General features: G+C 41.0%; 6 protein-coding genes across 10 annotated transcripts; 4 read left to right on the top strand and 2 right to left on the bottom strand.

Moving 5' to 3' along the window:
• Positions 1 to 17006: 17006 nt before the first annotated feature.
• Positions 17007 to 28168, top strand: si:ch211-153b23.7 (TNFAIP3-interacting protein 1). The gene is made up of 6 exons (XM_057349597.1): positions 17007 to 17394; positions 23184 to 23337; positions 23517 to 23660; positions 24493 to 24789; positions 25467 to 25592; positions 27450 to 28168. The coding sequence occupies exons 1-6, from the start codon at positions 17291 to 17293 to the stop codon at positions 27675 to 27677; spliced, it is 1053 nt and encodes a 350-aa protein (XP_057205580.1). The 5' UTR covers positions 17007 to 17290; the 3' UTR covers positions 27678 to 28168.
• An 807-nt stretch (positions 28169 to 28975) lies between these two features.
• zgc:174917 (uncharacterized protein LOC565650 homolog) lies at positions 28976 to 31457 on the top strand. Of its 4 annotated transcripts, none has more exons than XM_057349600.1 (8): positions 28976 to 29074; positions 29172 to 29222; positions 29490 to 29638; positions 29732 to 30020; positions 30112 to 30203; positions 30546 to 30685; positions 30776 to 30880; positions 30988 to 31432. In XM_057349600.1, the coding sequence occupies exons 3-8, from the start codon at positions 29515 to 29517 to the stop codon at positions 31078 to 31080; spliced, it is 843 nt and encodes a 280-aa protein (XP_057205583.1). In that variant the 5' UTR covers positions 28976 to 29074; positions 29172 to 29222; positions 29490 to 29514; the 3' UTR covers positions 31081 to 31432. The 4 variants fall into 4 exon arrangements, with proteins under 4 accessions (XP_057205583.1, XP_057205586.1, XP_057205581.1 ...); XM_057349603.1 differs by having other exon boundaries at positions 29487 to 29638; XM_057349598.1 differs by lacking the exon at positions 28976 to 29074 and having other exon boundaries at positions 29081 to 29222; positions 29487 to 29638; positions 30988 to 31457.
• Positions 31458 to 35296: 3839 nt separating this feature from the next.
• Positions 35297 to 37097, bottom strand: si:ch211-153b23.5 (uncharacterized protein LOC321177 homolog). Its single transcript, XM_057349604.1, has 5 exons — positions 36966 to 37097; positions 36471 to 36583; positions 36125 to 36296; positions 35794 to 35995; positions 35297 to 35720 (listed from the first exon to the last, which is right to left on the bottom strand). The coding sequence occupies exons 2-5, from the start codon at positions 36576 to 36578 to the stop codon at positions 35528 to 35530; spliced, it is 675 nt and encodes a 224-aa protein (XP_057205587.1). The 5' UTR covers positions 36579 to 36583; positions 36966 to 37097; the 3' UTR covers positions 35297 to 35527.
• Positions 37098 to 37814: 717 nt separating this feature from the next.
• On the top strand, positions 37815 to 42427 carry si:ch211-153b23.4 (uncharacterized protein LOC335392 homolog). Its single transcript, XM_057349592.1, has 9 exons — positions 37815 to 37959; positions 38431 to 38544; positions 39076 to 40758; positions 40844 to 40943; positions 41045 to 41193; positions 41267 to 41379; positions 41465 to 41554; positions 41632 to 41754; positions 41839 to 42427. Exons 1-9 carry the CDS (start codon positions 37905 to 37907, stop codon positions 42061 to 42063), a joined length of 2652 nt encoding a protein of 883 aa, XP_057205575.1. The 5' UTR covers positions 37815 to 37904; the 3' UTR covers positions 42064 to 42427.
• Positions 42428 to 52756: 10329 nt separating this feature from the next.
• Positions 52757 to 57728, bottom strand: si:ch211-153b23.3 (uncharacterized). The gene is made up of 11 exons (XM_057349593.1): positions 57706 to 57728; positions 56769 to 56966; positions 55091 to 56563; positions 54916 to 55008; positions 54718 to 54822; positions 54494 to 54603; positions 54216 to 54404; positions 53973 to 54135; positions 53718 to 53883; positions 53292 to 53386; positions 52757 to 53205 (listed from the first exon to the last, which is right to left on the bottom strand). The coding sequence occupies exons 2-11, from the start codon at positions 56923 to 56925 to the stop codon at positions 53120 to 53122; spliced, it is 2637 nt and encodes an 878-aa protein (XP_057205576.1). The 5' UTR covers positions 56926 to 56966; positions 57706 to 57728; the 3' UTR covers positions 52757 to 53119.
• Positions 57729 to 58035: 307 nt separating this feature from the next.
• irg1l (immunoresponsive gene 1, like) lies at positions 58036 to 62037 on the top strand. 2 transcript variants are annotated; one of them, XM_057349596.1, is made up of 6 exons: positions 58036 to 58160; positions 58367 to 58430; positions 58638 to 58825; positions 59548 to 59640; positions 60142 to 60347; positions 60847 to 62037. In XM_057349596.1, exons 1-6 carry the CDS (start codon positions 58149 to 58151, stop codon positions 61772 to 61774), a joined length of 1491 nt encoding a protein of 496 aa, XP_057205579.1. In that variant the 5' UTR covers positions 58036 to 58148; the 3' UTR covers positions 61775 to 62037. The 2 variants fall into 2 exon arrangements, with proteins under 2 accessions (XP_057205579.1, XP_057205578.1); XM_057349595.1 differs by having other exon boundaries at positions 58036 to 58166.
• The last annotated feature ends 8546 nt before the right edge of the window (positions 62038 to 70583 follow it).

Below are 70583 nucleotides of genomic sequence, written 5' to 3'. Positions count from 1 at the left end.
ACGCCTTGATTACTGTAATGATCTTTTCATTGGACTACCCGCCACCTCCATTGCCAAATTGCAGTACATTCAAAACTCTGCTTCACGGATACTCACCCGCACTAAACGTTCTGCCCATATCAACCCTACTTTGGCCGATCTGCATTGGCTACCAGTGGCATATCGTATCAAATTTAAAATTCTCCTGCTAACTTTTAAATGTCTGCATGGTTTGGCTCCTTGATATCTCAGTGACTTGCTCCTCCCTTATACTCCGTCTCGCTCACTTCGGTCTTCTGAATCCAGTCTCCTCTCTGTCCCTTGGTATCGTCTCTCCTCCATGGGGGTAGATCATTTTGTATTATTGCTCCCAAATTATGCAATTTTATTTTTATTTACTTGATGTCTGTGTTCTGTTCTATTTGTACTACTGTTTGCCTCATTTGTAAAGCGTCCTTGAGCCCTGGAAAGGCGCTATATAAATAAAACGTATTATTATTATTATTTGTAACCCAGAAAAAAAAGCATTACGTTACAATAGAGATTTGAAACACAGTGCACAGTTTACAGAGTAAGAATTATACACAATATTTATACAGAATGATATGCCCAATAAATATAGTTGCTTATTGTGTCCGGAGATAGTGACCGCTTTAGGTTCAATGAATAGAAGTGATAGTTAGGTTAAAGTGTGGTACATTGCATAGGGATGTACAGTATATTTGAGTCTGTTTTAGGTGTTGAATAGTCTTATAGCCTGAGGGGAAAAGCTGTCCCTCAGTCTGCTTGTGCGAGACCGGATGCTGTGGTATCGTCTGGCTGAGGGCAGTAGAGTAAACAGTCCATGGCTCGGGTGACTGGAGCCACTAATGATCCTCCAGGTTTTCCCCACACCCACTTGTGGGTTTCCTTGAGGGACAACAGTGTGGCGAGCAGATCGCACTACAGGAGTACAGGAGTGGGCTAACAACACAGCCCTGGGGAGCACCAGCGCTGATGGTGGGGAGGAGATTATGTTGTCCAGTTGAACCTGACATGAAGTCCAGGAACCTGCTCTTTAGAGATCTGTTTAGGCCAAGACACTGGAGATTCTTAACAAACTTAGCTGGTGCTATGGTGCTAGTCCCTAAAAAGTCTGTAATGGTATTAATTCCCTGCCACTTGTTTGTGTTAAATTGTCCTTCAATTTTGTCTCTAGTGTTGGGGATGTGTCATGATCACCAGTTGGAGTGCCCTGCAGATCCACAAGAGGGCACTCTCCCCATCACCCGGACTGCCATAGTAAAGCTAGTATTGTCGCTAACTGTAGTTAACTACTCCCTAACACTGTTTGTCTCTGTATAAGCATTTGGCAGTTTTAAATGTTTTCTGGAAGTCATTTAAAATCAGAAGTTTGTGCGGCTAAGGCTATTCAAACAATCAACACTTTCTAGTTGTGGTAAAATGCCGCACACAGCAGCAAGAATCAACCTCACACAAGCAGGAGACAACAGAGTACGCATTGTAGTAAAAAATGTAGTCAATCCCCACCAGAAAAGTGGTTCTTTGCAGTGCCAAAGGCTAACTCTTCTTGAAATTCAGTCTCAGCCCTTAACACCTCATATCAACAAACAAGACATCTTGATGCTGTGCTGTAAACATTGATAGAATTTACTATGCGGATACCCTGGAGTCTCAGAAGAGCCAGAGCTATATCCACACACCTCATGAAGGTGGCTAGACGAAAAGGAAGCTGTGCTTTTCCCCAGTAAACAAACCTTTGTGATCATGAACTGAATATTAACTATGTAGTACTGCTTAAAATTCATCCTCAAGTGATCACATGAAGAGCATTAGAGACACATGAACTGTAAATGGCAGTTGTAAACAGCAGTCTGTATTGGGTGATGACTGGATCATATCACCAGTGAACCAATGTGAAAACCAACTCAGGGTGTATGAGAGCAAAATCTAAGGAGAGACATGTACAGAAATGTGAATATTAAACCAGCAGCCTCAAACTTGACTCTGTCTAGAGGAGAAGATGTATATGGCAGAGATGATTTGAATAAATGTTATTGTTACATGTTTCCTCTGGGATTGTCATAGTAACCTGGATGACTTCACCTGATTTAGAGATTAGATTTTTCTTTCATGATCAGACGAGCAGGAATTAAAAGCAGCCCAGTTGCAGAAGGTTATGTCTTGCTGGGTTTCTTGGATAATGCATTGGGTATCTGTGCGGTTTAATCAAACCTGGAGTGAGTGAAATGAGCTTTCCCTTTTGGTAAGGTCTAAGAATATCAAACCCCTTTCTGATGCTTGTAAGAAACACCCAAGTTCTCAAACATTTACCTCTGCATCATCGCTCAAGACAATGAGTCTGTTTTACATTTTATTACCATTAATCCCCCTAAACGGAACGTCCTTCAACCATAAAAATAATATTTCAGTTCTATGAGGAGCCCTGATGGGTGTTTAATATCAAGCATGCATGCATTTTGAATTACAGTCCTTGCATGGCACATTTTTAATTGAGTTTAATGTTTTAATTTTCTAAATGAAGTCCTGGATGATGACACGCAGGTTTGCCGAGGTCATCATGTGCCTGACGTTTCATGAATAAAAGCTCACTGCCTACAGTTTGGGCTGGTCGACGTTTTTATTAAATTCATCATTATATCAATTCATGTTTGCAAGAAATAAACAAAACAAAGGCCAAAAAAATGTCTTCTCAGACTTCTGCCTCAGACAGATCATTTGCAGTAGGTTTCGAGGATCAGCAGCGACAGGACTGTGTTCTTTCTAACCTCCGCTTCATGACGGTGGCGGTTTACTGCATGTATGTAAGAAGGTTCCCTTTCTGTCGGTCTCTCGACGTTGTACTCGAGCCGATAGATGGGGTTCGTCCTTGAGAACCAATCGCTTCCGACTACTTAGAAAAGGCCAATGAAATTGGCGAATGAAATTTTCATGCCGGACTCCGCCCTTCCTGCGGTGACTTCCCCTGGACATCTCGGTGGTTCCAGAAGTGTTCGATTTTTTTCTCTAAAAGAGCAAATTTCTCCAGTGTGGCATGTCCCGCTGTTCGCGTGGGTGCAACACACTCATCGAGGAGGGGGACGGACACGAGGTCTGCTTCCAGTACGCTGGGGCAGCCCTTGTGGATACGTCCTGCCCGCACGTTGCGTCACAGGTGGCTGTGTTCCCACGGGACTCAGCCACCACCTTGTCTGCTTCCCGTTCCGTGACAGCAGTGGCTATGGCCCTGCCGCCCGCTACGGCGAGCAGCGAGGGTGATATGAGGATTACTGTGAGCGCTAATCCGTCAGCCACTGGCTCGCGAACCGTTCGCACATCGTCTTGCTCGTCTGACCGTTCAACATGAGACGGTCCCACCTCGTATTCAGAAATGGTATGTGATGATGAGATGTCCGTTGCAGCATCGGAAGGTGACTTACTGGCATCGGACTCCGGCGATTTCTCGGAGCTCCCTCCCTCGGGGGGTCGAGCCCAGGAAGAAGCGGACGTCGAAATGTCAGCCATGCTTTCCCGGGCCGCCGGCATTGGGTTGCAGTTCACCGCACTGCCTCTCCCAACGCTCGCAGCTGGATACATGGTACCTCGGGATTGAGAGCGGCTCCAAGCCGCACTCGCCCTCAGTGCTGCATGAGGAAATTAGTACGACCTGGAATGCCCCCTTTCGGCATGTGCATGTCAACTAGTTCCATCACCCTTTCTTCCTTCGATGGTGGGGCAGCTAGAGGATACGTCGATGTCCCCCAGGGGCTCGACCTAGACTCCCGTCCAAAGCATGTAGGTTTTTCGGCATTTTAGGTATCGGGAGCTTACTCTGCTGCGGGCCAAGCTGTCCCCTCTCTCCACGCTATGGCCATCCTGCAGGTCGATCAGGCCAAGGTGTTGAGAGAGCTCCACGAGGGTAAGACCGACCCAGCGCTTATGCAGGAGCTCCGCGCCGTCACCAACCTCGCTCTACGGGCGACCAAGATGACCGCGCGGGCCCTGGGTCAAGCGATGTCCAGACTTGTGGTCCAGGAGAGACACCTCTGGCTGAACCTTGCACAGATGAGTAATGTTGAGAAAGTCCGCTTTCTTGACGTACCCATCTCGCAAGGGGGGGCTGTTTGGTGATACTGTCAAGCCGCAGTTCTCTACAGTAAAGAAGCAGACAGAGGATGTCAAGCATATCCTCACCCGCCGCGATTCGGCCGCCCTCTGGCCGTCAAGATCCCGTGCACAGTCTGCTTCCCAGAAGCCCTGGTCCTCTTCGACGCCTTCCGGTTTCGGCCCCCCCCAGAAGAAGACATCGAAGAGGAGACCACCACCCCGTTAGCAGCCGTGGCGGAAGCCCCCAGGGAGATCGAGAATACCTTCGGGCCCGACCCCAGCCATTCCATCGCTGGTTGGTCGATCCGGGACGGTTCCTGCCCGTCCCAACAGCCCACTTCTACGAGTTTTTCTCTCTCTCTGGGTGTTTATCACAGCCGCTCTCACCCTCTACACGACGGTGTTCGGCAATTTGACGTTGCGTGACGGCGAGACCCAATGTCAAGGATAATCATCAGCCTAAGCACTCTCAATTGATGGTGCCTTGTGCTACATCATCGCCAGGCAGGTAAAACAGCAGAGCCGATCTCCTCTCCGGGGGGCCCCCACGGCAAAGGATCCACACTGCCAGCCATCGAACCACCCCCCGGGAGGTCGATGAAGCAGAAAGTACCCCTAGCCTCCCTTTCTCGGTCCCTGGGAGTTTGACAGTGCTTCCCAAACCGTCACGGTGACTACGGGATACGGTCCGTCTCGGCTACACGGTCCAACTCCCCAGACGCCCGCCCAAGTTTTGGGGCATCCTCTCAACCTCAGTCAGAGGCAAGGATGCTCCCGTGCTTCAGGCCGAGGTCGCCACCCCTCTGGAGAAAGCGATCATGCTCGTCCCTCTAACCGAGATGTTCAATGGGTTTTACAGCCCGTACTTCATCGTCCCCAAAAAGGGGGTTGCTAGATCTGCGTACCCTGAACAGACACCTACTCAAGCTGCCGTTCAGGATGCTCACGCAGAAGCGCATCCTGGCATCTATCAGATGTCAAGATTGGTTCATGGCAATCGACCTGAAGGACGCTTACTTTCATGTCTCAATTCTCCCTCGTCATCGCCCGTTCCTACAGTTCGCTTTCGAGGGTCGGGCATATTAGTACAGAGTCCTCCCTTTCGGTCTGTCCCTGTCCCCACGAGTCTTCACGAAGATCGTGGAAGCCGCCCTCACTCCCCTCAGGGAGAGAGGTGTGCGGGTACTAAACTATCTCGACGACTGGCTCATTTGACACACTCGCAAGATCTGTTGTGTACACACAGGGACCTAGTGCTTCGGCACCTAGATCGATTGGGACCACAGGTCAACTGAGAAAAGAGCAAGCTCTCCCCTGTGCAGAGAATCCTCTTTCTTGGTATGGAACTCAACTCAAAGAGTGTGGCACACCGGCAGCAGGCGGATGGTGATTACGCCTCTCTGCCGACGCAACTTAACCCCTTGGTCTTCAATGACCTTTCTACAGACTTGGGTCCCTCTCGGGCAGGTCACGAGGCGCGCCTCCCTGCAGGGTTGGGGTGCCGTGTGCAACAGGCACACATATCCCAGTCGACCTGAACCAGACAGCCGATGCGCTCTCTCGTCAGTTGACGCCTCGCAGAGAGTGGCGACTCCACCCCCGCGCTGTCCAGCTCATTGGGTACAGTTCGGGCGGGCTCAGGAAGACCTGTTCGCCTCCCTGGACACCACCCATTGCCCGCTAGGGTACTCCCATCTGAGGCCCCCCTCGGCACGGATGCTCTAGCGCACAGCGGAAGTACACCTTCCCCCCAGTGAGCCTCATTGCACAGACTCTGTGCAAGGTCAGGGAAGAGGAGCATCAAGTGTACTAGTTGCGCCATACTGGCCCAACCGGACTTGGTTCTCAGAGCTAATGCTCTTGACGACAGCTCCCCCCTGGCCGATTCCCCTGACGAAGGACCTGCTTTCCCAGGGGAAGGGCATGTTATGGCATCCCAGGCCAGACCTCTGGAACCTCCATGTCTGGCCCCTGGACGGAACGAGGAGATCCTGAGTGGCCTACCCCCTGTGGCGGTTAAGACCATCACTCAGGCTAGGGCCCTGGCCACTAGGCGGCTATATACGCCTGTAAGTGGTGCCTCTTCTCATCCTGGTGCTCTTCTCGAAGAGAAGACCCGCGGAGTTGCTCAATCGGGAACATGCTGTCCTTCCAGAGACTCGAGAGTAATCTCTCCCCTTCCACACTGAACGTGTATGTAGCCGCTATTGCCGCTCATCACGACTCAGTTGCTGGTAAGTCTCTAGGACAGCACAACCTGATCATTTGGTTCTTAAGGGGCGCGGGAAGGCTAGCGCCTCACCCGTGCTCCGTACCCTCTTGCGACCTTGATGCGGTCCTGGAGCCCCTCGGAGATGCCGCTCTTTCTCTCCTCACGATGAAGACGGCTCTCTGGATGGCGCTCAAGAGGGTAGCGGGACCTACAAGCATTCTCCCTGTCCACAGATTGCCTAGAACTCAGGCCCGGTGATTCTCACGCTATCCTGAGACCCCGTCCCGGCTACGTGCCCAAAGTTCCCACCACTCCCCCCAGACACCAGGTGGTGAACTTACAGGCGCTCCCCACCGGGGAGGAAGACCCGTGTTGTGTCCATTACGCGCATTACGCCTCTGCTTGGACCGCACGCAGAGCCGCAGGAACTCTGAGCAGCTCTTTGTCTGTTTTGGAGATCAGCAGGGAGGGCTGTCTCAAACAGAGATTGGCGCACTGGATCATGGACGCAGTCACTACGGCGTACCTGTCCGAAGTTCGCCCGCGCCCACTGGGTGAGAGCTCTCTCCACACGGAGTATAGCCTCCTCGTGGGCACTGGCTCAAGGCGCCTCTCTGGCAGACATCTGCAGAGCTGCGGGTTGGGCTACACCCCTCACCTTCGCGAGGTCCTACAGCCTCCACGTAAAACCGGTATCAGCTCGAGTCTTGCAGGCATCAGGCAAGACCGGCAGTCGGTAGGGTGTACGCCTATGACAGTACCTTCCCCCCTTTCTTCTAGGGGAGTCGGCGTACTAAACTAGCCTCCCTTCTTCCCCCACTGGGTGAAGAACAGGCACTCCATCTATCACTAAGCAAGCACTTCCTGCGGGCGGGCTGGGCAGAGCAGCCCTGCCCCTTAGGCCGGGTACAACTGAGTTATCCACAACATAGCTCTAACCGGACCTAGTGCTACCGGACGTTGTAACCCCCCAGCAGGGCGGTTCCGTCTGATGTATCCTCATGATTGGTTTCCACCTTGGTAACCCATGACCTTCCCTAGGTGGACCTCCACCTTGCGGTTAACTCCTTCAGTCCGCACTTTCCTCCCATGAGTTCTCCCCTAACGGTGAGACCATGTTGGTATCTCCACTAAACTCCTCCCTGCAGTAGGAAGTGGTCTCTGTAGCGAATCCCCCATTTGAGGAAGTAGCGCTTACCCAGTGGCCTTACGGTACCGGGCGGCTTCTCGCTGTTAGAGAAACAAGGCCGCCGCCTGTGAGGCCGAAGGCAGGGGCCTTCCCACCTTTCAAGAAAAGCTCTGGGACCCCCTACCTACCCACTGGTAGGTTAAAATTTCGCGGTAGTGCTCACGGCTGACACGCCCAGGCCAGTCACCGCTTCACTAGAGATTGTGACAGGGCACAGTGTTGTGGCATTTTCCATAGGAACCCCATCTGTCGGCTCGACACAACGTCGAGAGACCGAAAGAAAGGGAACGTCTTGGTTACGGATGTAACCTCAGTTCCCTGATGGAGGGAACGAGACATTGTGTCCTTTTTGCCACAACACGTGCTGCCCGCTGCAGCAGTTGTGAGAGGTCTCAGGCTCCTCAGAACAAACGAGAATGAATGAGGCACACCGTCTCCCTTTTATACCCGGATATCCGGGGGCGGAGTCCAGCATGCAAATTTCATTTGCCAATTTCATTGGCCTTTTCTAAGTAGTCGGAAGCAATTGGTTCTCAAGGACGAACCCCATCTGTCGGCTCGACACAATGTCTCGTTCCCTCCATCAGGGAACTGAGGTTACATCCGTAACCAAGACGTTTTCTGCCACAATGTAAGTAAAGATCCCCACAAGATTGTACATTACTTGCACATTAATGGCCAAAAAACTTCTTGCAGATGCACAGGGGCTCGTTCACCATGGAGCTGACTACCGGTAACATTGATGATACACAATCACACAGGAAACTACAAAGATTTTTGTCATTGTGGAGAAAATTACATTCAAAAGCATTAGGTGTAATTGAAGAATGTGACACAACAAAAATGTCATCATCACCAACAACCTCCCCAAAACAGCTGACCTCCTCGAAGTGTTCTCTGCCTTCTCCAATTCAGGGATGTTGCCAGGGAAGATGTCATTTTCTATGATATCAGGCAGTGAGACAAAAGTTGCCAAACCTGTATGACTTTCTTTAGTCTGCATAAAACAGAAGAAGATGTTTTGTAGAATGTTGATAACCAAACAACACTGAACCCCATTGACTTCCATTGTATGAACATACAACTGGAAGCTTCCGTTTTGCTTCCGGTTCCTGTCTGCATCGCTGCTGGCGGTTTGTTTGTATCACTGCACTTACACTTCGATCAAATATTAGTGTATTTTATTATCATTACTTATCATTGTCATTGCTAACTTATCCTGATAAGTTAGTTAACAGATAACCCTGTTCTTGTTATTTACTTGAAGATTCTAAACCAAAATTGATAGTTAACTTAACGCCGTTAGCATAGCAATAGCGTGTTAGCTTGCTTTCTGTTTACACTGTGGAATATCATCTTGCCTCTAGTCTGTCTTGTGTGCTAACTGTTTCTCTTTTTAAGCGAGTATACTACGATTCATCGAGCAACCTTGGTAAGTTGGAATTGCACTTCAAACCCGGTGAGTTATGGCTTCTAGTCCTATTATTGTTACTTGCTCCTCATGTCATATGTTTAGCTTAGCCTTCTCTGTCAGCTGCGAGGATTTTATATGCGATAAATGCAGGGAAATAGTTATGCTGACAGAGATAGAATTAAAGTCTCGCATCCAATCTTTATCTGAGGATAGTAAGAGTTTAACGACGATAGAAAACACTTTGGATGCGAGCAACGTTAGCGCACACAGCTCGGTTTCAGTTGAAAATCCCCCGCAGCTGGGAAACTTCGTGACTGTGAGACAGCGTAGTCGCAGGACAAAACATCACTCAACCGTTCCGATTATAGTCTCGAACAGGTTTGCCCCGCTCAGTGACGCACCGACTGAAAAACCTGCTAAAAGTGCCCTAGTTATCGGTGATTCTATTGTTCGGAACGTTAACATAGAGGCACCAGCCACCATAGTCAAATGTTTACAGGGAGCCAGAGCGCCTGACATCAAGTCAAATTTAAATGTGTTGGCTAAGGCTAATCGTAAATTAACTACATCATGGTTAAAGTGTAGTTACTATAATGAAACTATGGTCAAATTGTGGTTCCTGTGTTTTATCACAAGCTAACACATGCACATTTCTGAAAATATGCACAGAGGAATTGATAAGAGGAATTTAAACTTGTATTTCAAGTATCCAATTCCTCTTCCTTTCGATTTCAATCCGATTCCTAGGCTTTCGATTCCGATTCCCAAACGATTCCAATTTTTGATTCCCAACTCTAGTTGTCACCTGGTCTTGCAGGGCTCTCAATTCTGATCCCCTGGAGTTCAGCGATCTCTTCTCACTACAGCCATAACATCATCTGTTCCCTCCAGAGATTAATGGCACTCTGATAAGTGAAGGTATTGCTCTGAACTAAGACTGAAGGGAATCATGGGAATGGAGCAATGGGAGGCATGATGTTGTGGGAGTCAGGCACTTTACCAGTGCTGGTTACAACACATGTGTCTATGCTTCCAGGGATTCGTACCAATCTCTCTCAGCTCCAACGAATGACCTGCATTTAGAGATGGAACAGAACTGGTATCTCTGTCTGTCCTGCTTCGCAAGCTTTACGAGGCTTCTATGGCTACACAAGCAAAATCTCTCCGTGTATGTTTCCAATGCTAGATAAATTTATTCTTTTGGACAATTTTCCCCTTTTGTCTGAACTATAGGTGTATTTATACGCTTTAAAGGGATAGTTCACCCCAAAATGAAAATTCTCTCATTTCCTTACATTTCAAAGCTTTCTTTCTTCTGCAGAATACAAAAGAAGATGTTTCAAAGAATGCTGATAACCAAACCATTCACTTGCACTGGTTTTATGTCTATAAGTGAATGGGTTCTGCCATTGTTCTGTTACCAACGTTCTTCATAATATGAAGAGAATTTCTTCAGCTGGCCTGTCAATCATGGAGCAATAAGGTTAAACTCATATTTGAGAGGGGCTAGTAAAGGTGGACTAATGCCGAGTAAAGCTCCAGAATGAAGCTGCCGGAGTCATTTGTTGGTGAAGCAATTCCCCTCACCTGTCTCTGTGTGAAATGATATTTACTTTGGCTTCCAATCAGTTGATTAAAAGCATTGACTGGTCTGTCAAGTGCCGAAGAATGAGACACCAGACACCTGCTGTACTTCGCAAGATGCATTTCCATCACTTGACATCACTTGAAGATGAACATAGAAAACCACAGAGAAAAAGATGCATAAGAGAACAGTCACTCGATAAATCACAAAAATCCCAAATTCATTTAAATTATCAGAAATGTTTCATCCTGGGACAATTTTCAAATCTTAACCTATTGTAAAACCATGGGAGACCACAGGCACAAGACGATACGGTCAGACAACACACCGCTGTAGCAATGATTCACAGTGATAGGGATCTCACAGAAACTCGCAGAGTGATCAAATGTGACTTTAGAAGAGAAACTATTATGATGGCCAATCAACATTATGAACTGTCTATAAAACCCAATTACCTACTGAAATCAGATGAAAGTCACACACCCTATACCTCTCTTAAGAAGAGTCTAAAAACGTTTTGATCCGGTCATCTGGACATATTGTTGGGTATTTTGATTCTCACTCTCTATTTTGCCATTTAATATTTTAAAACTTAAAGGGAAATCTGAACGTACACAAGGAATTCTGAAGAGAACATTCTGAATAGTCCTGTAATGAATAACTGTAACTGAAATGACACTATACTTTCACAAGTAACAATGACAAAAACGGATTGTCCGATTACATCATGCTTCAGTATTCTGTCACTGTGGACAAACCCCTTTAGAAATGTCGCATTAGAGTTCAATCTAGAAGCTAAAAAAAACATTGTGGCAAAAAAGTGTAATGAAACTCACACAACCCGTTTCATCAAACTATTTGTATTCACTCTTCACTACATAGTTAGGCAGAGATTCCTAACTTTGTTGTTTTTGTGTCCTTTTTTTATTTAAATGCACAAACAAAAGGTAATAGCAGTTGATATAATAAAGTCACAAAAGACTGTGTGTGTCTATGTGGGATTTAGCACAGTTAAGGGGTGTTTTGCACAGTGAGTGTAAATTGTTGGTAGTGATGATATCCTGGTTCCTATACACAGAAAGGCTTTCAAAAACGTACTTTTCGTCATGTGACAGTTGTTTTGACTGCTCTCCAGTTTGATAGCGTTAATGTCAGTTCGTGAATACTGTAGATTTCAGTTTAGGAGATAGAATAATTAAATATATTGTGAGGATACATTTTCACTTTTGCAACTTAAGGTCTTTGCACATACAGTCCGAAATTTTTGTATGCGTTTATTTTTTGTATTTGGTCGCTCGTTTGTACAGTGTCTCTGAATATCAAAACGCCTCTCAAAATGCTTGCTACGGATGCGAAAAACGCAGAAAATCGAACCCAGTCAGAAAATATCGGAGGCAGTGTGTAAATGTGATTGACACAACGTGAGGTCGTATTTATTTTTTAATGTGCGGAAATATCGGACGCAAATTTCGGACTCAATGTGCAATGGCCTTTAGTGTTGTGTTACCTGCAGCAACATCCCTACCTCATTGACCATCCATTAAAAAAAGCCTTTCCTTTACATTTCCACAATATTATTATAAGACAAAGTAAATGAACATCTGACAGAAAGGACACAGGTTAAAGCATTGAAATGGATGTGAGTGTATTTAGGACTTTTCAGTGTGGATGGGCAGCACTTGAAAAACAGTTGAACAGTGTGGACGAAGAATGTTTTCAAAAGAAAAACTGTTTTGGACAAGGTCTCAATCACATCAGACACAGATCATCTCTAGAGAATCTCAGACTGCCTGTGTGTTGAAGAAATGTAAATGTGCTGTTGTTTTGCTCTAGGTCTAAAGTGGGCATTGTAAGCCCCAAATAGTCCTGTGGAATGTGTCAGAAAGAGCCAGCGTTCATAAAAACCATGTTACTTTATAGAGAATAAAATGCACATTAAATGGTAATCCAACAAAATAGTTTAATTCTGTTGCAGTATGGTCTTCTCAGCAGTCCGAACCGTCCTCTGTAGTCTTCTGATGTCTGACTTTGTGGCTGAGCCAAAGCAGACAGTGATGGATGTGCAGAGGACAGACTCTATGACAGCTGAGTAAAACTGTTTTAATAGAGTTTGTGGTAGGTTGAACTTCTTCAGCTGATGTAAGAAGTACAACCTTTGCTGGGCTTTTTTAGCGATGGAGCCAAAGTGATTGTCCCACTTCAGGTTCTGAGAGATGGTGGTGCCCAGGAACCTGAATGACTCCACTGCTGCCACAGTGCTGTTCATGATGGTGAGATGACGCATCCAAATAGTCGTGATGTGCCAAAGACAGGCCAAATGTGACAATTACAGTATATTCGTAATTTACGACGAAGATGAAAAAATAGAATCATTTAGACACAGTTCAGGCTCCACGATGTGCTTTAACGCATCATTTTCAAAATACAGTATATATTCATAGAGCAACTTCATCATCATTTATAGCTCTTGGAAAACTACCTTACCCATGGAGGATATCAGAAAATGATGGATGCCATGACCGACCCAGTTAGTTACCAATTCAGAAAGCCAAAGCACAGATGCCATTGTGAGTTAGCATTTATCACACCTCATGACTGTACGATTCATCTTTTATCCACACTTGTCCCTATTCATTTATTCTCTCTGTGCAAGACTCAGAATGTTCTTACGTACTGTAAGCTGCTCTGCACAGGTTCCTCTTTCCAGACGTCACATGCTCTCTTAATGAGTTTCCTCACTGAGGTTTCAGAAGTTGCTATGGCCAATAGCTTGACAACCTTTCTCTCTGTGTGAGGAGAACATCAACATTTTTCACATGAATACTACTCATACAATGATGTACGGTAGAATAGTGCAGAGGCTAAGAGAAACAGACTTGTAGTTTCTGACAGCTGGTCACATACCTCGCTCACTGCTTTCAGAGCAGTTTGCATGCTAATGACGAGCATTCAATGAAACTTTTGAAAAGCATTGTGCTGTGATATTACAAGCCCTGAGAGGAAAAACACTCCCTCGCAAAAGAGCGGCGGTGACCGCTTTTCCAATTACAGTAAAGACCACGAATGAAATCTGTGGCCGTTCTCGTTTGAAAGTCTTGATCTATAAGAGCTGTCTGTAGCCAGCGGCCGTGATTCACTGCAGTCCAGTAGCTCGCTGCTGCAGAAGCTGAAATCAAACCTTTTCTATTTCATCCTCTTCATGTGCCACATATTGCAATATGTTTACGAATAGTATAAATAGACTGAGAAGAAGCCTGTGGGCAGGAGGGGGAAACAATTGTCCCTGAAATCTCATTTATATGCCACACTAAATGTTTCATTAGCTTTCAGATTATAAATGATTCAGAAAATTCTAGTTTGAATCTCATGGGTTGCCTTTTTTATGAGCGTGTGCATAATCTTATTAGCTCATATAGAACTTGTTTCCCTGGCTGGTAATAATCCTTCTTTTCAAAAATCTGTCCAGTCTGCTTTTCCATAAAACAATAAATACAAATGTGTATTAGACAAGATACAATATTTACTTGCTAGGGTAAGCATCACTCTTACTACCACTTTTGAAAAACCTACAGAATAACCCTTAAAATGAAGTTATGCACGGTTTGATGTGCATGATATCGTAAGATCGTTTAGAAGAGGTGTGCTTTTACTTTCCTGAAGAAAACAATTGCATTGAAGAAGTGATTTTTGACTCATGTACACATGATATTTGTTTCTGTGCCATTTGCAACAGCAACATTTCACAGAATGATTTTTTTCATGGTGAATAAAACAGGGTGATATTAATCCTGCGTCAGGGTATTAAAGAGGCCAATTAATGGGGAATTGTAAGTACTTTGTGATTAACTCCAAGGATTAATAAAGATACTGTCACATTCAAACTAAGCTGACCCATTTAGACTCTAACAAAGGAGCATTAGAGTCAAGCATTCGCAGTGAGATAAATGAAGCTCAGAGAGACCGGCAGAGGACATTTTGTGTTCAGCCGAACAGATAGAAGCTGTCAGGTCATCTGTGAATGTACTCTTAATGTCTGAGGCACACAGAAGTCTAATAAAATAACACAATAGAACATCAATGCTGAATATTGTGCAAACGCTGATGTGTTTGATTTTACAGCATGCATTTTAAAATGACATTATGTTTAAGAAGATCCACAAAAATATACAGAGGGGGCACAATGCAGTGATCAGCTATAACGTCACTATGGGTACACCAGTGTGTCAATCATCACAAACGCGGTTGTCACTCCCGAAGCTTTGCAGTGTTTCGTGGCAGTGTGTTCGTGGCCACTCTTAATCCCAACTGGATAACAGGAACACAACCACAATCCATGAAACAACACATTTACTGTACAATGGAAAACACAGGGGTATATTAAAACAGAGTAGTCAAGGGTTACATAGACACACCTGGACAAAATTAGGTCAGGATAAGAAAGAACTACAAAAAACATAGACAGGACTACAACAGGAAGTGACATCATACGCTACAAAACATAAGATTTGAAATAAAAGACATGACCACAGCACTTTCGTCATTGTGTTCTATGTTTTTGTTCTGTTTGGTGGTTTGGTGTTTCTTGTGTTGCTGTGTTCACTGTTCATGGGAGTATAATCTTAATTAGTCCCTTGTTAGTTTCCATGTTTAAGGATCAGCTCCGCCTGTTCCCTGTTGAATTACCTGTGTATTTATATTCCTGGTTTAGTTCTGCTTCTCTGGTGTAGTCAGTTCTCATTTATGTTTAGGTGTGTAGAGTTCTTCTCTGAGAAACCCAACCCTTATCGAAAAGAAGTATACTTATAGCTAGTGGTGGCGAGATGAAGCCCCATGAAGCATTGAACCCAAGTGGTTCACAAAAGGGTTCATTTCTCGAGGCTTCATTTGCTCACAATACCATCTGGTGGCCAAAGCGTGTAAAACAAGCAGATGCATTACAGATGTGCCAGATGTGGTCTGTGATACCCTGTATTTTGCGCCAGTCAAGACTTAGAAATAACGGTGAAGAAAAAACAATTTCCACATAGACTAATCTATTTCTTTGTATTTTCTGGTGGTATATAATGATTGTATAACATTATATCTTGCTTTTTCCTAAACACTGGATATATGTATAAATAATTGTGTGCTTATCAATTGTGATGCTGTATTGTGATTCCTGCAGGAGCCCAGTGATAGCTGTTAGCTGTCACAGCATAGAAAGGTTTGCAGAGACTGGATTTGGGTGACCTAGAATAAAACAAATGCCCAGTGCCATCTGATAAATGTAGCTTCTGTCCAGGTGGATAACACAGGAACATCTGCAGCGAGGCTTCACTTCAACGTTCTGCAGTAGCACCAGCATCATGTCACATGACCATTGTTCTGCAGGACGAACGGCTCAAAATGCCTCTGTGCAGGACCTGTATCTGTCATTCTCAACATGAATTGCTGTATTGTCTACAAAATGATGGCCCAAAACCGTTCATACTTAGCAAAAAATCTCAACGAGGCTTCTCAACCACACAAAAAACCCCACAAAAAAATGAAAAGTTGGCACATCATGGTAATAAATGGTTGTGCTCTTGACCCAGAGTTAGGCATTTTTTTTATCAAATATTTGAACAAATGATTGTTGTTTTGAATCTTTCAGACTAGGTCTGACGCAGCACTCAGCAGGTCACAGTTAACCAACAGACCATCATTATCATCCGTCACGTATGTTCCGTTTCAGAGAGAAACAAATCAGTCCATTTCACAGTGTCATTTATCCCTGGTGCTTGATAGCTTTTTGGGTCAATAATGCCATTGCTTTAACAATCTCTCCAGAAACTAGCGCTAATGCTCGAACTAATGCTGGACTCAGCAATACACTGACTGACAAGTCATCATGAATGAATGAAGGAAACAAAACCGGAGCCGTCATGTGGTCAGTCCGCCAGGCGTGTGCTGTAAACACTGAAGGACTGAAAGAAACACTACAAGCATTATTTCACACACTGTCTTTCAAACATTAGTATGCTTTGTTATCGTGATTCGTCACGTGTTGTAAGAGATAAACAGCCAAGGTCAAGTTGATCAAGTTGCATTGTGGGATAGAGTAGTGTACTGAGACGCGCTGTTCTACTAAATCATGCAATAATAATAACCTTTATATTAAAATATCATACATGTGACAAATAGTTGGATGGTGTATGGATGAGTAAAAGATAACATTCTTTTTATTCTTTCTTTTTATTTTTGTAACATTAACCAAATGGAATATGGTGTTTCGGTGAATCTATGGTACATTTTGTGACTGGAAAAAGACAAAAGACACTCTGATGTAGGCAGTCACCCACCCATGTACTGATAGTCAGATTTTGTGGTTTGGTTTTTAACAGTACAAGCCCAAAGGGAACAAATGATTCTACAGCAGAAATTCCCCACCGTGACATCACTTCCTCATTTTACATCTTGCTCCAATAATCGATACAAAACCTCATAACGTCAGTCATACTGTATGAAATCATTCTCACAAATAATAAATACTGTAACCGAGATGAAACTAGAGCATTTATGATGTTCATGGCATTGTTCTGAGTTTGTGAGGACGGTGGCAGTGAAGTGTTCTAACAGTGGATTGTTTACTCTTGTGACATGTTCAGTTTTACTTCCCACTTTGTGATGTCTTGCATGTCAATGAAGGGGTTTATATGTGAACTTTCCCTCCGGTGAATACCGTAGTGGGCTAAAGTCACTTACTACACGCTTTACTTGTTCTATCGTTTGGATTTGGGGCAAAGTAGATTAAGAACTGAAGTGATAATCTGATTTTAAAGAGTCATGGAAGAAAGTTCACTGTCTTCACTATCAGAAGAGGAGTCTTCAAGAAAAGAATGCTCTTTAACCGAGGAGTCGAGAGAACCCAACGCCACAGAGTTTTCAGAGTAAGTCTTCTTCTGTAACATTATACCTCACATGTGCTGTAAAACGCTATTATAACACGTTTTAATAAAAGTATATAGTAAAAGTATATGATCATTACAATATTCTCCAAAACTATACATCTGATGTGTGGCGATTCTCACAAAACCACTGAAACATTATGGCAGTAAAGTTTAAATGATCAAACATAGAATTCGGTAACAAAAAATGATCATAATAAAGATAATTGTGTTCTCTACCTTGGACAAAACATGATTTTGACAGGAATTATTTATTGATGTGTTTTATTGCTTTTTCTGCTGAAATTCTCATAACCGTAACTCGTCCAGATTTGTCTGAGTGCATTATATGTTGTAATTTAAATTCAAATTAAAACATTGCGAAAAAAAACAATTGGACGTTCTATTAGATGTTCTCAAATTACAAAAATTGACCGAAAAATGATTGACGGAATATTCATGTATAATAAAAATCAAGAAATAGTGGAAGAAAGAAGTGTCCATGACTGATATTCTCATCCTCCGTAACGTTCTTTAAACACACGCAAAGATATTTACATTAAGTTTGATTTTACGTGAAGAAACATATCTACTGGTACCTTTTAAATGGCTTACAAGTTAACAAATTACTTTATATTTTTCTAATTAAAAACGCCATATTCTCTTGACACGCTGTGTACACAACTTTTTCCTTTTTTTAGTACCAATACATGTAGTTCCCTTTCTGTCGGTCTCTCGACGTTGTGTCGAACCGACAGAATGGGGTTTGTCTTGAGAACCTATCATCTTCTGAGTATTTAGAAAAGGCCAATGAAAATTGGCGAATGAAATTTGCATGCCGGGCTCCTCCCCGGATGTCCGGGTATAAGAGGGAAGCCGGCGTGCTCATTCGTTCACCTTTTGTTCTTTAGAGCCTACGCATCTGATGAGCTTCTCTACGATCTGGGTGATCATTCTTTCTGCTGGAATCTACGACGTGGACAGCGGACGGTCCCTTCCTGCAGTGACTCTCCCCTGGGCGTCTCGGCAGTTCCGGAGGTGTTCGAGCAAATTTCCTTTTCTAAAAGAGCAGACCAGCGTGGCTTGTCCCGCTGTTCTCATGGGTGCAACACACTCATCGAGGAGGGGGACGGACACAATGCCTGCTTCCAGTACGCTGGGGCAGACGTTGTGGATACGTCCTGCCCGCACTGCGGGCGGTGACGATTCAGACATTGCGTCACAGGTGGCTGTGTTCCTACAGGACTCAGCCACCACCTCGTTTGCTCCCCATTCCGTGGCGGCAGGACTACGGCCCTGCCGTCCGCTATGGCAAGCAGCGAGGGTGATATGAGGATTACTGTGAGCGATAATCCGCCAGCCACGGCTCACAGACCGTTCACACCTCGTCTCGCTCGTCTGACCGTTCCCCAAAAAGACGGTCCGCCGTCTTATTCCTCAATCACGTATTCGGACACGATGCATGATGATGAGATTTCTCTTGCAGCATCGGGGGGTGACGTACTGCCATCCTACTCCGACGATTCCTCGGGCTCCCTCCCTCGGGGGGTCGAGCCCAGGAAAAAGCGGATGTCGAGATGTCGGCCATGCTTTCCCGGGCCGCCGTGAGTGTTGGGTTGCAGTGCCCGCACTGCCTCTCCCGGCGCTCGCGGCTGGCTACATGGCGCCTCGGGTTTGAGCGCGGCTCCAAGCCGCGCCCGCCCCCAGTGCCGTGTTTACCGGAGGTGCATGAGGAACTTTGTAAGACCTGGAACGCCCCTTCCCGGCACGTTTCACGTCAAACAAAGTTCTGTCACCCTCTCTTCCCTTGAGGTTGAGACAGCTGGAGGATACGTCGGTGTCCCCCAGGTGGAGGGGCTCGACCTAGACTCTCGTCCAAAGCATGTGGTGTCTCGGCATCTCTGGTGTCGAGAGCTTACATTGCGGCGGACCAAGCTGCCTCCTCTCTCCATGCTATGGCTCCTGCCAGGCCAGGGCGTTGAGAGAGCTCCACGAGGGTAAGACCGACCCAGCGCTTATGCAGGAACTCCGCGCCGCCACCGACCTCGCTCTACGGAACGGAACCGCGCCGCCACCGACCTCGCTCCGGTGAACGGAAATCATCTAAATCTAAAAATCTAAAATCTAAATCTACGGGCGACCAAGGTAACCACGCGGGCCCTGGGTCGGACGATGTCCACACTTGTGGTCCATGAGAAACTCCTCTGGCCAATCCTTGCGCAGATGAGTAACGCTGAGAAGGTCCGCTTTCTCGACGTACCCGTCTCGCAAGGGGGGGTATCTGGTTGGTGTTACTGTCGAGCCGCAGCGGCCCCGCTCACCCCCCGCCCGTCAGGGGGGGCGCGAGACCCGCACGCAGCCTCCCCGGAGGGTTCTCGACAGTAAGAAGCAGTCCTCCGTGCCGCAACTCGGCCGCCTCGGCCGTCGAGTCCCGTGCACTGTCTGCTTCCCAGCAGCCCTTGTTCTCTTCAACGCCCTCCAGCTCTGGCACCCCCCACTCAGGCGGTCCCCCCTGGAGGAGACAGCGAAGAGGAGACCATCGCCCCATCAGCAGCCGCGGCGCAGCGGCCGTCATGGGAACACCTCAGGGGGATCGAGGCTACCATTCGGCCCGACCCCAGCCACATCGCTGGGAAGTCGGATAGGGACGGATCCTGCCCCGTCTCTCCATCTGCTGGCCCCCTCCGGGGGGCTGGCGCCCACTTACTCTCAAAAAAGGAGAGTTTCCTCTCTCTCTGGGTTACCACAGCCGCTCTCACCCTCTGCACGACGGTGAACGGCAAACTCGACGTTGCATCATGGCATCGAACCACCCCCCGGGGGGACGATGAAAAAGATCGTACCTTAGTTCCGTCTCATTCTGGGAGCCTGTCCGGCTTCCCAGCCTGTCAGACTGGCTAGGGAAGACGATCCGTCTCGGCTACGCGATCCAGTCGCCTCACGCTCGCCAGCATCCAATGTACCTCAGTCAGAGGCTAGGATGTTCCGTACTTCGGGCCGAGGTCGCCACCCTTCTGGTGAAGGGAGTGATCGAGCCCGTCTCACGAGCCGAGATGTTCAACGGGTTTTACAGCCTGTACTTCATTGTCCCCAAGAAAGGCGGGGGGTTGCGCCCTATCTTGGGTCTGTGTGTTCTGAACAGGCTCCTACACAATAGCTGCCTTTCAGGTTGATCACGCAGAAGCGCATCCTGACATCCGTCAGGTGTCAGGACCGGTTCATGGCAGTCGACCTGAAGGACACGTACTTCATGTCTCGATCCTCCCTCGACATCGGCCGTTCCGACGGTTCGTGTTCGAGGGACGGGCATATCAGTACAGGGTCCTCCCCTTCGGTCTGTCCCTGTCTCCACTAGTCTTTACGAAGGTCGTGGAAGCCGCCCTCCTTCCCCGTGGGAGCCCGGCATGCAAATTTCATTCGCCAATTTTCATTGGCCTTTTCTAAATACTCAGAAGATGATAGGTTCTCAAGACAAACCCCATTCTGTCGGTTCGACACAACGTCTCATTCCCTCCATCAGGGAACCGAGGTTACATCCGTAACCAAGACGTTTTCCACATTTAACGAAATTTTACATCTATAATATTCTAGTAAAATATAATTAATTAATGTCTTATTATGTATGATTAATAAAAACTTGATTAGGCATCATGGATTCGCTTGTTTTTAGCAAAACATGCTATAAGATTTACAGTTTTAAATGGTTACGGTAATGAGAATTTTTAAGGCCTTTTTGTAAAAAAAATTGTGTTAATTGTGTTAAATTGACAGTCAAAGTTTTGACGATAATGCCTTTAAACATGTCATATATTGTTTTAAATGAATATAAAGGGTTTTATTATAAAATCCTAAAGGAATTTTAAAGGGTTATAATATTCAAACATCTTGAAACCAAGATTTCGTGAGATTCACCTGCTGTAATATCTACGGCAGTATATTTTAAAATGATGGTTTATGCTGGTAATACTATGATGGTAATTTATGTAAATTAGATGAGGTATAGATCACATTCATCTATGCACTGAACACTTTAAGGTCTGGTTGCGTAAACTGCTTCTAAAGACTAGTCTTGTACATTTTTTTTTCAAGACTGGTCATAACTTCTTCACGTCCTATTAAATGGTTAGTGATTGGTAAATAGTGATGGGTGATGAAGATCATACCAGATAAAAGGAACACGCACTTTATTAACACACATCATTTAAATACACACGCGTGTGATGTGTTCAGAGGAAACATCTTGTGTCTCACATGATACGGGTCAACAGGAACTGAAAGTCACCTCAAATCTCCCCAGCTGCTTCATACCTGTAGTTGTGGATGCTCATTTTGTGTTTGTGTGTTAACTTCATGTCATCCGTCCATGTGTGTAGTGTCTCACTTTATGACGTGTAATTAATGGAGAGGCTGTAATGACTGTTGTGCTATTCTTTGACAGTGCTGTAAAAATGTATGAACACTGGTGATAAAAGGTCAGCTGATGACAGAGTCGATTGTGAGTAGCGTGTGTGAGGTCAAGCTTTACACGAGTGTTCATATTACACATACAGTAATGATAACGACTAATATGTGGGGCAGTGTGTCATTACAAACTTTGTTCATTGTTCATTCTCTCCTTTGCTGACTCCAGCTTTAATCCTCTAGTAGCATGGCCTTGTAAACTAACGGTACTGTTTAGCGTGTTGACAAATGTTTATATGCTCTCCTACTTGTAAGTCGCTTTGGATAAAAGCGTCTGCCACATGAATAAATGTACTAAATGTAAATAAATGTACAAACAGATGTATTACTGTAATTCATGGTGTTCATGTGACATTGTTTATGTCATTTAAAGAGATTTCTCATGAGGAAAACAGATATGCCTCAAAGGTCTAAATAATATTTCAAATCTCGAAATGTCAAATGCTGTATTTCAGTGTTATTGGCGTTTCTTTACTACAAAGATTCAACATTGTGGGAACATAATTTTGAATAAAGCCAGCTCATAAAGAGACGAAATCATGTAAAAATGCCAGCAGGTGTTTATAATTACAAAAATTGTTATAATTTAGTTATTGTGAAATATTTCAAATGTGCGAGCATTTTGAACTTGATGAAAAAGCAAAATCTTTTATTTGTTGTGGGGGTTAGAGAGTATCCTATCATCAGTTCAATATGAAAACAACAACAGCCATATAGAGCTTGTTGATCGACGTCACGTCGCGTTGAATATTGTGCCATCTTGGGAGGATGGCTCCTAGTGCGTTCAATGCAGTGTTTTGTTTTTCTTGTTTGATTGTAAATATAATTATGGTAGGTCGGTCTTGCTGGGTTAAAAACTGCAATAGCATTACGCAGAGTCGTTCAGGAAAAGCCCATGGTTCTTTCACTTTCCATTTCTCCATATATCAAACAAAACCGTACGTATCAAACGATATGTATCAAACGGTACATATCAAAACAATAATAGCAGTGGAGTATTATCCTCCCAAGATGGTGGCGCCACCGCAACATGCAACATAGAGCTTCACATTCTCTATGGAAAGTCCCCAACATAAGAGAAAAACAAACTGTGTGTGCGTGCGTGTGTTTGTTCCTTGTTTGGTTATACTGTATATGTGAGGGCTGCAATACTACATTACAACCCACTTGTGAGGACAGTTTATTGGTCCTTACTAAATGAAAAGCTTAAAATCATGTTTTTCTTTAAACCTAATGTCCTGCACATCTTCGTGTGATGATTAGCTTTAGATGATATATCATGAGTCTAATGTAAAAATCTACAGAAGTCAAATAAATTGTGTGTGTTGTAGGCCGGTGGAGGACACAGCACAGGTGGAGGAGTCGCTGGTCAGTGGAGAGGAGCAGTTTACTCTCATCACAGAAAGCATGTCCATCACCTCCTCTGATGAAGAGAAGCTTCAACTCCTCAACAAAAACACTGAACTCAGACGACTCAACAAAGAGGTACAAAAACATGACCTGAGTTTAGCATGAAAAACAAAGATAAGAAACGCACGTCGAGTCAACAGCTGTTCAAAATATAAACAGGAAACACTTGCGCAGGATGTGTGTGTAAACATGTCTTCATAAAAAGTCAATGAAAAGTTCCCAGCGTGATATAAAAGCAGACGTGTGTGTTTTAGCTGATGAAGCTGAATGAGGAGTGGGATCGCATCTATCACAGCATGAGCGTGGGTCTTCAGCAGCGTGTCTCAGCTCTTGAGGAGGAGAGTTCAGCTCTGAAGAAGCGCAACAGCAGACTGCTCCTCAAAGTGGAACATGAGCAGGTATTTTACTTATTATATCACACCTACTGTATGGTTCAATTCATGTTGAACAGCGCTTATGGCATGATCGTGAAGCACAGACAATCATTTCAATTCACCTCTATAGTTCTTCTTCTTTTTCGTGGTTCAAAACCAGAAAAAACCAAACAGCATCGAATGCCAAATAGACAGAGCAGAATCCCAGCAACAGATCACATACATGTTACACATGTACTGTATATTGGATACGTATAAATGTTAAATATCAGCGAAGCAGACCAAAAACATCACCAACCCCTCTGTGAAGTATTCACCAGGAAGAAACGGCACTGAGAGCTTCTCAAAGCCGCTGGCCAGAAACTATCTGCATGTGCAGTGACAGTGAACAGAAAAAACACAAACTTGTGTGGGGCGCACAAGCCATAGATATCTGAGTCATGTCAAAAACTAGAAAAGTGAAGAGGAAGACTTCGGGCCATAGCATCCTGATGGAGCTCTTATATCAGATGATCAAGAGACAGAAATATGAGCTTCATCTACAGGTGCCCTACACTGCTTAACTCAAATACGACTGGATAGAAAAAACCAAGATTCTCCACTCGGCACATCAAAAGTCCTCACATCTAAAGATGATTGATTGGTGCCATTGTTGGTTACAGCTAGTGTAGTGTGCTGCTAAACCTTCACAAAAGTCATGTGTGATTGCAAGATTCTTTCATGATGTGTCAATGGAATCTTTGGAATTAGTTTCCTATATATGCTTATTCCTGGAAGCTTGTGATGTGATATTGATGTTGTAGGCCTATACTGGCTTAGCACGTGAGCAGGACATGACGTGTGCTTGTTTGTGTAGAATACGAGGGAGTATTACGAGCACACATTGATGCAAGAGCTGAAGAAGAATCAGCATCTTCAGGAGTACATCAGACTGCTGGAGACTCGCATGCACCAGACAGACCTCAGCGGCACCTCTGATCTTCATCTACTCCACCGGACCACTAAACCTTCTGTAGACGTACGATCCACTTCTGGACTTTCTGCGGGTGTAAAGTCTGTCCGCAGACTGTCTGGCATTGGAGCGGAGAGCGAGATGGCTGCTGTGAGAGAGGTCCAGGATCTTAAAGAGCAGCTGGAGGCGCTGCGGTGTCAGGTGAGTTTTTAGAGATTCCTGGAGCTCAGTGGTAAGAGCATGGCGCTAACAACGCCAAGGTCGTGGGTTGGATCCCAGGGGATTGCACATACTTACAAACAAATGTACAGGATAATGCAATGTAAGTCGCTTTAAGCGTCTGTGAAATATGTACATATAGAGATGACAGAGAATGTGTGCACACGAGTCAGTTAACTGACCTTTGTGAATACAGCGAGTAAACAGCATTCCCTAGTGGATGTTGAAGGTACTACAGTTTAATTGGCAACCTCTTAAGTATTCAATTTTTCACATTTTTAAGAGTTTGATTCAAACCATAATAACAGCCAACTAACACAATAAAACACAATTAAAACATGATTACATTATAAAAAACATGATTTTTGAAAATTATCATCTCATTTTGGAACCAAACTCTTCATATATATATATATATATATACAGTATATAGGTAGTGTTTAAGCAGAACTTGAACGGAGGGATAAATCTCATATTTATATTCGACCCCAAATGCAAAATAAAAAAGTTAAAAAAGACCTATTAATCTGCCAAATGAATAAACGTAAATGTATTAAGGTGTAGATTTATTACAATTCCAAATGTACTTTCAAATTTCAATAATATGTCTTCTTAAATTAATTTATCTGCATTCTACAATTGTGCCTATCCCACCACAGACTAAGATTTATGAGGCGGATTATAAAACCGAGCAGAAGGACCATGAGCGGATGCTGCAGGAGAATAAGAGACTGCGGCGGAGAGAAGCAGAGATGCGACAGCAGATGGCTCTTCTGCACGAGCAGGTGAGCATTAAAGCCTCCCTCCTGTATGACGAACTCATACCATCATACCACTGGGGGGCAGACGTTACTAGATAGTCACTCTCTTGCCCTTCATTGAGAAATCTCAGAATGTATTTTTGGGGGGGGTTAGTACCTTGAAACCCTTTCCTTGTTTGACTAAGAGTAAATCATTGCCATTGTGAGTTTGAATGTGTGGCCAACGTTAGCTATTTCACTTCTGACGTCATTAAATGGATCATTTTATAGAAAATAACAATCAACTGCTCATTTCTGATATTCCATGTTGTGCCACTTACACCTACACACTTCATTTTATATTATATTATATCTGGTCGAAGGTAGGCTATACAAAATGGTTACACAAAGCAGGATAATAGACAGTCAAAAATAGAATATGAATAGAAAATGTCTATAGCTCAGACGTTTGGTTGTGGCTTGAAGTCCCAGCAGACACAAACTGATCACATGTTTGCCAAATGCATAAAAGATGTTCATTTTCCACTGCATTTTCTATGCAAGCCATATTAATGTCAGTGCACATAACTCCCTGTTGAGATATTTCCATTGTGTAATCCTTGTCTGGTTATCTGATATACAAAAGGCTGATTCACAAAAGGAAACGCTCTTTCGTAAACTAAGTGAAATAACCGTGACTAACTAAATCATGACAATGACATTCTTTTACACCCGGGCCGTGCTTTTCTTTCGAAGGAAGTCACTAAAAATACACCTGTGTGATATAATAAAAGTGGACTGCATCATTGCACTATTAAAAGAATGTGTTTGGGAAAAAAGACATCACGCCAATGGAACACTTCCGGTTATGACTGAAGACAGGTTCAAATAAAGGAAGGAATAATAAACAATTAACCACAATTTCCAATAAAGACAGTAATTCATTCATCTTTTACTAGCATGTCTTTGTCATGGTTCTGCCCCACCTTGTCTTGCTTCTCTTGACCTAGTGGCAGAACCATGATAGAACCTCTTGTTTTATGTGGAGAGTGACGTTTTGTCCCTCATGGTCTTCCACTCTCCGGTGTGGCGTCTCTGTTCCCGCCCTTTCGTCTCGTTATTGTTTGTTAATTAGTTCATGTCCTGCACCTGTCCCCTCTTGATTTATCCCCTTTATTATGCCCTTGTGTCTTCTGTCTCGTGCTGGTTCATTGTTCTGTTGTGTTCTGTTTGTGTCATGTGGGTGAGTTATTGTTCTGTAGTTAGTTTAGTTTATTGTGGTTATGTCAAGTGTTGTTATTATTTCTAGTCTAGTTAGTCCCTGTCCTTGTTGCTATGTTTTGTTATGTTCCCCCACGTGGGTCTTTGTTTTGTATTTTTTAGTTATAATTAAAGTCTGTCTTGTTAACCCCTTACCCGCTGTCTGCACTTGGGTCCTCTGTCCTTGTCCTCACCACCCACGTTCATGACAGTCTTTTACAATATGTTGTTTTGTGTACAGTGTGTAATATTTTTGTTATATACAGTAAATGTTCCGCAGCCATACCGGAAGAATACCACAAGTCATTTTGGGCCATATGATCCTACAAAATAAATGTGGGTTCTTCACAGTGATGCCATAAGAACCATTTACTTTCTTAATGTTTGATCATCTAAAGAACCTTTTCCACAATCGAGAATCTTCTGTAAAACAGATTTCTTTGTATTTGTCTAGCTCTATGAAGCCACACCATAGCTGACCATGGCAAACATTTTTAAAACTAAACTGGTTTAGTCTGCATTTACATCCAAATATTAAAATAGAACTTCCCGAAAATAAAGAACTTGGAGAACAATTCTAATATAGGATTTATTGAACATTAAACAATCTATAAAAATGGAAAATCTCTCTGTTTCTTTCAGCTTAAGGTGTATGAGGATGACTTTCAGAAGGAGCGCTCAGACAAGCGGATTCTCCAGAGACTGCTGATGAATAAATCACCTGCCGTGAAAGATCCCGTCCTGGTGCATCGCTGTAACAATGACCAGGACACGTCCAGAGCAGACAGAAGAAAACACAAAGAAGAGCGACGGGCCGGATACGTCTGTCCTAAACACTGTGAACATCACGGACAACTGGACTTCCCATGAACAAAAACTCATTTCCCTCTGTCAATAATACAGCAAAAAATCTCCCTTATTAACTAATATATTTATTTCATATAGGTTTGTTGTTTTCATTAGATGTATTCTTTTCAGAGGATATTTGTTTTTGTAATATTCTGTGATAGGTTTCCATTAATAAATGGGCCTAAATGGAAACTGTGCACTTTTGTAAAGTCCCAAATCAGTCAACTGAAAACAGCTCACATTAGTCAAACACATTTTTACATGAATCAACTTTATTTATAAGCTACACAAAACTTTACACGATTTTGTTAGGTCAGATTAAAATAATTTAAATTGAAGTTACTTAAAAATGTAAGGCAGCTTTTGAGTTTGTACGTTTTTAACAGTGCTGACAATATGAAACTCCAACAATACATATCAATGAATGAACGAGTAAATACTGAAACCAATGAACGAATATAAGCTATTCAATTTCTGCTTTTGACTTATATGAATTAAATCTCTTCTCAATGCAAACCACATCTGGCTCAATGTCTGTACGTCTATAAATGACCAACTGTTTATTTACTGTAACTAAAGTAGATTATCACATAGGCTACTTAGAAATTAGTGCTGTCAACGTTAACGCGCTTAACGCATGCGATTCCTTTTTTAAAATTAAAGATATTTAACGCCATTAACGCAACATCCGTTTTTTCTGTCATCATTGTAGCGTTGCATTATATAATCAAGCTCTTATTCATATAAAGGCCTTTAAACTATTTATTAGTTTAGATTAGTTAGTTATCTTTTTTAATCGATCGACAGCACTAAAATAAACATGTTAAACAAAATAAATAGTGCATGTTTAATTTCACTACGTGTGAGTTTAATCGCAGTTAATCACACGAAAAGGGTGCAGTTAATCGCAATTAAAAAAGTTATCTATTGACAGCCCTAATAAAAAATGTTTTTTTATTACTAAGAGGAAAGACATGACGAAGTTCTCTCTGCTTTGACTATAAGGAAAGACTTTGGGATTGAAACTTTTCATTGAGAATGATTGACTGGGTTTTTCCATGGTACTTTTTTTACTTTTACTGCTGTTTGTTATAGTTTAAAATAACCGGTGTACCATGTCATGGGCAGTAGATGAGCCTGCAGGTCATGTTCAGCGTGAGCATTATCTGCTGATGTGATGTCAAAGATTTACATTGTTTTCATTGTTTGACTGTCATCCGCATACTGATGCACACAACACAAAGAAGGCTTACTCAAAGTAGGAAATAAAAATACACGTTTTTCCAGGAATCTCAAATACATATTCCATGATGTTTAGTCAGAGGAGGAGCCAAATCCTAAAAGTATGATAAATAAACAGAGTTTGACCGCTTACAGAACGATTTGTCTGAAAGCAGCAGCCGAGCAGAAGTGAACAGGTGTGATGGATGTCTGGATGGGCGTTTAGATGAAATATGATTCTGAGCTTCTGTGTTGTCTTTATTTGAAGCTGCTCTTTATCTTCTTTTTCTACAGCTTTGAACACGGATCAGTCTTGACTCAGTCCAGAGAACTTTATAAACTCAGGTAAGCTGAATAAACTCGTGTGTTTGTGCATGGCAGCCCCTCAGTATGAACTCTCATCGGTGCCCTCCGCCCGTTTACCTCATTTGGATGTTTTTCCAGTTAAATTGCGCATGAAGAACGCTTCTATAAAACTCTGTTCCTGCAAAAACAACCTAAAGTGTCCTGAATAAGCTGAGAGGAGAGGTTAACAAATGAAATGTCAGATTCAGAGAGAGAACGTGAACGTCATGAACGACAGGTTATAAAGACACTTTGTCTCTTCAGCAGCAGAAAGAGCCGTGCACCTTTCGACATGCCCGCAGCAGAAGTTCAGGCCCTGTACGAGCAGCAGGGATATCTGTCGGCTCTTCCCATCCTGAGTCCAGAGGAGCTTCAGAGCGCCCGAGACGCTTTCGCTGAGCTGGAGAGAAAACACGGTGAGTGCAGCATTCATTTACACGGCTACAGCGGGACAATTATTATAGCTGAGCATGGCCAGAAAAATCCAACTGCATTCAACTCTTTCACAGGTGAAGACTACACCGCGTACAGTCTTCATAACATTCATATGGAGTATGAGTGGGCGAGGGGTCTCGCCAAGCACCCTCGGCTTCTCCAGGTGGTCACGGCGGCCCTGGGGCCCGATGTCATCCTGCTCGACTCAAGATTCATCTGTAAATACCCAGTGAGTAACAAGCAACAGAACAATGATGTCATCGCTTACAACCAATCGGGGAACAGCTGTGAAGAGAAGAAGGAAGGAAGTGCGAACGAGGAGAAAGACAGCCTGCCGTTCGTGGCCTGGCATCAGGACATGAAGTAAGAACAACGTTACGTAATGACGTCACATGGGGATGTTGTGCTTTTCTATCGGCTCAGTTGGCAGAACGTGTGAATGTTGGTTTTGTAGGTACTGGGGTTTCGATGGAGGTCCAGTTTTGTCAGTCTGGCTGGCCCTGGATGATTCACTCGAGGACAACGGAGCCCTGCAGGTTATCCCAGGTGCTTTACATCGTATTCATAAATGACAAGAAATAGAAAAAAATGACTTCTTGTTTATCCATGTTTATTGATTATTATCAGATCATCTAATCGACTTAACAGATACACAGCATACACAATAACCTCGATGTATAAATGTTTATGTTTGCTGTTCCGGTTAACGTTAAAATCAAGTTAGTAACTTAGGAGTTAGATTTATTATTTCCAAACTGTCAAATTGTATTTTCAAATAGTTGAGAAGCACACTGTTTAACACATAGATCTCGTGGACCTAGTTTGTGCTTTAGTTTGGGGTAGGTTTGAGCTGTGTCTGATGTCTGAATTTACGTGTTTATCCAACAGGAAGTCACCACTCAGGTCTTCTGCCTCATCATCAGTCCAAACGATCTGGCAACATGTTGAGTGTCAATCAAGAAATCCCAGAAGAGCTGGTGGAGACTGAGAAAGCCGTCTTGTGTCCCCTGTTAGCTGGTCAGATGTCGGTGAGTATATGTGTTTCGTAACTCCAGACGTACAGTATACCTGCACGCAATGTCCAAACACTCATTGTTTGGAGGGTTGTTTTTGTTTAGATCCACGATGGACTTCTGGTTCATGCCAGTGATCCTAACACGTCCAGTAGGAGGCGCTGTGGATATGTCCTCCGTTACGTCCCCACGTGTACTTATCCAATCCAGGTAAACATCTCTCCCATGAAAAACATTCCACACACAGGACAGTATATTTATCTGTAAACATTGCTGAGGATCAAATAGATTTATAAATGTGCGTGTTTCGCTGACAGGACCCTGAACGGCCCAGAACTTTCCCTGCTACACTACTGGTCAATGGTGTTGACAAATACAACCACTTCTCCAAACAAAACTCCACACTGTGACCACTTCACACTCAACTCTCTGTGGACATATGCAATGTATTAAAACATGACAGTCTGTGTCATTTTACTGTTTTAACCTTAGTGTTTATTCTTTTAAATGATTTTGCTTGACTGTCAATACATCATTTCTAGTGGTATTTATTGTGCATTTATGGAATTTTCTGTTTTTTAGGAAATCAGAAGGGTTTAATGATTTGATTTTAAATGGAAACGACTATGTTCGTAACCCGTACTTGATTTATTTAAATACTTAATAAAGTCCTCATCACTATTACTTCTGGCCGCTTGTTGATTCATTTGCAACCCATTCAGCACATCTATGCGAAAACATTCATACAGTTTTATACATGTGATGTAAGTTTTAAAATATAATATTCATGATTAAAACCATGCAGATTAAGGACTTTAACACTGCTCTAAACAAAATAAAAATAGTCAAGTTAAAGATACATTAGAGCATGACAAGAGTTTTTTTGTGTCCAGATTGAGATTTCCCACAGAAAACGACTGACCGTTACCTACATACAGTTGCTCTGCTGGTTTGTGTCTCAGATTAGTCCACGCTTCTTTTTCACATAATACTCAAATAATTTACATTGCATTCAACTTTTTACTGTCCCGTGAGGACGTCTGGCACGTGTTGTGTTTTACTCCAAAATGAAATCTATGATAGCTATCAAATGAGACGTCATGTTTGTTTAATGAGAATTATGAAACATTTGGATAAATGTTACATACAAATGAAACACATTATTATTTCATTTCGTGTTCATTGGGATTCAAGGAAATGTGAAGGTGTAAAAGCCAGCAGAGTTATGTGAGACACTGTATATAAAATATGAACTGGTTCAAGATGGATTGGATATCAGTGCAAGATTGGCCTGATGCAGTTTCAGTTTTGTGTTACAGTAAATTCTTATCGTTGTTCTGACAGTAAGCATGTATTGAATACAGTTCACATGAATACATAATTATCCCCACATGCAATACACCACTTCATACCTTTCACACAGTCTGCGTTATTTCATCTTTGCACATACAGTACATCTACATTTCAAAACATATATACCTCATGTAATAATTTCCTTTGTCTTTTTAGCACCTGCACTGTCAAGCAATTACTCCACACAAATCATTGATTTCTACACCCTTTACTATTGTAAATACCTTTTATATTTCTGTCACCTATACAGTAAATGATGTTATGTTGTAAGTACTTTTTATTTTTTATCTTTAAGTTATATTCACATTGGCCTGGTTTCACAGACACGTCTTAGCTTAACCCAGGACTATGCCTTAGTTGAATTAAGATATTTATGTCGCTTTTATAAAAATGCCTTAGAAGAATACATTACTGGTGTGCATCTTGAAACAAATCAGTGGCACTGATATATTTTAAGATATTTCTGGGCAAGTTATATTCAGTGGTGTAAAGTATTGGAGTAAATGTACTTAGTTACTTTACTTAAGTATCTTTTTGGCTACTTTGTAGTTGTACTGAGTATTAAAGATATTAGCAACTTTTACTCTCTACTTAACTACATTTTTGAACAAGTATATGTACTCTTTACTCCACTACATTTGTAATGACTAATGCAATTACACATTACATTTTGCATGCCACCTATCTTATAATTAATATTGCCATTTACAGGGCAATGAAGGTACTACAATCTTGTGGATTTTGCCATAACTTACAAAAACTTGTCAACATGGCTTCTTTATATGAATATGAGTGCAGTATCAGGTAGATGTCAATCGCTGGCGGTTTATACATGGTTAGCCCTTACCCGCTATTTCTACAGTAATATATTGGCAACACTGTTGCCAGCTAGTTACTGTAGGTCACACATCTACAAAAGCTCTTGTTTTTAAAACTAACTCTTCCTAAATGTGCTCTAAACATGTTTGCTCAAAATTTGACCATATGGTGGGACTATTGCCATGAAGTGATGTAAACCAGTAAAAAGAATGTATAGTATTTCAATTTTCAAAAGTGCTCTCACACTATATAGACAAAATATTAACCTATAGAATGAGTCGGACACAGAGAAATGAACAATTCACATATGAATCTCAACAATGGTGACAATCAACTGAACAGCTTCATGCTGCAATGCATGCTGGGTACATAGTACAAAACTCATTCATGATTGTTTGTCACCATTGATGAGGTTTGTATGTCAAGTGTCTAACTGTGTCTCAATTGCAAAGAAAGATTTTCTGACAGAGATCTTTCCATTATAACATGTAATCACTTTACCAAACATATCTTAATAAATCTTAAATGCTATATTATTATTATTTAATGATTGAATTCTTTCAGATGTATCTTCAGTTACTAAGCAAACATAAAGTTGCGGTTCCTGTAAAGTCCCTTTCAGTGTTATTGTATAAGTGTACATTTTAAAGCTACAAGAAAGTCAAAGAGTCCAACCAAAGCAAACACTGATCGCCATAATGGTGACTTAAAACATAATTGAACCACTATGAACTAGAGTTCAATCTCAATAAGATCTTACACAGATGACAGAAATAAAGTGAAAGTGGTGTCTGTAATATGTGAAGATGTTATTGATGTTTGTGTTTAATTCTCCTCTGGTGAAATCTTGACAGATTTATTGTGTTCATCTGTTATTTACACTTGTTCATCTAAGACTGTGTGACTTAAGTGCGTTAATAGATTCTTTAATAATGTATCTTCAAACAGCCATTGCAGTAGTTTACTGTAAAACACCTACAGTAACTAGCTGGCAACAGTGTTGCCAATGTATTACTGTAGAAATGGCAGGTAAGGGCTAACAGTGTATGTGAAATGAGGACATGACTGCAGCTGGCGATGAGGCCCAAACCAGCATGTCCAGTGCAAAAAGGCTTTGACTTTTTAATTCTACTTAACATTATTTTATTTATCTGTTATATTGAAGAGACCTTTTTGAAGGAGTTTGGTTTACTTATGAGCACTTGAGCTTAAATGAGACTTAGGGTGTTTGTAATGACGTAGGTTATGGTGTCGACCATGATTTGTTGCAATTTTGAGGTGTTCAGTCTTATTATGATTTAAGAAAATAAATGCGATTGCTCTCCTCACAAATCAACTGTTTTTCACTGACGTGTCTCTTAAGTGTTGAGGACTAGTGCTTCTTTGAGCCTACATTCAGTATGAGTAAAATACTCAAGTACTGTTAAAATCAGATACTCGAAGACTTTTACTGAAGTCGTTTTGGAATTGGTGACTTGTAACTTGTAATGGAGTAATTTTCACTGCAAGGTATCTGTACTTTTACTTAAGTATGGTTTTCAGGTACTCTTTACACCTCTGGTTATATTGAGTTAAGACAGGTCACACGTTCATTTTAGCCTTAAAGTGATAGTTCACCCAAAAATGAAAATTCTGTCATCATTAACTCAGCCTCATGTCATTTTGTTCTGATGAACACAGAGAAAGATATTTGGAAGAATGTTAGCAATTTTCGATTCTGTGACATCATTGACTGCCACAGTAGGCAAAATTAAATTTTCCTAAATTCTTCAAAATGTCTCACTTTGTGTTCAACAGAACAGAAAAAGATACAACATCTTTTTCCTACTATGGTAGTGGATGTCACAGAACTGAAAATGGCTAACATTCTTACAAATATCTTTCTTTGTGTTTAACAGAACAAATATATAGGTTTGAAACAACCTGAGGGGTGAGTAAATGATGACAGATTTTTCATTTTTGAGTGAACTATCCCTTTAAGCCTTGTCTGCGAAACCCAGCTTTTGTTTTTTTAAGTGACCTTATTCTTGTATTGCTGTACAGTGCCTATGCCTTCAACTAAAAGCATTTCAACGTACCGTCACTGGCATCTGTACATATGACAAATAAACTTGAAACCCATTCATTTTGTATCATGTAATTGATTCTAAATTAATTTAAAATGACATTAATTTCATTTAATTTGTCTTATTTATCAATTCACCTTTTTTATACAATACAGATAGTTTCAAAGCAGTCAAAATGAGTTGTTGAGTTATTAAAAAGTGTGTTTGAGGGTAACGCACTGATCATGACGGTATCAATAGTGATCGTATATTGTAAATGTTGGACACGTTATGCACTCGTCTATTTACATTTACATGTACACTGCACAACATAGATGCATCATGGATGGTGACAAGAACAACAATCAACGACAAAATATTACTATAAATAAATGACATGAGCGAGAAATTGTTTTCAGAAACTCAAGTTTTATCTGATATATTACAACAAAATCACAGACAGTCATAAGTTAATAAGAACGGCTGGATAATACTTCGCATGGTGTGTTCTGGGGTTGAGAATGATCTGGTCACACCTGTCTAGTGAAGATTTTCTAATGTTTCTAATATATATTGAACAGGCTGTCCCACTAAAAGACAATTCTCACATACACACATTTCTGTTCAAACAGTTGAAATGTCAAGCTAGCTTGAGAACTTCAGAGACCATGACACCCAGACCATCAAAGATCTCATGGATGGGAGCGTTGCACATAAATGCACTGGTAGTCACCAGTTTGTTCTTCTTATCCACATGCACCTCGCCAACATTCTTATTCATGTGTCTGCAGCCCAGTTCCGTCATGGATTTCGCCACCTGAGCGTGCGGCCACCTGCAACCGAGAGAAAGGTCATAAATGATGGATCTAATGGAACGATATCATCAAAGACGTCGCGTGTACTCACTTCTCACACTCGGAGTCATGGCCGACGGTGAGCTCGCATCCTGGAATAGCTTTAGCGGCCAGCACGGGGGAGATGCAGCACATGCCCATTGGCTTTCTGGCCTGATGGAAACCTTTAATGACCTTCTCCACCTGGGGCAGGATGGAGTACTCTTTGCCTTTGGTGGCCCAGTCGCACAAGTTTTTAGCCACTCCAAATCCACCTGTTAAGTACGTTGAAAATTCATTCTGCGCTTCCTGGTGCTTTAATGTTAAGGTCGCTCCTTCGATGCAATGCTAAGGCTTTTTTTTGCCCGTTTTATTACACGTCTACAAATTTGTGACGTCATTACCTGGAATGATGAGCGCGTCAAAGGCAGTGACGTCTAGGTTGTCGAGGTCCGTGACTTCACCCCGGGCGATGCGAGCACTCTCCTGCATCACATTCCTCTTGTCTGTCACGGGTTGACCTTTACAGTGGTTGACCACATGCATCATCTCCACATCGGGTGCAAACATCTGAACCTGCAATGCAGAGCGAGCTCCATTAAGTGAAGTCTCAATGATGCAAAGCGGACGGTGAGGTCTACACAGCATTTGTTTCCGCCATTTGCATCCTTTCAATCGGAATTGAAACGTTTTTCTTAAAGCAAATGTGAATGGCACATGACCCTGCTGTGTGTATCATGATGACGTTACCTTGGCACTTGCTCGACTCAGGTGCACCATGACAGCAGACGCCTCGTGGACTTCTGTGCCGTCATACACGCCACAGCCTGACAGGATCACCGCCACACGCTTGGCCATGTTATCTAGAGCGAACACAAGCACACACACTTTATTGTTACACACTTCATTGGTGTACATAAACAACCGTGTAGATAGACACTAGCAGAATGAAATATTTATATGGAGTCTCTGGAGAGGGTTGTCCAGGTTACACAAACTGCTTCCTGCCAGTTTCAAGTAAACAGACATTGTTGCTAAACAACAGTGTTTGCTCAATCTTTCTCGACATTTCAGGAAAAACACATTCAAAAGAAGAATTATAACTCATACTCCGAAGCGTCGCTTTGGTACAGATAAAAATCTGATTATAATGAAAACATTATGAGATGAAATGTTAGGGCTGAAATATCTACAGACACTCATGAGATTGTGATTTGCAGTTGTTAAGCGTAGAGCAGCACTTACCTTAAAGTTAGAGTCGTTCAATCAGAAGAACACAGCTTTGTTCTGAATGCGTCACTCAGCACCTACAGATGAAAGAGCCAGGTACACGTCTTATATTCTTCCCTGTGAAGGTCCCTCCCATGAAGGCGTGTTAAAGAGTCAAGGACACACCCTTATTACAACAGCTGCCTGGAAGGAAATAGGGATTTTTTCTTCGTTTGTTCTAACATGCTTAGTCATGCCTTCCCATTCTCTCCCCACTCACCGGTGTATATATTAACCACACTATAAAGACAGCATTTCATTTGCTTCCATGGCTTGCCAAACCAACGAAACCGATTTGGAAAACATATTTTTATTTAATATCTTTTGAAAGGGTCATTTGTTCGTGGCTGCATGAAGTCACTTTTCAGCAGCCGGTTGCAAGCAACCAACTGACCACAGGTGTATTACATCATATTACAGTAACTCTAGACATCTTCCATTTATATTTCACACTGTTAGCTTACAATTACTGCACCACGTTTTTAAATGTGTTTCATTCATTGTGAGGTTTTACATTTTTTATAAATATTTACATATTTTGTTGTCTGTTTTTTACATAATTGATATGTGTGACCCAACTGAAATACATTTAATCAATACTTTGATGATTTTTAATCAATTTATATTTACATTGTATTGAACGTAAAACATGTATAAAATAAACAAAAACACAATATTTACTTAAATATTTTCAAATTAGGCTATTTAAGACACGAAGATAAATGAATCAAAATAAATCAACTGAAGAACGAGAGTGTTTTTGATGAACTCTTTCTCTCTTATGTTTAAGGGAAAACACCAGTGCAGCAGGAAGCCGGGGGAGTGTTTTGTGATCGTGGGGAGGACGCCACCGCTCGTGACGTCACTCGAGTGTATTAAAGCCCTGCGCGTGCATGTGGAGCGTCTCATGTTAGGATGTCTCAGTCTGATTCACTTCACTTCTCCATCGGGATTCTGGGCATATCTGGCGGTAAGTTACAAAAACACGTTTGAGACTTGCGAATAATTCAGCCTGTCCTCAGGATATGTTGGAATAAATTCTTTGCATTTAATGTAATGTAATTATTAAATGATGCTTTTAGCGGAAAACATGTTTACACACATTCGAAAATAAATTATAAAAAAAACAATACTTTCAGTTTCTTAGATAGGATATATTCCTAAATCTAGAAAGTAATATATTGATATTAGCCAATATAAGAAGATAACATTATTGAATATTTTTTACCCGTTTGTTTATTTTTGTAACGAGCCGAAGATTTACCGGCAGAGAGCAAATCTAAAAAGTGCACTGTTCATACACTAGCCTACATCGCAAACAGAAGAAAAAAACTTTCGATAGAAGTTCTGTACGTTCTCTGCTTAAAGACAGATGTAATATTACTTATGACGATCGAGTTTGTTATTAATTAATTAATAATAATCATATTAATTTCTAAAGGTTCTTTGCTGCTGCTGGTGAAGAACTATGCAGACTCTCCAGAGAAAGTGTTCATCACAGACACAGCTTTAGGAGTTCTGCTCCTCTTGTTTGCTGCTTTACTGGCTTATGCAGGTATGTTAAACATCACAACACTATTATGAACAGTTATGTGTCATGAATGTGAGTATACGGTAGATAGAAATTTACCATTTCATTTGTTATAGCTTTTTTGTCGATCTATTGGTCATTCTGATTGTTGTATATACTGTGAAGAAATTGATCATTTCTAAAATATGAATTAAAACATTAGCATACATTATTGGTGTTTGTTTATTCAAATAAAATGTAGGCCATGTAAAGTATACATGTTCACATTGCTCTATGAGACTATGATAGGAAAACTATGTATTTTTGATGGCTTGATGGGAAAGTATTATCCACATCCCATCTTACTTTGTAGTTTAGAGAAGGAAACGATTTGGGAAACCTGTCTGAAACAGTCCTGATTTTTGTTATTCTATTTGATGATGCTAGGAAGGAAAAATGATGCACTTCACCTTTAAACACCTTGCCATATTGTCTTTATGTTCGTTTTGGATTGCATAAACAGACTTTTTTGTTTTCTCTCTCTCTCTCTCTCTCTCTCTCTCTCTCTCTTTCCAGGTGTATTACGCATCCAGTCCCACCGCTCACTCTTCGCTAGTTTGTGTCTGACAGTGTCAGCGCTGTGGTCCGGTTCAGGGTTAGTGCACATCCTAATAGGCCAGAATATAATCAGTGGCAGGAACATGCTGAGAGATGCCATGGTACCAGGCCTTGCAGCCTTTACCCTGGCACTGCTCGTTATCTGTGTAGTGGCTATCCTACATCAAGAGGTAGTCCTGTCATTCATTGCCCTCTCGATATGTTTAGCGTGCGCCCACCAAATCGCCGGTCTGGCAGATTTGGGCTTTGGACAGACGGCCACCGCTGCTTGTTACCTCATGGTCTGTATGGTGGGTGCTTACTTCGGAAGCGGCCGCTTGTTGTGTTACGTCACACAGAGAAAAGTTCAGCTACCCGGAATGAGTTTATTAAACAAAGATAGCGTCAAACCGACGCAGAGTCAAGAAGCTAATGACGTAGCGGCTGTTGGGATCATCATGAACCTGCTGTCGGCTAGCGTGCTAGCTTGTCCTTTGCTGGGTGTGGTCCCTAAGCTTTTCATTGCTCATGTGCCGTGGCTGTGGACGGCTGGTGTCTTCCAGCTGGGGGTGTGTGTGAAGATGTACAGGGCTATGGATACCCTGGCAGCCACTTTCTATGGCTTCACGTCTATTCTGCGCTTCACTGAGGGCTATACCGCCCTGGTGGCGGACTTGACACACCAGGTGCCCTATTCCCCAGTGCCTTTCCCAGTTGTTTTGTCCGTTCTGTTTTTTATTCTAGCTTTGTTTAACGTGCAGGGAGGATTTGTGAACCCCATCTACCAGCTTTTCTTCGTGGCGTACAGTATAGCAATCGCAGCCGAACCCCAAAGCTTCTTTCAAAAGGGCACGCAAGGTGTCCAGGCAGCTATCTTTGTCACGTCTGCCTGTGTGCTCTTTATAACTCTGTATAACACGGTTTCTGCAAATAAGATACCTACAGGTGCAGACGTATTTAAGAAGCTAGTGGCCCACAGTAGTAAATTTGTCCTACATACCCATGACAAAGATCTGCATGCTCCCTATCTGGGCTACTCAAAATATGCAGACGCTGATGTGTTGGGCCACGCCTGCAGTGTCCTGGCCGCTTTTTCAATCACAGCCTCTGCTACTAGCGGAAACCCATTGGCAATGCTGATCCTACCATGGGCCGTTGTTTCGGGGGGGGTGTTGCAACTGCTTTGTGGTTGTGTTGCCTTCGCTCGAGGGAAGACCCTCGAGAGCACCACTTTCATCCTTCACGGCGTCATGTGGGCAGTGTGGGGACTGACTCGTTTCGGCGGCCTCTATGGCGACGTCCGGAGCTTTCACGTCGCCGTGGGAATCATCAGTTTCATGCTCTTCAATGTTTTAGTGACAGCCGGGGCTCTGTTCCTCAACAAGGTGTGGTTCGTCTATGCCTTCACCTTCCAGCTCATCCTCATCAGCTTCTTACTGGATGCAGTAGGCGCGCTGCCCCGCGGCTACGATATTGCCGTGACCATTCTCTTCGGACTTGTCGGCTTCTACATCTTCTTGGCCGACATTATTAACTGCACCTTCAAAAGTCCACAACTTCCGTTCGGCGATCCCTTGATCAAGCTGAGGGGCTTTGGAGGAGGCAAAGACAGTTGTCCCCACCTTTCAGCCAGGAGGTCCACATCAGTTCAGCAGATTGCAGGTGAGTCACTGTAGCACAAATGAAGGGACCAGTAAATATGCTGCGATCGTAAGACCAACGGACTCTCTTCTTTTGACTTTCATAGAGATCATGAAGAATGGAGGCATATGTGGAATGCCCACAGACACTGTCTATGTACTTGTGGCAGCCTGCAATCGTCCACAGGCTGTTGAGAAAGCGTATAGGTCAGTTACTTTATGCTTTCATGTTTCCATAGAAGAGTTTTTGGTTTCTGTTGCTCCATTGGTTCCATTGGTGATAATATGCTGTCCTCATGTCTCTGTAGGGTGAAGAAACAGGCAAAGGAGCGTCCCATGTCCTTATGGATTTCCTCCATAAAGCAGCTGGAGCCAGTCAGGCAACAGATCAGTCCTGTTCTCTGGGACTTCATGGAAGCGGCCTGGCCATCTTCCATTAGTTTAGTTATAGCTAGGGGTGAGTACACCTGTGATGTGCGTGATATTATTTATTTCAATAGAATGTAACCCAAACATCTTCCATTTTCAAGCTCCATGGATGGACTTCTTTGGTTTGGGCGAGTCATCTAAATATATTGGCACACCACAGAGCATCGCTATAAGAAACCCGGATTGTACTGTTGCTACACATCTCATAAATTCGGTAAGTTTTGCATCTCGCTCAAGGTCATGTTGGAATCTGCCAAGATATCGTTCTTGTTAGTGAAAACATTGCTTTTCTTGACTAGGTGGGCCCCATTGCTGTCACATCTGCTAACCCTACTGGTGAAGCTGACACAACCCATCACAACCAAGTTTATGCAAAACTTGGTGACAAGGTACTGAAGCAGTTTTGATAGATTGGTTCGTATTAGCCACTGGAAAAGTGAAACGTCATTATTTATCTGATATGCAGGTCGATGGGGTGTTGTGTGATGGGCCGTCACCAGAGAACATCGCCTCCACGGTAGTAGACTGCACTAAAATTGAAAGTGGCCAGATCGGATTTTTCCGTGTCGGTCTGATTCCTAAATCCAAGGTAACATACGTTCATTCCAGCAGGGTGACTTAACTATTTGCAGTTTTCTGAATTTAACAGCAATTGTGTTTTGATTCTCCACAGGTTCTTCATATCTTTGAGGAGATTCAGAAGAGACACAAACACGGTCAGCTGAATGATGCTTTTGAGACTGACATCACAGATCCTCACAGACAACAGACAGATTCTCCGACAGATTTATCCGAGACGAACACAGACTCGGGTTTTGGTCATGTGACGCCTGCAGACTCACTGAGCTCTGTAGACCTCAGCCAATCTGACCGACAGGAGAATGAAAATGAGTCGTAACAAAGACTGCCAAACACAACGCTTTCCATTGTTTTTATTGAACGTGTGCATTTTCAACTTTTTACAGCGTTTATGTATTAGTGAACCCAAATTTACACAATGTGTCACAATGAACACTTGGAGCCATGTTAATATTTATGAAGGAGCAAATAACTACTGACAAATATTATAATTATAAGATATTAACATCTTGTTCATTTCAATGTGTAGAGGGCTTCTGATGTAAATAATTGTTGTGCTGTTGTCAGTCTTTTTATAGTATTTGGGCAATTCCAATGTTATGGACGCGACATAAAAATGCTCAGAGAATGAATTTGTTACAAATATATGTAACAAATATAATGTCAGTCTATGAACAAGTTTTCTATTTTAAAAAAGGGAAATAAACATGCGTTTTTTGGGAGACGACAAACTGTAGGATTTCTGTGAAATAAAATGCACAATCGTAAAGCAATAATACCCAATGAATGGAGAAGGGATGCCTCTTTATAGAACATGAAATAGTTACTTTATTTTAATTTTCATGTGTCCATTTATGAGGAATATGTAGCGTTATGGATGTGACAATCCTGAAAATGGCACTTACCTGACTATGAAAAATCATGCACTAAAAATAAAACAAATGCTTTAAAAACTTGAAGAGAGATCTCACGTGGGTATTTGAACCACCAAATGTTAATATCTGTGCTGTTACCAAAGTAAAAACCGCTGGTAAAAACTTTTTTATTCCCATTTATTCTTTTCAGATGGCATTGATGCATTGTGTAAACTGTAAGGTCTGTCTGTACATGAATGTTATTTTTAATTCCAAATGATATAGTATTGATGTGTCTTTATTATGGTGTAACCTTGTTATATAGAAGATTGAAAAGGAATGTCAAATTCTTGCTGTAAATAACATACATTGCAGTTAAACATTGCGTTTATTTTACAATTCTGTTATCTGTTGTTTTATTTCATGATATTTCATTCATTCATAAGTTTCCTCCTATGTCACTCCGCCCAGTGATTCCCCAGGGTCCTAGAGCACGTAAGCTCATGCGCAAGCGCACTTTTCAAAAAACAGCGCTTCTATTTTCTTGACAAACTAAAAGATGTCAACTTTAATTTGTATTTATTTAGAACGATGGATATGGAATGCACTGCATGTTGCTTGCTTGCTTTGCTCAAAAGCATGATGCATGTAAGTCTACATGTCATAATAATAGGGAACTATAGTATGCTTCTAACCTTATCTCTAGACCTGTAGTTCCAACCACACAACTTCTGCTTGCGATTGATCGCTGGAACGATGGTTTCGGGAAACATTTAAATCGTTGAACTATGCTGGAATGACGGAACTTGCGACCATAGTTGGCTAACGATGCTTTTGGGAAACACCCTGCATGAACATGTCCTCATCCATTGAATCCTGCTGGATTAAAACAAAGTCATGTGGAGACACAGATCAATGAGCTCCACAAACTGTTTTAAGTGCAGATTCCGGTAGCATCTCTACGGGATATCTGCTGGTTGAAATTTCCATTTTCTGCTTCAAACAATAAATAGCCATTGTCTACAAGTCCCTGTGAAATAGAAGTCGACATCAGTATCGTGACGTATTTTCCAGTGAAACAGAATAGTGACAAGAATCATAGTGGGTGTGGCTTGTGTTTTCCACTGTGAAATGATTGGATGTATAATGTCAGCGTTTCAATCAGAAATTGATCAGACTGACTGTTGGAGGAGAGGAGTTAACAGATGTTTTGTCCAAACCATCAAACTGACATCATCAGAGAAGAATCAGCAGCACTCCCTTTCTTGTGATCTATTTATTCTTCTTAATAATCTTTTCTTACATACATTTTTTAGAATTTCATTAAAGATTATGAGGGCACATGACTTGGCATAGCTTAATCATTAATAAAAAACACTGCAATAGTCTATTAGAACATAAGAATAGTCCGTTTTAATTTCATGGTGATTTTTTATTTTTATATTTTATTTATTTAACCAGGATAATCCCATTGAGACTTCACAGTCTGTTCTTCCAGGGAGACCTGGTCAAGACAGCGGCACACAAAGTTTCACACAAACACAAAGACACTCAGTACCAAAAACTAATAACAAGTTTAATTTTCAGTGCTGCATAGATTCTTTAGACATTCTGAAGTCTGTTTCTTCTCTAAATAGAAGCAGTGTTTCTATCAGAGGGGAATAACCGAGATTGTTGTCCCTGTCATGAGGAGGGTCATATGACTTGATATAATTGCTAGACAATAGAAAATGCTAGATTTATAACTTAAATAAGATTTAGGTCATTCCACACTAATGACAACCTTAAGATAAAAATATCTTGTTTTTACCAAATGTTTTCATCATACTGGTAGCTCAGATATCAATATTTGGTGGTTTGGCATTTTTTGTCTTGTTTTTAAAGCATGATTGTACATAGTCTGGTAAGAGAATAGTCACATCCATAACAGAATTGTCACATTCAACAGTTTCATGGTCTATAAAGAGCCATCCCTTCTCTATTTATTGGGTATTATTGCTTTTAGTTTGAACATTATCATTGACAGAAATCTTACAAAGGATGTCGTCTCCCAAAAACATTTTTAGCACATCCGTAACACATCATTTTTTTTATCATTTTAAAATAGAAACGTGGCATAGACTGATCTTTTTTCTGATGCATGGATTCTTTCAACAGGGGTTTAGAATATAAACAATAAATATATTGGCAAAAAGAAATACATTCTCTGGCTGAGAATTATATTTCACGTTTTGACATTCATAATGCTGGAATTGCCCATTTTTAAACATTGCGAAATTATGATAAATTAGTGTTGTGCTGTATTATTTTGTTTAATAATGATTTGCAACCACAGCAGTCAAGATAAAAAATATAAAAGTTAAAAGTTGTATAAAAATACATTTTGAAATACATTTTGAAATATTCTGTGTGTGTTTGATTTATCACTACACTTTGTCAAAGAACCCTGTTAAGAAACCTGAGCAACAACAACTGTTAATGATTGATACTTTTGTGATGACTTCCTTTTACTGTAAATTCCCAGCACGGAAACTGAACAAATGGCAATATCATTTTAGGACAGCTGATACTTGAGTTATATTTGTCCAATGTGATGTAACGTCATTCAGGTGTGCAGATTGTATAACTTTGCAAATTCATTTTGAACAGAACCAAATGCATTTTAATGACATCTGAAAATTGATTTACTGTATATTTGTCCAATGTGACGTCATTCAGGTATTCAGATTGTATAACTTTTAGAAAGACTTTATTGTTTGGGGAATGTCAGGTAAATCAGGAAATCAGATTCCTTTGGTTTAGTTAATTCCCCCTTTGAATAGAACCTTTTAACACATTTACTTTGTTTGATTTATGAACAATTCAAAATTTTGAACTCTGATCATTTTGAAACTTGAAAATTAAAATAAAGTTATACAAAATACGACTATGTTTTATGCATTAAGGCCTTACACCGTTGGCTTGTTAATAAGCGTTTCTTGTCATTTAATCAGTTGTCAGCAAGAGGGTAGTGTTCCGACATTTAAAAACATGACCCAATAAAACAATTCGAAAGGACGAAGAACATGGTCGGACACAGTCGAACTCCTGTCGTTGAAAGTGAGACTGTGCTGCATGCGCACGGGGTCCACCGCGCTACCGAGGCTGACAACTCATAAACATGAACGTACACAGAGTCATGAACATACACACTCTCAAAAAGATGCCGTTTGTGCACCTATGATAAACGAAAAGGAGGAAAAACATGCCCAATGGAAAATATCACACAATGAAAGTCTAAACATGATTCGCAATAAAGTTAAAAACAGGAAAAGTTATTCAGATCGACATTCTACTACACAGGTCTTTCTGTTCATTGGAGGGGCTGGACTGTGTAGAAAAGGCGCTGCTGATTTTAATATTATAGAAAACGCCGCATTTTACTCAACTCAACTCAACTCAACTTTATTTATATAGCGCTTTTACAATTTTCATTGTTACAAAGCAGCTGTACATGAGACACATTGACTACAAGCAAAACAATCAAAGTTGTACCTGCAAAAACAAGAAATTACGGCGTCTTTGATACACGGAAGCGCCGTCTGCATGACCTGCCTTCCGTTTCCATCATACACCTTCCGTTTTCACTATACTCTCTCACACATACATACATTCTTCTCTTACATACATATATTTTCTTCTTACATACATTTATAATTTTTAATACTAAATGTATACTTTGAATACGTTTACATAAGAGCAAAATGTATAAATGTGTGCGTAAAAATATATGAATATAAGAGAAAAACGTTAGAATGTGCGCGTTAAAATATGTGAGCACAAGAGGAAAAATGTATGAATGTGCGCGTTAAAATATGTGAGCACAAGAGGAAAAATGTATGAATGTGAGCGTTAAAATGTGTGAGTGTGAGAGTAGATATGTATGTGCGCGAAAGGAAAATGTGAGTGTGTGAGAGGAAAAAATGTATAAATGTGAGCGTTAAAATGTGTGAATAGATATGTATGTGCGCGAAAGGAAAATGTGAGTGTGTGAGAGGAAAAATGTATGTGTGCGAAAGGAGAATGTGAGTGTGTGAGAGGGCTAGAATGAATTTTGTCTTATACAGCCCCTCATAGTTTAATATACTGTAATTGTTTTTGTTTTTTAAAGAAATGCTCTTTCACACAGTCTTTTTACTAGTAAAATATTGTTTTACTAAAATATAATACAAGTAACATTATTTTTATCAGTATGTGCGTTCTCCGGAAAACAAAAATTGCGAGTTTAACGAGATGGCAAAACAACGATAAATGGCTCTCCTAACCCCGCCCCTAAACCTACATCACAGGGGAAAAGTCATATCATAATAAAACATACAAATGAGATCGTAGGAAATAGGAATTCACACGAATGAGCCACCTTGTAAAATAGGTATGAATTCCCATCAGATTGCATTAATATATTTTATTATTTATAACTCTCAACTCAACTCAACTTTATTTATATAGCGCTTTTTACAATTTTCATTGTTATAAAGCAGCTGTACATGAGACATATTGACTATAAGCAAAACAATTAAAGTTGTACCTGCAAAAACAAGAAAAAGGTGAAAACACAGAAGACAGATATACCCACATACAAAACACTCCACACACACAATATGCACACGTACTAACACATAGACACACGGACGCGCACGCACACACACACGTACACAGACAAGTACGCGCACACACAAAGACACGCACACACACACACACACACACACAGTGAAAGCACACATTTAAGATAAAGGAGAGAGAATTGCAGGTAAAATATAACAGACTATAAATTCCTATATGCAATATTAATTAAGTAAAACTTTAAAATTCTAAAGCAGCCCCCCCGGCCAGGCAAATAGTGCAAAAACAGTATGCAAACGGTGGCGAGGAACCCAAAATTCTAATCGAGAAAAAAAACCCTCAGGAGAACCCAGGCCCAACCAGGGGATTCCAGTTCCCCTCTGGCAAAAGCTGCTGCCTCTGCACAAGCTCCAGAGAGCTTGCACAACAAGGCTAAATAAAATAAATAAATTTACTAATAAAATAAATTATAGATTTAAGATTATCATTAATAATCTAATAGCATTTGAAATTTTGCAGTGAAGACGTGTCAGGTGACCACGTCCTTTATCCAGCTCTATCATCTCAGCTCTTGTCAGGTCTCCACTTCCCATTCTCCGCTCTACCATCAGGTCAGGCCATGAACTGCATCCTGCTCGCTGTGGTAACCTTGGAACAATGAGACAAGACTGGCTGAGAGTAGAGTACTGTTCTGTACTCTTTGATGCAACAAGTACATCAGTTGTGTTTTTGGTTCCGATTGATCTAACTAATGCAGCCTAAACCCTCAGAGGATTTATATTATGGAAGTGTAGTGTATGCAAGATTAAAAAGATGCGTCTTTAGTCTAGATTTAAACTGACAGAGTGTGTCTGCCTCCCGGACAGTGCAGGGAAGACTATTCCAAAGTTTAGGCGCTAGATAGGAAAAGGATCTACCACCTGCACTTGATTTTGAAATTCTAGGTATTACCAACTGACAGGACGCCTGAGAGCGTAATGCACGTGAAGGACTGTAATACAAAAGGAGTTCATTCAAGTACTGAGGAGCTAAACCATGTAGGACTTTATAGGTAATAAGCAAGATTTTAAAGTTAATGCGATGCTTTATAGGTAACCAGTGCAAGGTTGACAGAACCGGGCTAATATGTTCATACTTTTTTGTACGTGTAAGAACTCGAGCTGCCGCGTTTTGGACCAGTTGGAGTTTTTGTAATAATCCAGCAGGGGAACCACCTAACAGTGCATTACAGTAATCTAGTCTTGGTGTCATGAATGCATGAATTAACTTCTCTGCATCTGACATTGACAGCATATGACGTAGTTTAGATATATTCTTAAAATGGAAAAACGCAATTTTACAGGTGTTGGCGACGTGGCTCTCAAATGACAGATTACTATCGAATAGAACGCCAAGATTTATACATATGAAAGATATCGCAAATTAAAATACATTAGTTTGAAAGTCGTGCTGACTGAGAGGAAAAAAGGGGGGGAAATTCGTGTCAGTAAACACAGAGTAATAGATTACAGTTCTTGACAATGTTACAAATTCTTGTGAAACTGAGTTGTACAGGAACTTATCCCTTTATAAAAGTTTTTTATTGTGTGTATTCAGACTGTGTTAATCATAAAGACTTTTGATCTCTGGTTTGTTCCGTGGTGCTTTTGTTATTATCAAATTGGCATCAGAGGAACGTGGTAAACCCCATTAAACAATCAGACTCTATTACAAAGACTCATTTGACATATACTGTATGTTTCTGTGCCAATGAGGAAATATTTTCACATATGTGACCCTGGACAACAAAAACAGTCTTAAGTAGCACAGGAACATTTTTAGTAATCGGCAAAAATACATGGTATGGATAAAAATTAACAATTTTTCTTTATGCCAAAAATCATTAGTATATTAAGTAAAGATCATGTTCCATGAAGATATTTTATAAATTTCCTACTGTATATGTATAAAAACTTTATTTTTGTGAGTGGATGGCCTGCTACAGTGCCTCAGATTAACAACTTCAAAGGCGATTTTCTCAATATTTTGCTTTTTTTGCACCCTCAGATTCCAGCTTTGTAAACAGTTGTTGTTCCGCCAGATAGTGTCCTATAGTAACAAACCATATATCAATAGAAAGTTTATTTCTTCAGCTTTCAGATGATGTAAAAATCTCAATTTCGAAAAATTGACCCTTAAGACTGGTTTTGTCGTCCAGGGTCACATATGTTGGTTAGGTAATAAGGTAAGTTTCTGTCTATTTTTGGTCTTTGTTTGACTCCACACTTTCTGCGGATCAGGAAGTGTAAACCAGAAGCATGGATAATTAACTGAAAGTAAAGTTATTTCAAGACACCCAACCATCCCCTCTTGTGTCACACAGGTGGTATTTTTCCGCCATTCTGCATTTACTGACTTTACTAGTTTATCTTGCAGGAGAAGTGACTGTATCATAAGGACAGGAGCAGGAAATTGTTACAGTCAAGCATTTAATGGGCCATTTGAGTCATCAAAGGCTGTATTGTAACAGGTGAACAATTTGCCGTCATTAGGAGGCGTGGGTTTCTTTTCTTAGAAATCACATGGAAAATGAGCGGGCAGTGTGTCCGGTGTTTATGTGGTTTGTTGAGAAGGAAACCCAATCTCGGTTTCATTTATTTGCCTTGCTGTAATAGGTACAACCGACTCCTGAATTCTTCGACTGTGTCATGATGTCTTGTGTGGCTGGCAGGAGATGTTGAAATGTCCTGTTTACAGTGAAAACTGCACTGCCATCAGCCCTTACTATTCCATCCCACAAAACATCATGACAAAGCCTGTATTGTGTATTATACTATAAGTAAGAGCTCTTGTGGATTTCCCTTCATTCGTGATGAATTTGTCATCACACAAACACACTGTAACCTAAGCTCCATTGCCCTAAAGACATTATTCTCCGGGTGTGTCTGCATGGTGTAACTAAATACATCAAAAGGGACAACGTACACCATGCTCAATAAGTTTCATTTGCCTGAGGATAAATGAAAATTCTGTAGGAAAGCCCATGAGTTGGTCTAACATATGGGATGGTCCTCACACAAAAACACTGACACAATGAGCCAATAATTACCAACAATTATGACACACAAATGCTGTTTCTGCACATCATTCACACAAGATTTTACACACTCTATAATCACACAGTTAATATGTTGCTAATGAATAATAGTTATAATTTGTGTCAAATAGACAGCTAAATTAAATCTTTACCAGAAATACATTCCTACTTACACTACTACACATCAGTCTAACAGGTACACAACCAAAAGAGAAGCTGCAATTATTTAGTACTGTAAGCAAGGAAGACGTGCAAAATTATTCAATCATCTAAATCAACAACATGTATGCTAAATCATAGTTTACTGAAAAAATGTGTCCTGAAATTATAGATCCTCTCCCTATTATTAATTTGTGGCTTTCAAGCTCAACTTGATCCCAGAGAATTAGTTCATTTTAGGCCTCCTGGGAGCAATATTCCTTTTTGGAAAGAAATGGCATCTGCAAGAAATTCCAGTCAGGTTTTACACACTATCATGCCACAGAGACTGCTCTCCTAAAAGTCACAAACAATCTGCTGGTGCAACTCAACCTTAGTGGCGCCTGTAACACTATTGACCACAGTGTCCTTTTAAATAGGTTGCAAAATTATGCTGGCATTAGTGTGCTAATGCCCAGGCATGATATCAAATATAGTTAGTTTTTACTGTTATGATGAAAATACTCAGCTCTGTATCTCCTTGAGGTCCCACTTCAATTCACTTGAATGATGGAATGTATAATATGTATAAAAAACTGTTTTACTTATTGGACCAAATGCTTCCACATATAACACCTAGAATACAGTTTAACTCTTAATAGATGTATTATAAAGCCTTCGTTGTCAGCTAAACATAAGTGTTCTGTTTGATAGTAATCTGTCATTTGAAAGTCACGTCACCAGCATTTGTAAAACTGTGTTTTATCATCCTAAAAATATATCAAAACTACAGCACATGCTGTCAATGGCAGATGCTGTAAAGTTGATTCATGCTTTCATGACAAGCTTAGAATACTGCAATGCCTTACTGTGTGGTCTTTTTCGGACAGTGTAGGAATGTGTTAAATTAATTATAGTCAAGTCAACTCAACTTTATTTATATAGCGCTTTTTACAATTTTCATTGTTACAAAGCAGCTGTACATAAAACATATTGACTATAAGCAAAACAATTAAAGCACACATTTAAGATAAGGGAGAGAAGAAACACAGGTCAAATATTAAACAGACTATAAATTCCTATATGCAATATTAATTAAAACTTTAAAATTCTAAAACAGCCCCCCCCCCCCGGCCAGGCAAACAGTGCAAAGCAGTATGCAAACGGTGCGGCGAGGAACCCAAAACTCCAGTCGAGAAAAACTTCTTGTTAAACGTGCTGCCTTCTCATGCTTAACATGGTCAACTTGTTAAAAAACGTATGACATAGTATTTCTGTATTTGATACACTCCCCCAGCACTCCAACTTGTTTCGGAAAGTTTTTTTCTAATTCTGAATCCCTGTGTTGTCAAAGGGATCCTATTCCTTTTATTGGCCAAAAGCACGGCAAGGCGAAGGCGATAGAGCCCGCCCACGAGCCAACCGACGAGCCAACCCGGTCTCCATCAAGATTGTCTGCGCTGCGTCAAGATGGGCTGCGCTGCACTTGCGATACTCTTGCGATAGAGAAGTTTAGGTGCTGTTTGTTCACGCCATTTCAGTGATGGATGTTATATAAACGGTGGCTATAACGCTGGATTTGGAGATGGTTTGAAACTGATAGATGGCGTGGTCCCAGCGCTAAAAGATGCCGTACATGAACTGCATGCGGTTAGTCAAACTAAGTCATACGTCTGTGTTTTGTTGGCAATCGGCATGTACGTGCATAATGTAGAAAACACGAAGGGATTCATGTGATGATGTGTTGTGTGCTCGTGCTGTAGTTCCACCCCAGTCTCCCCACTAGTACCGCCTCTAGCAGCTCGTGTTTTTCTGGAAATAATCGTACAGCTGTATCTCTCTTTTATAAATGTGATCAAACTAAATACTCTTTGAAGATATGATGTATGCAATACTACTGTATAGGCACTCAAGATTAATATAAGATTGGCAGAAACTGCCTGTGATACGCGGTCTTTAAGTATTGTGTAAACTGCCTGAAATTTTATTTCTGAGGAAGACTGAAGTGGGATTTATACAATTCATGGTAAAACCTGTGTGATGTTATTGTTGTTCATATTTGTCTGTAAAGTGTGGTTGTAGTACACATTTTTGAATATGTCAATGTACAGTAAAAAATATTTATGATTAAGTGTGTTGTGTATTTGCTGTTTTTATTGGTATTGTTTGTTGTTGTTGTTGTTTATATTTATTTGTTTTATTGATATTTTTATCATATTACACACAACATGGGAACATGCTGAAACTATTTAAATTACACACATTCGAGTAAATGACAATGAAAACCAAAAAACAATAATAGGAAGAATAATGACAATTTAGGAGAAATCAAATTCTTGTGTTCCAATATTTTATTAGACATTTATTTTAAACATTTAAAAAACTTCATTTGGTTTCTTTGAGCACCACATACTGTACATTTACAAACATAATTTATGCTGTATTGGATTTGCTATCAATCTTCGCATTGAACAGTTAAAGCTATCAGTTATTTACTTTCAAGCAAAAAAGACATGTTCCGTTGAAAGAATAGATAAATCAGAAAAAATAAATACATAGAATTGTTCAGTATTAAAACGTTGTATCAATTTTACAGCAACATATGTAACACATTCTCACTTCTTGTTTAATATTGTTGAAAAAGTGCAATCAGTAGTTATTTACACATCCTTCATAAAACAAGTCTGCTACAAAAGCTGGTCATTTTATAGCATATTATTTTTGACGCGTTCAAATATCTGCTTGACCTTCAGTGCAGGCACACAACCTTCACGTAGAATACTGATGGTTCCTGAAAATAAGCATAAACGTATGTCATTGGAGTGAATAATGGTATGAATATTGCAATTACAAAAGAAGAGTTTAATATCAGTTTACCTTCATCAATTTTCAGGCAGTTCACTACAGTTGAGGCCACCACCTCATTGGATTGTCCGTCACACAGAACTCCTTCAATCTTGTGGCCAAGACGGCTGTTTTAGAAAACAAATGCCAACTTATTAAACCCCAACTGGCAAGACATCTTGTTGCTCTAATTAAAATGTTAAGGATAGCATGTGATGCATGCTTCCTAATAATAAAAGTTGGCTTCAGATGAGGTTTTGCTTGAGTTTGTTGATCTCAGAGCACAATGCTTATTGTGTAAATGGATCAGTGCAACTGACATACAACAATGATAACATAGCAGGCTGGTTTCTTGAGAAATCCCATTTCATACAAACTTGTGTTAAGGCTGTATGATTTATTATTTATTAATTTATTCTTGCTTTAATGGATTTGTTGTGGTTTTTGATGGTTACACACCTTATGACCATGTCATGGTGAACGCTGTCAGCTTCTCCACTGGGATTGGCTGATGTTATGGCCAATGGGCCGGTGAATTCACACAGGTGAGCAGTAACAGCGTGGTCAGGAACTCGAATCATAATGCTGTCTTTAGTGCCTACACGGTCATATGCAGGCCCCACACCTAAGAAGAACAGCACCAGAGAAAACTTAATACATTAATAAATGTAAAGTTACATTCCTGAAAATAATTGTTTTTGTTAATTACATTACCAAGCTTTAGGAGCCATTCCCCCTTCGGAACAATGCAACTGATGCCTCCCGGGTAGACATTTCTCATGAACTCCCACAGCAAAGGGCTGAAAGGGGGTTTTGCTGCCACGAGTTGCTCCACACTTGAAATACAAATACAAATAGGCTTCTCTGCAGGACGGTCCTACCAGAAAGGAAACTTTGTGAGTCAACTGGATCTATTTTACAATATCAGTGTATTCAAGACTAAGAGTCAGCATGTACTTTGATAGTGTAGATCTTCTCGATTGCACTTGGGTTCTTGCACGATGCAGCCAAGGCATAAACCGTGTCTGTAGGGATACCACACACGCCATTTTCCAGAATTTTGGCAATCTTGAGGAGTCCACTGGTTCCCCGCGAATCAGCAATAGCACATGGATGTGTGGTCACAGGTTCCTTCTTTCTTTGGTCCTTGGGGGAAACAAACCTTTTTTGTATAACTACAGTATGAATGTGTGGCATTATGAAACTTTTGTCCACATTGATAAATAATTTTATACCTTGATAAGGGAAGGCCCAACTGGTATCAGGGTCTTGGAAAAGATGCAGTTCACAAGTGATGCTAGCATGCCGTACAAGCAAATGATGGCAAATATTGCTAGCATGGCAACTAAAAAAAACACAAAAATAGTTTTGAAAATAGGCAAGGTGATTTTTACACTCCACGTGATTTTACACAGATAAAAGAAACCCGGTATGCATGATAATGTAGTCTGTGTTGTACCTTCCAGCTGATAGGGGAGTCTTCTGTAGACAGAGAGGAGAAAACAGACAACGATGACCTCCATGACTGTGGTCAATGCTAAAAGAACGATATTGCCATAGGCAGCTGCAAAAAAGGAAATTCACAATGCATTCTCAAACGAAAAGTACAAGAGGCTGTGTTGTACTGAGACGGGCATATATTAGTGCACAGACCTACCGACTAAAATCAGGAAAGCATTGATGACCAGGAATACTATCGCCCCAGCTGCAAAGCCATTAGCCGACTCTGTGGATATTTGTAAACGATGTCCTGTGGGGGAAAATACATGATCTTATCATTCTTCCAAAACAATTTCTTTATAATGTCTATTAAATATATTGCATTGTCATACCTGCAAATCTAAACCAGCTCCATGTAGCCCAAATAGCTGCGTAAAAGGATGGAATGACGGAGCCAAATCGTTGACCACCGTGTACCTGTAGCCGACTGACATAGGCCTGGACAATGCCTCCTGGGATGAGCACCCAGGGAACAGTCAAGTCGAAGAATGCCAGGCCTGTCTGACTGCTGTGAATGGCTGAGAGAGCGGCCACTCCATTGGTGAGATAGAATAATGCGTCAGGAAGGGGTGCACCTTTGTCCTTGAGTTGGTCCAGTTTCGATCTCTTGAAGTAACCGAGACATCCCTGCAGAGATTCAGTGGAGACGGGCTGGGGTCCGACTGGAATCAAAGACTTCTCAGCGATGGTGTTGATAAGGCGTGCGAAGGTGCCGTAGATGGAAAGGGCAGTGAAGAGCGAACAAGTCACTCCAAAGAAGATGTAGTACCCGTTGATGGGAATTTGGGAGATGGTTGATATGGTCACCAGGACGAAGACTGAATTGTGAACCAGCTCGAGGGAGTCCTTGTTCAGACTCATGATGCAGAAAAGCAAGGCAGCGGACAAAAAGAACCAGTTACCAACCATGGCTTGCCTTCCTACTCCAGCTTCAGTCCTGCCGATAGATGCAGACACCACATACTCTTCCCAGGTCTTCACCAGCCAAAAAGCAGAGTGCAGGCCAAACTTGGTAGCATGGTAGCAGTCTTGACGCAGGTGTGCGTAATAACTAGACAGAAGCTGGGCAGCAGAGTTTATGGATATCCAAATGGCACCCACTGGGATGGACGGGAAGTAGCCAAAGGCGTAAAAGGCGAAGATAAATGGCGAGACGGTGTCGCAGAAGAATCCCAGGGCCATGGGTTCAGCATACTTAGTGTTCTTCTTCTTTTCTTGTCCCAAGCTTTGGGAGCTGCTAGCACTGGTGGTTCCTAGGAGAAGCACGTTGAAGAGAGGATTTCCAAAACCCTTTAGCACGTAGCGCTGGGCTAACCCTTTGATCAGTAGTGCTGAGGAGCCATATATGGCAAAGAGCAGGATTAGAAGCTCCAGAACTCCGGAGACCACTAAAGCCCACCCTGCCACCAGACCCACGGCCTCAAAAATCAGTGTGAGGGTGATGGCCCCAAACACAAAGGGCATGATGTAGTTTACAGTTGCTGAACAAAAGGCCAACAGAAAGGAAAGAAGGATGTAAGGGACCAGCCCAGCTATGGCAGACTCTTTGATGTGCATTGCAGCAATAGTGTTACTGATGGTCGAGTTAATGTAAAGATCTTGGGATGTGCTATTCATCCATGCCGATTCATTGGAAGAGCTTGGTCTCGGTTGGTTGGCACCCAGAAAGATTCTTGTGGCACCGTAGCTCCCCCAAAGCGCTGCATATCCTACAAATGACGTGCCACTCAGATGGTCGTATTTTCGGAAAGACAGCAAGCCTGCCACAAGCTGACACACTCCACCGATTAGAATGAGATGAACACCTGCACAAACAAAATAGGGATACATGAGGTATTAACAAATGTCTAGTGCTGGCAAAATGCATTACAGCGGGCCAGTGAATTCACACAACAAAGAACAACTAATTACCGCTATATACTGTATAGTACATGTCTAATTCTGGCAAATGTTTGGCTTAAATAAATATGATTTGGTTAAATAAAAAACACATTTGGTGTACAAAGAGACCTGCTAATATGTTTTCCACTCCCTCTGCAGGAATGCCAGTCCGGGCTCCGTGAAAGTTCTGCAGCAGGATGAGGAAAGCACTGATGCCATTGGCCAGGAGCCCAAGCACACCTGGCTCACCATAAAAACTTGCAGGAAATCCACTTGCTGATGCCATGAACTCTTTTACTTTTGACTGCTGCTTCTGATGAGATTTAACTGGGTAATTGGGACACAGGAAAGGTTCAAATGAAGACAAACAGTGATTTGATCTTGATCTCAAACATAATTAACTAATTGACTAATTCACAGTTTGCCTAAATTTGATTGGTTTAAAGAAACAGAACGTATTTGTACATTTACTGGTGTATGTCTACAAACAGGATTCAGAAAATCCTAGATAATTACACTGTAAGAATTAAAATGGAACATTTATTGAATTAAAACAGACATGGTTATTCAAAGCGTTTTTCTCAAGATGAAAACACATGATCAAAACTCTTCTCATATTGCATTCTCTGGCACACTTTGGGTGCTCTGGGGTTTCTACTAAACAGTTCAGTCATTGTTGTGCTCTCAAACTCCCACTACAACTACACAGGTGTTTAGTTCAACAGCCGGCTGAGCAGGAGCCAACAGTTTCTTCTCATAATGGATGTTTTAAACGGGAGGCATTTCAACTTAAACTCAAATCTGAGCCTTCGCACCCCTCAGACAGAGACAGTACACAGTCTAAGTCACGTCAAACACGCAGCAGACAGGGGTCAAAAAGACAGACAAAACCCAAGAGAAAACTTACGGTAAGTCTGAACTTTTCAACAGGTGTTTGATTACTTAATAAATGTCATAAAAATGTTTATGTTGATTTGTATACATACACATATTTCAGATATATTTCAGATATTATATTTTATATGATTATATATCATAATACATAAAGCAGAAAGAAGAAACCTACCTAGTGAAGATCTCTGATGTGTATCGCAGTATTGAGATGTTTGTGAAGAATGATAGAATGTTTATAGAAACATTCATAATGGAGGTGGGAGGAGCTTCGGTGATGTTAGCCAACCCTTGCTCTCTCATCAATGATGACATCAATGACCCTTGCATGAGACCATTTGTTTCCTGCTGTGAAATCCCACCTATAAAACTAAAAATAACCTTACCTGGGAAATTCCAGCCCAGTTCAGTGGGTGTTTCATCTTGTGTCTTTCTTGGTCCAGTATCATATAAAAGGTAGACATGAACACACCAGCCTCATAAGCATCCTCCATCTACCATTTCTTCTGCATGCCATCAGAGCGAGAGAAGAGGAGACGATCTCTAGTCCATCTGTAAATCATCGAGAACAATATTGGACATCTTTATAACCAAATATTGACCAAAATAATCATCAACATGCTTTCAATGGTACAGGTAGAAACAATTAAATGCTATCGTGTTATAGAATTGCCTATGTTAGTTTTATCTTGAGAAACAGAATACGTGTCCTTTACTGAAGAATCATAAGAAAGTCAGAGTGTAAGGTTGAATAGGTCAGCATGCTATGACATTTAGCCTATAGTTAAAACCATGAGTAATGGTAAAGTGACTTGAGCGTAATTGTTTGCACACAGAGATCTGTGAGACACCTGTCTGTCATATCTGCCGCTCGAGGATTCCATAAGTCTGCGCTAGAGGGTGAGCAAGCTCTACTTTACACAGCACACACCCTTACAAATCCTATAAACTGCTGTTTATTAACGCAACACAAACAACTGACAACGTACAGAAATCATGAGTCTAGGGTTTCATTTTGGGTTTGGGATTTCAATAAACATTCATCTTTAGTTACTGTCAGAACTACGTACATTTTGTCAGTCCGAATCATGCTGTGTCTGTTTCTAGTGGCAGAGCGGCCTTCCCCTGATGAAACAGTGACCAGCAGCTTTGGCAGGTTCATTCAGAGCGTACAGCCGAGGCATCTGTCGCCAACCGTGCTGCAGCGCAGTAAGCGTATGGTGCTGGACAGCATTGGTGTCGGGCTTCTAGGGAGCACCACTGAAGTGTTTCAACTCACCCTGCAGCATTGCCAGGTAAGGCATGCTGCCAAGAGGAACAATTGTGGCAGCAACATGAGATAACTACAGTAGCATACCATTTCAATTCCTTAATAGTGGTGTGTGTGTGTGTGCGTGTGCGTGTACTTTAATTGTTTTGCTGATAGTCAATATGTCTCATGTACAGCTGCTTTATAACAATGAAAATTGTAAAAAGCGCTATATAAATAAAGTTGAGTTGAGTTGGTGTTTGCCAAGATGATTCTCAATAAACTTAGGTCTGTAACACACATAGCAATGTGATGGCAACACCACTGCATCATATGGGGTTGAATGGGAAACCACACCTATATATTTCTTTGAATTACTTTTATTGCATCTAAAATATCAGCATTCGAAACGAAACAGTCATAGCATTTTGTATGCAATCATCTTAACAGGCAAGTTAATCAGCGATGTGTGAACAAGTGTCTGTGTAATACCCAAAGACAGCCAAGGAAGTAAATAACCTGTCTGTTTCCATGATATTAATGAATACTGTTTATGAAAAACAGAATTATAAGTAGAAGCATTCATTCCAGTCTCCCGTGATTAATGACATGACATTTACAGGATACATTTATTTCCTGCTCATGTCTGTTTACTGTCTCAACCTTCAGGTTAAGGCAGATGTTGACATAGGATGTTTTTATTCAGCTCTTACTTATTTAGCTCTTAGAGTTAAATCCACTAACCGGTCTTTGACTGTCTTCCAAAAGCACATGTATGCCTCCGATGACATCAGCTTCGTCTATGGGCGCCAAGGTGTGAAGCTCTCTCCTACCCTTGCCACCTTTGTCAACGGAGTGGCAGTAAGTATCGACATACTGAGCCTTATGTCTGTATTTTTGAGGATGTCCAGTGCAATGCAGTGTAAAGTCATAATCTTGTGTTGTAACATTCTGGACATATTTTGGAATCATAAACATATCCACCCATACTGTATGTGTAGTAATGTAAAAAGCAAACATTAATTCCATAAAAAAAAAGTCAACTCACTTTAATTCAACCTGTTGTTGTAGTACGAGAGTCTGCTATAAACAGTGTGTTTAATCAGGAGGTTTGTATTTGACATTTCGAAACTAGACAGACTTCAGACATGCTCTGTTAGTGGGTCTTGCTCATAGGAACTGTGGTCATGCACAGGTCATTCTGTCCCCTCCGCTGTGTTATGGCTAGCCTAGAGAAGACGTCAATAGGCCTTTAGTAGGCTTTTTACTATACACATGCACTAGAAACCATCATACCACAGTTGCAATTAGGAAGGAGTTAGATCTGTGTTTAAGATGTTTAATGTTTTGAATTTTCCAAAGGCACACTCAATGGACTTTGATGACACTTGGCATCCTGCGACCCACCCCTCTGGAGCAGTACTGCCTGCCCTTCTGGCTATAAGCGACATGCTGCCCAACAACAGCAAACCAAGCGGCCTTGACTTTCTAACTGCCTTCAACGTGGGAATCGAAATACAGGGAAGACTGATGAGATTCTCCAATGAGGCTCACAACATCCCTAAGAGGTTAGAGTCCACCTCATACTGTGGTATTATTTTCCCACCAAGTGAGCGATAAGAACAGCAAATGTTTTGAGAGCGTGGCTGCCTAACAACATGGGCATTTTGTGAGTTCATGTAGACAGCTGGAAGGGTTGGGACTTGAATTAAAGCTACTCAAAGCTCCTTTACACAAGAGTGCACGCAGTCCAACTGCTTGGGCTCCGAGAATAGAGATAAACAGCAATTTGTTATTTCCTGAGTACTCGGAAAAACACCTGGGTCCACCAGCGTTTCAAAATACTGACAGAATCTGGAGGTTATACTGTGTAAGGGGAACAAGAAAACATTAATGGTGCTTGCTAAGGCTATTACTTTTATTTTTATTCTACTTTTTTATTGCTCATAAGGTGGGGCAGGGGTTTAATAGACTCATATGAAAGCTAAAATAGACATAGACAAGCAACACTCATATTTTGCAGATGTTGTTTTAATGTCTACGTTCTCTTTCTGTTTGACCCATTAGATTCCACCCGCCCAGTGTAGTGGGAACTCTGGGTAGTGCTGCCGCCTGCGCCCGCCTCCTCTGTCTGGATCGCAATCAATGCAGTAATGCGCTGGCCATCGCTGCATCACTAGCAGGGGCACCAATGGCCAATGCTGCAACCCAGTCCAAACCACTTCACATCGGTAATGCATCCCGTCTTGGTCTTGAAGCAGCCCTGTTGGCGTCTCGTGGGCTTGAAGCAAGTCCCCTTGTACTGGATGCAGTACCTGGGGTAGCTGGCTTCAGCGCATTCTATGAAGACTACGCCCCGCACCCCATCAGTTCCCCGGAGGAGGAAGACCACAGTTTCCTCCTAGAGAGGCAAGACATCGCTTTCAAGCGTTTTCCCGCCCACCTCGGAATGCACTGGATTGCAGATGCGGCCGCCATTGTGCACAAGACCCTGGTCGGCCTCAGAGGGGGCAGCATTTCTCCAAACGTGGTGCAAGATATCCTGTTGAGGGTGCCGGTGTCCAAATACATCAACCGCCCTCTCCCAGAGTCAGAGCATGAGGCGCGTCACTCCTTCCAGTTTAACGCCTGCACTGCTTTGTTGGATGGCGAAGTGACGGTCCAGTCCTTCCACCCAGAGGTCCTCCAACGGCCTGAACTCCATGCGCTCCTCTCCCGTGTCCGCTTGGAGCACCCCCACGACAACCCAGCCAATTTCAACATAATGTACGGTGAGGTGGAGGTGACCTTAGTAAGTGGAGATGTTCTGCGAGGGCGCTGCGACACTTTCTATGGTCACTGGAGGAACCCGCTTTGCGAAGAAACCCTTCGGAAGAAGTTCCGTAACAATGCAGGTGCAGTTTTGGCTCCCGAGAGAGTGGAGAAGCTGATAGAAGCCGTCGAAGACCTGGAACATTTAGATGACTGCAAACCACTGCTAGCACAGCTGCAGTGAACCACGTGGTGCTTTTAGTATGGCATGAGATGAATCTTGAACGTTTTCTTTGTAACCTGTATGGTTTATATTTCTCCAGAAAATGATGTATAAACATTTCCACTACTACATTGTTTACCTTACCTGTTGTCTGTTTTCATGCGTTTCATATTTAAGAGATTTTTGTTCAAGCAAGTTTGTAAATATAAATGTTTTTTAAATCTCTTTTATATATTTGATTGTACTGTCTATTTGGTGACTTCTGCTTTAATTGTGATAAGCATGAACGCATGTATTTCTCTTTTTAGGTTGCAACCTAAATAAATTTTATATTGATGACGTGGTGCATATTTTCCTTTATTTTTTACCGTTCAGTATTTCATCATTAAAATAAAAACGCTTGAAACAACGTTTAGTTTAACTCACTAAAAAGTAAAAAGAAGGCATGTTCAAATCATTAATGAATTAATCTTTTCAACTGAATCGTTCTTTTTAGTGAATCTGATGAATGCATTAGCAAAGGTCCAAATAGGTTTTTATTTGGGTCTAAAAACAGAAATTTCTCTCATTCAGTAAAACTTTTGCTATGTAGCTTAGCTAATTTTTGTTCATTGTTTTGTGGTTAGATTAGATACAGTTACACATATTCTTTAAGTACGTAGTTTAATACATATTTATATAACTCATTCTATTTTTAAAATACACATAAGACAATATGATGAGAAATTATAATTATTACAGTATGCTCTTGCTCTTTTCTGCTATTTTGCATGTTCCAAATTTATGTGCATTAAGTCACAGTAAAACAGACGAAAAAACACACTGCACACATAATTCCTTTCCGATGTAATTTTCTCATTTTAATTGTTTAATTGGGACTGACTGTTCATACTGTATTCTATGTGATCAAATCTGATGAGTTTGTTCTGACAGTGTAGTATCTTCATTTGTTTTAATAGGAAAGGCATACATTTGAGCAAAATCCCAAAACGCTTTCTCATACATCACTGTGGCTGTGGAAAACTAGGAAACTGTATAAAAGTTTACGTAACTGTCTTATATAGTTGATGAGTGCATGAGGAGGTGGTGAATTGGCTACCCGTTCTCACTCACGACTCGTCACATATTGGTGTTCAGTCAGCGCCCGTCGCGTTGCTTTTTAATGCGCAGGGTACCTCTTTGATGTCGTTTTTTGAAGAGCGGGGTATTCTGTTGCTTTAGGTTGTTCACTATAGACTCCAGAGTGAGACGTGTTTAGTTTAAATAGCAGTAGGTTCTGTTTACACCAAGTGAAAATACCAGCATTTCTTAGCAGTATGCTGTTTACACTAACCAAAAATAGCTGTATTTTCTTTGGATTAAGTAGAAATAGTAGTTAGATACTATTGGTACTTATAAATAGTGGCAGATAACATTACTATTTGCACCTAAATATTGTTGTGCATTAAACATTATGCAATAATAACAGAGTGTAAATCATTATATTTATAAAAAAGATTAAAATCATGGCAACTTATTGAGATATTAAAGCCCTACCCCTAACCTTACCCTAAACCTAAACTTTATGAATAAAAATGAATTTGAAGTCTTAAATCAATTTTATTGAAAAAATGCCTTTATGATCTGTAATGTGATAGAAAAAGGTAATAGAGCGTTTTCAACGAGAGGTGGATTCAAACCCCGGTCTCCAGTGCCAATCTATACAGACTTACGCCACTGAAATCGCTGTTAAAAATGGTGTTGTTCTTATGCTTTCTCTATTCCAATCACATATTGGTGGGCAGAGCTAGTGCAAATAGTCTCTGCCAACATGGCGGACTAATTGTAAAAATAGTTGTAAAAATAGAATTTGTTTCATAAATATTTACGGTTTTTGGACCACTTTATCCCACCTCCACCCTAAACCTAACCACTTCTTAACCATATTAACACAACACGCAAATAAAAGTACAGTCACAGGTGTTTATTGCACAAACAGACCAAAACGCAGTATAAAAGTATTACAAACAACTTGCGTCGCAGACCTTTATATGGAGAACTCTGCTTCCGTGAATGCAAGCAGACAGCAGCTCCCATTCAAACATAAACTGAAACGTTAGCATGACGCAGTCGATCACGATAGCCAATACCGTTTCATGTTCAAAGCAGACTTAATGACGCGATTGGTCAACGAGACACACGAGAGCCAATGCTATTGCACAAACAAAGCTGACGTAACGACTGTTCTGGCACCAGTTTTTTAACGTCTGTTTATTGGAACTGAGATGTAAGGTGGATGGTGATCGCTTTTGCATCTGTTCCTCATACAAATCGATGGTTCGGCTCTATTTTTTGAAAGACACGGTGACTGCTTGTATCTTGTGTTTTACATTCTACGATAAATAAACTGTTACATTACTTGTTCAAACTGCCTGAATAATTATCCTGACTGTTAAACTGAAAATCAAACCCAATAAATAATGTCATAGTAACGGTAAATCTTGGATGCCGATGGTTTCTCACGGAAAGCAACGGAGTACCCCGCATGTCGAAAAACGACGCCAAAGGAATACCCCACGCGTTAAAAACGACGCCGAGAAGTGGTGCCCAAACGTCAATATTTGACGATTCAGGAGTGAGAATGTGTTGGAATTGTTGCTGGTAGTTAGGCATAGATGTGTTTGCCAGGAAAAGACTAAAATGAACTAAAACGTGAAATCACCAGCCACAGTTTGCTATAGAGTATACAGTAGAGTAGAGCAGATATCTTGCTGAAGTTTGAATATCAACGATTTGGTGATCAATAATCTGGCAAATGCTGCAAAATTCAATGATTAGTTCTACCTTAAAGAGTACATTCCTCATTATTTTTAAGGGCTTATTTTGGTTTATGGAGTGTCCGACAACAAGTTTATGTACATACATGATGTAAAAATACTATTATTTCGTAATAATAAGCAGTTTTTATTACCTTACTTCTTGACTGACTCTCAAATTATTCGTTCCGCGATTCATCTGTGTAATCTCCGCCTTTCCGCCAGCGTAGTCTGATCTGATTGGTCAGATAGTGTAGTCTGCTGTGATTGGTCAAATGGTCTAGTCTGCTGTGATTGGTCAGATGGTCTAGTCTGCTGTGATTGGTCAAATGGTCTAGTCTGCTGTGATTGGTCAAACGCGTTCAGCATATGTCGCAAATGGACCGCCTATCATTACTGCTGTATTACGGTTTGCAGGTGGTTGGATATTAACAGTGTATAGAGAGAGATGGCGTCGATTTTACCTTACCAGTTCGATCCCGAGTCTGACGAATCATTCTTTAATCCTTATACAGATGCCAGTAAGAAAAAGGACTGTTTTAGACACTTCTCTTGTAACAGTTAGTTATCACGGCATACAGTGTACGGTGTTCGTATCTTCAGATGTTATTATAACTATAGTACACCACGCAGTTCTTGAAATAAAGACTTTGCGAGTTAATATGGTTGAACACTTACATTAGCGCAACGAGTTTATAGCTAACGTTAGGTAAACAAACAGTAACAACCCCAAAAATAACGGTAACGTTAGCGAAACACAGACATGAGATAACGTCACACAAATTTAATTTTAAGTAAAGACAAAAATAAAGAGTCACACTTACAGGTTGTGATTCGGTGGAGCTTACAGGTCCAAATAAAGTTGGTATTGCAACATCTTTTAAGGAAAGACGTTTAATGTATCCTGCAGTAAAGTCGCCAAGATTGATGAAGCAATCTTCGGTAAAATGACGCGCGCAAAGTAAAACGTTTGGTTTATACTCCTTTGGTGTCGTTTGAAAAATAAATAGTAACCATTTTTTCCTCAGAAGTTCTTCCTTTGGTAGTGAAAATAAGACTGACTTAGTTTCACTACATAGAACACAGCTTCTCTTAGACATGATGCACACGTCACGAACGAGCTAGTACAGTGTTTGGGGAGGAGAGAGTTAAGTTTTCGGAGTCAGTAGGCGGGGATTTTTCTAGTGACGTAGGTACATTGTGGTTAAAGATTCGGACAGGTCATGGCTTGTTCGCGTGATTCAGAGTCGATTACCTTTTTTATAAGCTAATAACTTTGTTATTCGTTCACCTTCGGATTTACAACTTGGCAGATTGCTTACATTCAAACACGGCAAAATTAAACACTTCATGAAATGTATTTTTTATGATCTCGAGGAATGTACTCTTTAAGTAAGGGATAATGTACAGGCAGCCGGTTGTTATCGCAGAAATAATCCCCGACAGTGTGATCAGGACCCGACGCGAAGTGGAAACAGCCGGCTGCTTGTACATTGTCCTGCTTATTACACGGCTACTTACCACATGAGAGAAAAATTGGACATGAAATGTGAATTTGAAATATTTGATTAGCTCATTTTTACTGAATGCAGATCTTCCGTGAGGTTTACTTTTGGTTTTAAGGTAAGAAACGACGTTCAGATGTCACGAACATTCAATCTGGTTTAATCATTTGTAAATATAATGTCATATATGTTATTAAAAGACATATTTACATTTAATTTTGTGTAATATTAAACTGCACCTGTCAAAATGATTTGCAGCATCCGGGTTACTGGGTGTTATTCGTTTCGAGTGGTTGTTATCTGAGAATAACAACCCTTGGAATGTCGCAACTGGCCAATCAGAATCAAGTATTCCAGAGCGTACATCCAGAGTAATAAATTTGTGTATCAACCTGATGCAATTTGTGTTAAGTCAGTCAATCAGTTTGTTGTTGGTAATGTCATTTTTGTGAACATGCTTCAAAACATTAATGCTGTAAAAGGACTCGTTCGTGTAAATGCCAGTTCCTGCTGGGTATTGATGCATCTTCACAATGAGACACAAAAGAGACTGAGATGTGTTGACAGTCAACTGATGTTCAACACATCAAGTCAGCTACCTGTCATTTAGCATTTAACAAAGCTCCTGAGAAATTGCTCGAGAAGTGAAAGATAGAGACACATCTTATGCAAGATGAGTAAAACATCAGTCCAATTTCCTTTTAAGTTACATAAAATACATTCTGAAGTTAAGTTCATCAGGCACCAGTTGAATTACTCTACTGTAGAGAAGGAAACCTTTGCGTTACTGATGGCTTACAGTATTTCGATGTCTTCCTGAGTTCAAGTAATTGACCTCTTTTTGTGTTTACAGATCATAACCTTTTAGTGTTTCTAGCTCGTATGCGCAACCAGAATCAGCGCTTGATGCGCTGGTCTTTGATCCTAAGTTTTGGTCTTAGTGATTAAACACAAGAAAGGTTCTGAGAGCATAATTGCTGATGCTTTGATGTTTAGTTAATAATTGTTTTTATATTCATTTCTTTGATTTGGCAGCACTCAAGTTTTTCTTTCATTTCTACTACCACTCACATGTCCATTAAACAGCAAGTAATTGTTGCGTACTCCTGTCTCAGTGTCTTTGGTCTCCCGCATACCCAGCAGTCTCGTTTAAATGTTACTGGTCCTCCCATTTAACATCAAGCAGTTTACATCAGGCACGTAACAAACCAGTTTTCCATTTAATGATGCACAACAACAATGTGAACAGGAAGGTTGAGCTCACAGCAGTTTTTCTTTATCTTAAGAACACGAGATGCTGGTTAGTCTTTCCTGATGATGACAAACATCAAAGCTTTGTGAAAAATGTTGAGAGAGAAGACTTTAGCCGGAAACAGACATTTTGCCCATCCAAGAGCTTGAGAACAAAGGAGAGGAGCGAGAACAGTATTAAACTGTAGATTGGTGCGTTTCCTGAAATGTCGTCATCCATCACGTTGATTCGGCACATTAAGTCTTAAAACACATGGGCCCGGTTTCAAAGACAAGGCTCAAGTCTAGTCCCAGACTAAAATGAATGCTTGAGCTGTCTAAACTGAAAATAACTTACCCCGACATACCTTAAAATATGTCAGTGCCATTGTTTTGTCTCAAGATGCACATACTGTATCACATAAGTAAAAATCATGTATTTTCTAAGGCATTTTTATAAAAGCCACCTAAATGTTCTAATAGTCCTGGCTTAAGCAAAGCCTTGTCTGTGAAACCAGGCCATGAAGTCCTGGAATATGGCAAAAAAACATAACCCTTATAGCTAAAACATTTAGCTGTTTTGATAAACAGAGATGCTGGAATAGCGTATTCCCATGGAGGTCTTAAACGTCTTTTACATTTCCATCCATTTACATTGCAGTTTTTTAAGCTATATGGGAATTGTTTACACTTGTTATGTTGCTTTTTTTGTCTGAACAACACATTTAAGGAGACAATGGATCACCAATAAGGCAGAAGTATGTATCTACAGTATATGGTTAATCTTTTGGATACACCTACATTTCTCCCTAGTGGCTTAGTTTCACCGGCCACAATTTGATATTCGGTTGATTGTTTTTATCCTTTCTGCATTCATTCCTCGCTAACAGTGAAATGTTTGGTTCTGTATAATTAAACATAAAATATCTTCTGGTGGATTGTGTCATCACACAACACTCTTGTGTTTCGTGTGGACAGACACGTTGCTTGTTGCTGGAAATTAGGTTGGGACAGTGTTGGAATGGTGAGTCACTAGTAGATGCAGTATTCTTTGGAGGCTAAAAACCTCAATAGTCTGCTCCCTAGAGTGGTCTGCAGTATATTTCAGTCCTCGTGGAGTTCTTATCTTACAGTATTTCTAAACCAAAGACATTTGTTAACCTGTAAACAGCAGCTAATGTATGTTGGCTGCATTGTTATCTATTGTAAAGAATGATACTGAACCTGAAAGAGAGGGTGTTGGCCACGAGAAATTCCAGTATTGTGAATATCAAGTAGTGGTTAACTTTCTCTGTAATGTTAAATGGAGGAATACAAATACCAATCAGAACATGTAATAATAATTTATTACTATCTTTAAACCAGACAATTTCTTTTTACTCCTTTTCCATGATCTTAGACAAAGATATTTTTATCTTATGTGGTCATATATGCATGCAGGTGATTTCCTAGCCTTTTCAAATGTGTTTTGGTTAATACTTTACATGAGTTAATGACTATTTGGGAAAAAGAGCCAGCTACATGAAAGAGTGTGATTGAAGTTGTATTATTTGGTCTTTAAGTTTGTCATAAGCAAGTAAGCAAGTGTTGTGTTAGGGAAAAGTCCCACTGCAATGATGCTGTATTGACTGTTTCTTTCCTCTTGATGTGACAAAGACAATTGTATCCTTCTGTTTTACATTGAGCACCAAGTTTAGAAAGCCTACTACTCAACTCAACTCAACTCAACTTTATTTATATAGCGCTTTTTACAATTTTCATTGTTACAAAGCAGCTGTACATGAGACATATTTGACTATAAGCAAAACAATTAAAGTTGTACCTGCAAAAACAAGAAAAAGTTGAAAACACAGAAGACAGACATACCCACTTACAAAACACTCCACACACACAATATGCACACGTACTAACACACATAGACATAGACACACACACACACACACACACACACACACACAGACAAGCACACACACACACGCGTACACAGACAAGTACACACACACACAGACACGCACGCACACAGACACGCACGCACAGTGAGAGCACACATTTAAGATAAAGGAGAGAGAAGCACAGGTCAAATATAACAGACTATAAATTCCTATATGCAATATTAATTAAGTAAAACTTTAAGATTCTAAAGCAGCCCCCCCGGCCAGGCAAATAGTGCAAAACAGTATGCAAACGGTGGTGAGGAACCCAAAACTCTAATGGAGAAAAAAACCTCAGGAGAACCCAGGCCCAACCAGGGGATTCCAGTTCCCCTCTGGCAAAAGCTCGACAGTGCTTGCACAACAAGGCTAAATAAAAATAAATAAATTTACTAATAAGGTAAATTATAGTTTAAGATTATCATTAATAATCTAATAGCATTTGAAATTTTGTGGTGAAGACGTGTCTGGTGACCACGTCCTTCTTTATCCAGCTCTATCATCTCAGCTCTTGTCAGGTCGCTTCCCATTCTCCCATTCTTCCCATTCTCCACTCTACCATCAGGTCAGGCCATGAACTGCATCCTGCTCGCTGTGGTAACCTTGGAACAATGAGACAAGACTGGCTGAGAGTAGAGTACTGTTCTGTACTCTTTGATGCAACAAGTGCATCAGTTGTGTTTTGTACTTGTTGTACTCAATGAAGTTGAAGAAATGAGTTTACTCAATCATCATTCAACTTTAGAAGGTTCTCACCTAATACACCACTTTAAGGCAACCTGTTTACAAATGATTTTAAGTTGAAGTTTGCCGTTTGAGTGATTTCAGCCTTTTTACACCATTTTCTGGCACTAAAACAGCGTTCCTGTTAAGAACTCTCTTGTTATCTCTATTACATAATAAGTTTTCTGTTCCTGGTGGCATACCAGCAGTTCACATTTTGGATGTCTGACACACCTACGTATTTCATGTGATGGAGTAGCTAAGGTTTTTTTTTTTTTAAGTAGAAAGTTTCTTGTGTCTAAAAAAAATCTTGTTGTTCATTCTCTCCTTTGCTGACTCCAGCTTTAATCGTCTAGTAGCATGGCCTTGTAAACTAACGGTACTGTTTAGCGTGTTGACAAAATGTTTATATGCTCTCCTACTTGTAAGTCGTTTTGGATAAAAGCGTCTGCCACATTAATAAATGTAAATGTAGGATCGCTGGTTTATAGATGGTGTGAGATTGTTATAGAGGACATATTGTCACCTAAAAGTACAGTTAAACATTTAACTGTACCTTTAAAGGTACACCATAGGCCTTGACACATATGTACCCAAAAAGGTTTTTTTAATTGCTTAGACACTAAAAGTGACACTTGAGGCCCAC

This window comes from Triplophysa rosa, linkage group LG13 (genome assembly GCF_024868665.1).
Source record: "Triplophysa rosa linkage group LG13, Trosa_1v2, whole genome shotgun sequence".
NCBI classification, from domain to species: Eukaryota; Metazoa; Chordata; class Actinopteri; order Cypriniformes; family Nemacheilidae; genus Triplophysa; species Triplophysa rosa.
The sequence above is the reverse complement of the archived record's forward strand: the minus strand, read 5'-3'. Positions and strand labels throughout refer to the sequence as shown.

Bases quoted from the DNA above. Each gene is read 5' to 3' on its own strand.
- si:ch211-153b23.7 (XM_057349597.1), top strand. From the start codon at position 17,291: ATGGAAGAAAGTTCACTGTCTTCACTATCAGAAGAGGAGTCTTCAAGA. The intron at 23,661-24,492 runs GTATTTTACTTA...TTGTTTGTGTAG, and splicing joins TCAAAGTGGAACATGAGCAG to AATACGAGGGAGTATTACGA. The intron at 25,593-27,449 runs GTGAGCATTAAA...TGTTTCTTTCAG, and splicing joins TGGCTCTTCTGCACGAGCAG to CTTAAGGTGTATGAGGATGA.
- si:ch211-153b23.5 (XM_057349604.1), bottom strand. From the start codon at position 36,578: ATGGCCAAGCGTGTGGCGGTGATCCTGTCAGGCTGTGGCGTGTATGAC. The intron at 36,297-36,470 runs GTAACGTCATCA...TCTGCATTGCAG, and splicing joins TGAGTCGAGCAAGTGCCAAG to GTTCAGATGTTTGCACCCGA. The intron at 35,721-35,793 runs GTGAGTACACGC...TCTCGGTTGCAG, and splicing joins CATGACTCCGAGTGTGAGAA to GTGGCCGCACGCTCAGGTGG.
- irg1l (XM_057349595.1), top strand. The intron at 58,431-58,637 runs GTGAGCAAGCTC...GTCTGTTTCTAG, and splicing joins CCATAAGTCTGCGCTAGAGG to TGGCAGAGCGGCCTTCCCCT. The intron at 58,826-59,547 runs GTAAGGCATGCT...GTCTTCCAAAAG, and splicing joins TCACCCTGCAGCATTGCCAG to CACATGTATGCCTCCGATGA.
- si:ch211-153b23.3 (XM_057349593.1), bottom strand. From the start codon at position 56,925: ATGGCATCAGCAAGTGGATTTCCTGCAAGTTTTTATGGTGAGCCAGGT. The intron at 54,604-54,717 runs GTACAACACAGA...TGTTTTTTTTAG, and splicing joins ACTCCCCTATCAGCTGGAAG to TTGCCATGCTAGCAATATTT. The intron at 54,136-54,215 runs GTACATGCTGAC...CCTTTCTGGTAG, and splicing joins AGAAGATCTACACTATCAAA to GACCGTCCTGCAGAGAAGCC.
- zgc:174917 (XM_057349598.1), top strand. From the start codon at position 29,104: ATGAAATATGATTCTGAGCTTCTGTGTTGTCTTTATTTGAAGCTGCTC. The intron at 30,021-30,111 runs GTAAGAACAACG...TTGGTTTTGTAG, and splicing joins GCCTGGCATCAGGACATGAA to GTACTGGGGTTTCGATGGAG. The intron at 30,881-30,987 runs GTAAACATCTCT...TTTCGCTGACAG, and splicing joins CGTGTACTTATCCAATCCAG to GACCCTGAACGGCCCAGAAC.
- si:ch211-153b23.4 (XM_057349592.1), top strand. From the start codon at position 37,905: ATGTCTCAGTCTGATTCACTTCACTTCTCCATCGGGATTCTGGGCATA. The intron at 38,545-39,075 runs GTATGTTAAACA...CTCTCTTTCCAG, and splicing joins TGCTTTACTGGCTTATGCAG to GTGTATTACGCATCCAGTCC. The intron at 41,755-41,838 runs GTAACATACGTT...GATTCTCCACAG, and splicing joins GTCTGATTCCTAAATCCAAG to GTTCTTCATATCTTTGAGGA.